General features: G+C 38.7%; 2 protein-coding genes across 2 annotated transcripts; one reads left to right on the top strand and one right to left on the bottom strand.

Annotated features, from left to right (window-relative positions):
* Nucleotides 1-8,534: 8,534 nt before the first annotated feature.
* zgc:110329 (uncharacterized protein LOC550500 homolog) lies at nucleotides 8,535-21,483 on the bottom strand. The gene is made up of 8 exons (XM_054611215.1): nucleotides 21,165-21,483; nucleotides 17,314-17,499; nucleotides 16,039-16,113; nucleotides 15,805-15,900; nucleotides 14,084-14,200; nucleotides 12,615-12,665; nucleotides 10,953-11,069; nucleotides 8,535-9,746 (listed from the first exon to the last, which is right to left on the bottom strand). Exons 1-8 carry the CDS (start codon nucleotides 21,261-21,263, stop codon nucleotides 9,411-9,413), a joined length of 1,077 nt encoding a protein of 358 aa, XP_054467190.1. The 5' UTR covers nucleotides 21,264-21,483; the 3' UTR covers nucleotides 8,535-9,410.
* Nucleotides 21,484-28,869: 7,386 nt separating this feature from the next.
* On the top strand, nucleotides 28,870-62,477 carry tacr1a (tachykinin receptor 1a). The gene is made up of 5 exons (XM_054611205.1): nucleotides 28,870-29,602; nucleotides 44,892-45,086; nucleotides 57,217-57,367; nucleotides 58,392-58,588; nucleotides 61,884-62,477. Exons 1-5 carry the CDS (start codon nucleotides 29,199-29,201, stop codon nucleotides 62,227-62,229), a joined length of 1,293 nt encoding a protein of 430 aa, XP_054467180.1. The 5' UTR covers nucleotides 28,870-29,198; the 3' UTR covers nucleotides 62,230-62,477.
* The last annotated feature ends 5,146 nt before the right edge of the window (nucleotides 62,478-67,623 follow it).

Here is a 67,623-nt window from a genome sequence, read left to right as displayed (position 1 = left end):
ATTTTTTGTCTCGTCAAAACAGGCAAAGCACAGGTTTAAGTAATGTTAATTATGCCTCGCTCCTTGGCTCCCTGTCTTGGTAAGCCATGCCACTGAAGTAGCAGGGATAATACTAGGACCCTAATAGTGGCCCAGCTAAATGGAAAAGGTCTATTGCATCTCATCACTTAGTTAAGGTAAACTAACCCCCTAGACCTGCAAAACAAACACATTTTTGGTTCAAGGCTAAATCTTAATTTATTAAAATGGCTCCAAAGTTGTACAGTGCTAGCAGTAATCGTTATACTAAATTATTAAGATACAGCTGCAATATTTAGATTTGCTTTTTTTTTTCTAACTCCTGAGTTTGGCCTGTCTTTTCCAAGTATTTCTGGTTTCTACATCACATAAGTCAAACCAGTGCTTCTATTCACTTGACTATGTTTATAATGTCTCATTTTGCAATGACTCTCTTGAAATGCAACCCACACAAGAGGGATGAGATGTGCAAAGTGGATTGTGGAGGATGGGTTTAGCCCAGCAGAGCCCGGTTGAGCTGCTGCTGTGAATGTTTGTAGCGCTGGCTTCCTGCCTCTGTAATTAGTGCTGTCACATCAGTGTCCTTCACACCCAGTGGGCAGCTGGAGCGAGAGCTGCTGGCGGCCCTCCTCACCACCTGATCGATGGGCTCGCCCTGCCTCCAAAACCCCCACACCGCTTGATAGAGATATGCGTGCACACTCACACACACACTCACTCATAAACATTCACACGTGCAAAGTCTTTGGCAAACACCGACGGGCAAATATGTACATGTAGTACAATCATTCTGACAAGTTTAATTGAAACGGAAAATTTAAGCCTCATTTGAAAACATCAAGGAAAAGTGAAAGTACATAGGACACTGACATTATTTCACCACAGTGACAATTATTTGACAACTTTTAAGGAAATATAGGTAATGTGATTAAATTCGAAACATCAATAATTTCCAGATTTATGCAAATCACAACATTCATGCACAGTAAACAAGCATTAACATACATGAACTCCTCACACACGTATAAGCTACATACATCACTCTATATACATGTATACATACACACACACTTTTTTTTTTCTTACCATAACCTTGACCTAAACCTAACCTTACCCTAAACTTATAACAAATCTTCATCCCCCCCAACCCCCACCCCAACAATTGCAAGTCCCCACAATGCAGCTGTGTAATTAAGGTCCCCACAAGCTGGAAAAACGCACACACACACACACACACACACACACACACACACACACACACACACACACACACACACACACACACACACACACACACACACACACGCACACACACGCACACGCACATGTATCAGAGCTAGCACTTCAAGTTTTAAACAACTGGACAAAGTGTCAAACTTTTGAGGGATTTGTGTGTGTGTGTGTATGTGTGTGTAGGTATGTATGTGTGAGTGGAGATAAGTGAGAAAGAGATTACGGTTATTAGGATAAGTGGTGCACATAAATGCTTCAGTAAGTTTAAAGAAATTACTGTACGCCTCATCAACTTCTCAAAGCATTTTTTAAAAGCCTGTTAAATAAACTTTTTTCCACATAGGTCGATGTTGTCATATAACACAGGAAAACTTAACAGAATTACCAAATGCCACTGTTTGTTTATAAGAAGGGGAACCAAACGGTCAAACATTAAACTATCTCACCTAAATCCTACTGCTGAAAATATTAGTGACACTTTCAATTTGACACAATCAGGTGTTCGTTTAAGTCAAAATATCAGTATTTGCTGCCTTAGACATATGTACATAAGTGGAATATCAGTCTGAAGTTGATATTCAAGTGCACAAAATTATCCAAAGTGTCAACATGTCTATTAATATTTTCCTCACACATCATTGACTGGGTTATGCTAATTTTCATTTAGAGATAAGGAAGGTAAAGTTGAAGATCTAAATGCCATCTCTGACTCAACAGGCTGAAAAATTGAAAGCACAGTTCAGACAAGAGAGATCAGAAAGACAGAAAAAGCAATCAACGGTGGAGAGAGAGAGGAAAACAAAACATAACAAAACAGGATTAGACAATAAGACAAAAGTATAAGACAACCTACCTGGATTAGTTGTCAGCTGGAATGAGTGAAAGCAGAAAAGGCCTTTGCTGCTCGTAGGGTCGCAGCAACGAAAACATGCCACTAGAGCTCCAACTAACTATCGAATGGTACCAACTCAGCGAACAGGAAAGCTCCTTTCTATTTGTCTCTCTCTGTCTCTCGCTCTGTGTCTCTCGCTCTCATGGCTGGTTCAATATTGGTCAAACTAGGACTCAGCAGAGAGCTCCAGGCACAGAGTTGTTTCAGAATATGGTTGACACCAACCATTGATAGGAAAACTCACAATACACTGCACCAGCAGGTCAATATATCCCAATACGGAAAAAGTGATAAAAAATAGGGCGGGACAGGATGCTGCTTGTGAAAACACACTGTGGGACCTTGTCTGATCACCTGATCAACATTTTCAATATCCTATCATAGATTTTTCATCAGGCTTTTTCCAAAAGTTTTTTCTGCTACATAGTTGGATGGTCACAGCTTTTTTTTGTTGCAAAAAGCACCTGATGACATTCCTGGATAAGAACTGTTGTATTAACCAGGAATGAAAAGCCAAAAGCTTTCAGTCTACAATGTATGCAAATAAACTGTGTTTGTTAGCTCTGTGAATTAAAAATAACTAACTTTTGACAGTGCTTATGTTGGTGTTGCTGTGAGTGTGTGGGCGTTTGTGTTTGTGTTTGTGTATGTCTATCTATATTAGAAAAAAGCCACATACTTACCAAGCATGGGTGTATCTGGTATTGTCAGATGTGACCTAATACTCTAAGAAAACAGGAAAAAACAAGGAAGGAACGTGGGTTCACTTATGGATGGCATCAGGGTCCAGGTCTTCCATCCATCAATAAGTGAACCCACATTCCTCACTATACCTGTGTGACAGAAACTATCCCACACCCTGATATCCAAAGAGCTCTGGTTTCAGCACTTTTTGGCTTAAAATGCATGATTACCACAAATAAAAACACACTCAAATTGTGACTACACAGTCAGAAATGCCAGGGAAATAAACTTAGCCTGTTTTATTTCCTTGCTTTGCCATACAACAGACAAAATGCTGGAATCGGTCCGCAGAGCTCTGCTGCTGCACAGAGAGCTACTAGTTGTTTTATCAAACATATTTAAACAAGTTGCATGTCCAAATTGCACCATATTCGACAAGGCACTCCGTTGGATGCCCAGCAATTCACCTGCCTTGTTTGAAGTAGATCTGACAGACGATTCTCGAGCGAAGCCAATGATATACATATTCTGACTGAGATTCTTTGCTTTATAGAAAGATCTCTTTCATCCGATTTGAGCTTTTATATCAAAGAGGGCATATGCATCTGAAACTACACCCAACAGTGATTTTACGGGTCCTGGACTACACCTGTCCATCACTGCAGCATGGGGAGAACTTAAAAGGTGCCCTGTGGAGTTTTGGAACAAACTGAATTTTTGTTTACATTCAGTATTACTCACTAAAACTCATTTTGTTGACAAAACCCTCAACACATCGTCGAGAAACATGGCAGCCAGAGCTAATTACAGCTAGCTCCCGCATCTTGGGAAATAGCAGGCGGCAATATCAGATTCTGAGAAGTGAAGCCAATGTGGAAGTGCCTTGAACTTGCATTCTCTCTACTGGCCATCAGGGGCCAACTCTTCGGGTTGCAAAAAGAACAACTTCTAATGACCATACTTCTCATTTTATGTATTACCCCAGTAAACATTGTGAAAATGACTTTATTGTCTCAATCGCTAATTTCAAGTCTTCTTCGATACAGCATGATGGGGATTTCGTAAATGATGGTCCCATTTAGAGTCAAATAGACCGTAAAGCAGGGTATGCTTAAGGGCATAGCTACCTTCTAATTTACAGTCCGCTACCAGAGCCCTATACAGCCTCTCTACCACTGCGTCACTCGTCTGAACTCCAAATATTGTCACTTCTGTTCACCGGTTGCAAAAAAACATGATGGCAACGGCCAAAATCCAAGATGGCAATGGACAAAATGCTGAACTCGAGGCTTCAAAACTGCACTCCACAAACCAATGGGAATTCAGCCAGCGCAAACCCTTGTATCTCCGTCTCCAGAGCAACCATCTGCTCCCACCCCCCCTGTAGTCTCATAGCGCCTGGGAGCAGGGACCCAACCAGCCTGCTGTCCTGCTTTTTTTTTGTTACATGAAATGCAATTCTCACCCATAAAGTAGTCTTATTGAGGCCCTCCATGCAGATGCCACAGTGTAACCAATCAATCCTCATAATACATGATCGTGAGCCAACTAGTGATCCCTTTCGGCAAGTAAATGTACAGCACGTGTTGTAACCCAATGATATGATGCGATACGGATCTGTGAATCCTCTTTTAAGCCTCTTTGCCTGAAAAACACCCAGCAGTGATGACACAGGGTCTTGGAGTACACATCTACATCACTGCTGCATGGTGATTTGAGCATGCCCTGTGGAGTTCTCTTGTGAACAAACAAAAATAATGTGTATTGGGCAGATACTCCCTAAAACTCACTGTGTGAATTATTGGTGTATAACAAATATGTTAAATCCATTTCTTTACCAAAATCTGTCACAAAGATACTTTGTTAGGGAGCTTTTTTCTTTCAAATATTTTTCAATAAAAGCAAACTCTTTCCAGACATCCTGTTTTTTTTTTTTTTTTTTTTAAATCAACATATACTTTCAGTCTATAACATCCTCCTTATTTCAGACCAGAAATGTCTTTGATATGTTTTGAGCTTTAAATAAAGATTTACATGGAGGTGCTGTGGCTTAGTTCCTGTCTAGTAAACACGAGATACTGTGTTCTAATCCCAGCAGTACCTGGTTGTTATTGTCCCCATTTTGACCATGTGGTAGTGCCAAAATTATAATGTTAACATGCTAGTGGCTTTAGATGTATTGTATGTTCAGATTTCAACTCTATCTGAGAGCAGCAATTCACACCCTCCTCTCTCTGTTGTCAATAGGCCTTCCGGGAGAAAATCAGTTACTGTAATGGAGGTAGAGAGGGGACATGTTGAGTAAAAATAGCTTCAAGTGACAGAAATGAAATTACAGTACTTTATAAAAAAAACCTCATAAATCTAACAAACACAGAAGAGAGATGATTTTTAACAGAGTTACGTGGGAGGGGGGGACACTTTAAGTTTTCAAAATGGCAAATGACTTCTGCTCCAAAAAACCTCCCAGCTCTTAACAATGAAAAAATTGAAGCTTGCTCAGTTGATTGTGTCGATAATAATCCCTCTGCTTCTCCTCGCATTGTGCAAACTCATAGAGCGCAGAACACAAGAGAGAAGCTATTAAAGGTAGTCTTTTTAAACCTAATGGAGTAGGACTGCAGATCCAAAGAGGTGTGTCTGTAATGAGCGATGAAACTATAAAGAGGTTATGTAGGAGGATGAGACAGAGGGGATGCGTTTGATGAGAAGCCCTTGTCTAACCGTGCACTATAGAAATCTTGAGTTTTGATACCCTGAGGGAGAAGCTTCTGGTAAAAGTCTGAAATCTGTGTTTGCACCCAGCAGCACATGGAGCGTTTAGTGTGAAATTGACTGCAGATTGCTTGGTCAAGCTTTCCCTGTAACAGTTGCCTGATACGTAGGTAATTCAATCAAGGGTGCACTCAGGTGTGGACACCAGTCCGTCCTGCAAATGTTAAGAGAGAGAGCTGGATATACCTCATGCCTGGGACGGATGTTAGTGACATTAATATATGTGTTTTACACAAGACAAGGTATTTAAATAGGATTAGGGAAAAACATTGATTTAGCTGAATCTCACATGTCACATTAGAAAAGTAAGATTAAAGCCTGATGAGGGTCATTTTGATAGTGCTTCATTGATTTACTCCATTTGTTTCCCATTACCCACAGTCTGACCCCTAGTAGTCATTATGAGGCATTGCACTGTATAAAGCAGTGGTGGAAAGTGACTTTGTACATTTACTGAAGTGCCTTGCACTAGTATTCACCCACATTGTTGTTTTTTCCTATTGTGTTGCATTACAACCTGGAATTTAAATGGATTATTATTTGCTTTTTAATGTAATGGACCCACTCAAAATCATCAATATTGGACAATATCTAAAAAATAAATAAAAAGAAAAGTGATACTTGCAAATGTAAAGTCTCCCTAAATCAAAGCTGGTGCAACCAATAACCTTCCGAAGTCAAATAATTAGTTAGATAAAGTTCACCTGTGTGCAATCTAACTGTCGGATGATCTCAGTATTTATACACCTGTTCTCAAAGCCCCCAGAGTCTCAAACAGCGCTAAGCAGGAGCCACCATTGAGACCAAGAAGCATGAGTACTTCCATGTCCTGCCACTTAATAAAGCTTAATAAAGCTTTATTAATTATAATTAATTATAATTATTAATTACATTTTATTAAATGTGCCACTTAATAAAGCCACATTTCAGACACAAATATTGTGCTTTTTACTCCCGTACAATTATCTGTGCTTGTTATTAATACAATAATAAAACACTGACAGGGGCTTTGTGCAGTACTTTTATTTTTGATACTTAATGTATGAACACATTCTCATTGTAATAGCTCTAATACTTTGAATAAAAGTAATGGTATAATGATCAAAAGCAAAATAATACAATCTCTCTGTAGTTCTGCTGTTTATCAGCTCTCTCCATCGTATGGCTGTAGGTTTGTTGACAATGTGTGCTGTTGTGTGCTGCAATTGGTGCTGTAATTTCAGTAAATCTGACAATCCTGGAAATCATATGTTATTATCTGAGCTCAATATATGTGCAGCAAGTGATACGGATAGTGAGCCTCCGAATACCCTCTCCTGTTCCCCAACAGATAAGAATGTGGAAACTGTGTGAATGTGTGTTTTTTTTCCCTCTCCTGATTGTATCAACAATTCATGTCCATATTATCATAATCACGGCTTGTTTGGATGTGCGCACATCCTGCTCTCAGGCCGTTGAGTGTTTTTCTTTTTTTAATGACTGACGCAGTTCCTCTCCTTGCCGTAATTATTCTACCTGCTGTCTCTTGATCATCCTGATGAGGGAGGATAGAAAGGTGAAGAGTGAATGAGGAGAGATGACCTGTAGAAGGAGAGAGAGCTGCGTGCATTCATGTGCTATTTGTGAATTGAATTAACATGGCATGGTCTCATCCAGACAGAGGTCTCTAAGGACAGTGTCTGAAACAGAGATTGGGGGGGGGGGGGCAAGAGTAAGGAGAAATCAGCTGTTTTACCCAGATGTTTTCAGAGAACAGTGCTGAAGCTAAGACACCCTTCATCAGCCATTAAATAGCTTCCAAAATGATTTACTGAGAGGAGTTTTAGTGAAGACACACTTAATCACCAACATCCACGTAACAATAACCTTCATCATTGCATCTCCGCCCACGCGTTTCTTTTCCTAGTTATGTATTCTCCTTCACATCTTTCCTTGATCTCATGGCGTTTTCCATGAAGCGGTCAGGAAAGGAGAAGGGGCATAATTATTTTTGACTATTTGACGCCAGCCCAATCTCCATTGGTTGCCTGGCAACTGGTCCTGGCCAAGAAACTTAAAAATATCAGTCTTCTAATCTAACTCTCGGGAAGAAAGAGCTGGTATACGTGCCTTTAAGTCTGCTGTAGTTTTGTTAATATTTGTCCTTTTTTTTGTGTTTCAGTTGCTAACAGCAGTCATTTGAGCTCGGGGAATGGTGTTTTGGGGGGTGGGGGAGTTCTATGATTTGTGTCAGTTTTTTGTGGTTTTTCCCAAACATTTCTGTAAAGAAAGTTATATGACATGGTGCAAATTATAAAACAATGTATCAATTTAAGATTTCTGGTGGGATTTCAAGACATTAAGCATTTGGAACAGCTGTACTGTATTTTGAAATCAATATAATTCAGTAAATAGGGAAGCTGTCAGTTAATTTTTCATCTAATCAATTTACAAATGTCAATTAGAAGGTAATCTGAAGGATAAATACAGTAAAGAAATGTGGTTATAATTACCCGCTTATAGTCATCCCTATAAGAGGTTTCTACAGTATTGTAGAAAAACTGCTACAGGCAGGAAATTGAGGTTCCCCGTTTACTGTTTGACGTCTAGTAGTACTATCGAACAATGGTTTCACATTATTTAGTTGATCTACACGCCAAGATATGCTGCAATGCATCAACGGTGGTAGGGAAGAGTGAGCTAACAAACATGGATGTAAACAATAATAGATTTTAAATAAAAATAATGCAAATGTTTTATGAAGAAAGAAACTTTAACACATTTGTTTGACCTCACCCTATAAGTGTTGGTGAGTAACACTTACATTTTTGTGTGGTCTTCACAGTGACAGCCTATCTGGAGACAAAAATGTTTTAGTTTGCAGTTGAAATTGATGGCATCCTCATTATGTTTATATGCAAAGCAACTCAGCATAAAAATCAGTAGACAAATTCAGCTTTATTGACAAGAACAGTAGTGCTGATACAAGGCAGGAGCTAGGGGGAAGCTCAAAACAGTGCATAACTCAGATACAAAAAACTGTCAGAGTAGCTTTTCACTGGATTTGCTGTCTGGATAATCCCTTTAGTTGTTCCATTAAAAGATGGAATAAAAAGTTTAGTTTAAAAATGGAATACACTGAAGCCCCCCTGATGAGAGACTAACATGTAAACTGAGAATTTTTAATTTTTTTTTTATATTTACTTTATATACAGTACAAAACATGCATCCCATGTTATTCCACAACTACCAGTCTTACAATGTACACTGACTGCACAAAATCAAAGTGAAATCATAGTAAAAAGAAATAATACACAAACTGTACACATCCGTCACAGACGCTACACGCAAGACATACTTGGCTATTCCTATATCTCCGACACTGAAAAACATTTTTTCAAGCTACCATTAATTTACACACCAAATAGAACTGTCCTCTGACTACTGGGCTATTTTACAAAACAGCCTGAGGTAAGCTTTAGCACGTGAGACATAGCTCAATTTCAAAGGTTAAAAAAAAATTGAATAATTTAAATGTGACATAATGCCATAAATCTTTGAATATCAACAGCCACAAACAAGACAAAATAAATGGTTTTTTTTAAAGCCAATGTTGCATGTTCCTTCAATTTTTTGTTGTAAACAAATTCACCAACAAAGTGCCAAAGTATTTTTGATCCCTTTAGCTGACCAACTTTTATCTTGATCCAATGACTGACAGTTTCAACCATTACGTAGTGCAACACAACTCCAACAAATGCAATGATTACAGTGACAGAAAAAAAAAAAAGGCAAATACCCAAAAGGCAAGAAAGGGCAAAAAGACCAATCAGTGTTCCCTTTTCTGCTTCCGAACAACATCTACCTCATCCAGCCCGGTAGTTGATCTGGACACCTGCAGTTCTCGGAGCTGAGAGTGAGTGCGAGGCGCCTGCTTCTTGAGCTTCTGCAGGTGAACATCGATGGGGTCGAGATCAGGCTCAACAGCCGGGACAGGCAGGTAGCCGCCGTCCCTCGGCAGACACATACACCAGCCGGCACCAGCCAGGTCCAGCTCGCCGTACTCGACCTCCTTTTTCTTCAGCTTGAAGTCCACCATGTCGGTCGACTCGCTCATGTCCACCAGCAGGTTCCAGAAGACGCAGCTCAGGATGATGCCGAGCAGCTGCAGGGAGAAATTTGGACTTTGTAAATACAAAAGCATCTAGGGGGGGTTTGAAAATATAAAGTATTCAGCATTATTGATTACCTTATTATTTTCATCAATCAATAAATTTACTCCAAGAATATCAAAAAATTAAGACAGGTAAAAACACAGCTTGAATCAGCATGAAACTCTTCTTCTTAAATCAGGCTTTGGTTGCATGCAGGTAAACAGGCCATGTGGGAAACAATAAAGGCTGAACAAATTGGCCAAAACGCTATCTCCTAACCCATCGGCTATCATCTAACGATGATTTAGCTTTATATTACTCTTTATAAACAGATATCTGCATGTGCAGGCAGATATACTACACCGGAACCCCCTAAATATTGGCTGTTGCTGCCAGAGCTTAATTATTGTCAGCATCTCTTTTTTTGCTATAGAAAACCAAAGATCCTATGAAGGTCAATGCAATTTGACATATTTGGATTCTAGTATCTATTTAGAATCAACTTTTTACATGGTCCAGGGCAATACAATATCCCCAATAGCAACACTGCTGATTGTAAAAAGAAAAAAGAAACACCCAGAGCACACAAGCCACAGCAATTCAAAGGAATGGAAAGTAATGTCTATTTACAAAGTTAGGTTAGGGGAGGCAAAAAGTAAATGGATTTTTCCTCACAGAAAACAGTGGTGTGTGGGCCCCACATGCGTTAACTCTTTTGGGACAAAATTTATGAGCCACAATTTATTCGGAAGTATAGGTGCTGGAAAGAACCAACGCTGTTTATTTATGCCGTTGTTTAAAAAGAGTAATTATTGTAATTACTCCTCCCTGAGGATGCAGCGACAAGTCTAAATGTATGCATGGGAAGATAAATAGCCATTATAATGTGTAGGAGACAAACTCAGATTCATCAAATGGCATGAAACTGCAAAAAAACTGAACCACTGAAGAAAGTTTTTGAAAACACAATCAATTCAGTTTTTGCTGACAATATTAAGTATTCTGGCAGTGTCAAATCAGGTTCTTTATGCAGCAAAGAAAATGATTTGCCAGGCAGTGTTGTTGTGAGGAAAATTAAAATGTCAGAAACTTTCACAGGAAGTGAGAGAGTTTAGAATATAGATATCAAGGTTAATTTAAAGAGGTGCATTTGGTTGGAAAGAGGGCTTCAAACCAAGTTCAGTGTCAGTGAGGCGGTGCTAGGAGTTTTAAATTACCTGGGGCAGCCCAATGGCGCAGCACAGTGCAACGGTTATTCCAATGTTGTCACTCATCCAGAGGTTGACTGCATGGATGCAGCCTCGCACATGGATCAGCTCATGCAGGGTTTCACGCTGATGCACAGACCAGAGGAAGACAACAAGAGGAAAGTTTCAGTTTCAAACTGAAAACTGAACAGTCACTACTTCTCAAAAAAAGAAGAGAAGAAAACTAGCGAGTTGAATCAGTGAAGTTCTAAGACTCACAAGTCGTTACACACAGTAGAAAGAATTTCAATTCCAGCTGTAAAAACTAGATGCTGGAGGATGGAAAAACAGACAAACGTGTCAGTTAGCATTACAGACTCTGCTTGAAAATCCCTGTCATATAGCAACACTCCATGACTGTAAATGTTTGTTAATGAAAAGTCATGACATCAAAAAATCCTCTTTAAGTGATGTTTTTCAGTCATACAAAAAAAAGTTCCTCTAAAGCTCTAAAAGTATTACAAGTAAATCATAGAGCCTAATGTGAATCCTTCTTACATGACAATAGCAGAACTTAAATTGTTATTATCAGCTTAGCCCAAGAGCCTGTAAATTAATTTACAATCATGAAATAGTAGGTAACTTCTTAAAAACATTACATACTACAGGGATGCATATCATATTCAACGACTAGACGATTGTGTACAGCACAGGCTCTGTTCGAAATTGCATACTCAACATACTATTCATATTATTTATAGCATAAAATTGTGTTGCATTCCAACTGCATGTGGAAAATGAGTGGAAAGCATCATATAACTGCTTAACTCCAAGAAAGAGCTAGGACCAAATAAGCCTGTCAGGCTGCCAATAATTACAGTGTCACAAAATGTAATGATGAGGAGCTCAGACGGTCTAAAAACTGACTGAAAATAATTGTTATTACCACTTAAAGAGCCTGACAGGAGTGTGTGTGAGTAGCTTCACAAATGTGGGATTTGCCTTCTGCTTTAATGGAAGTATTTCATGTTTCACTTTTACAAGAGAAGAGGGTATAGAAATGAGGACACGCTTCTCCTTGGACTGATAGTTTCTCAGGAAAACTTAAAAAAACTAATCTCAACGTGTTTAGGGTCTTCAAAATCAGATGTTGGAATAAGTGGGTGTTCTTATATTCTGGCCAATGCGGTAAGGGAATTCTTTCCTACGTTGTAACAAGGTTATTTTGTGTTTAGCAACAATTTTTCAAACCTTTTGATTTCCATTATTTTATTTGACTAGCATACAATATATTAAGTAGCTCAGTAGTTACATTTTATATGTGACACTTTTTTAAAGATTTTGCATCAATGACTGACTGGATTAGCCAAAAACATGCATTTCAATCTGGTTATTTTTTTATCTATAAAGGGTTTATGGATTAAAACTCTAACAATAAAAGATAATTTCCATGTTATTAGATTTTATCCATATTGCCTATTCCTAAAATGCATACAAATGATAACACCAACTTGTCAATGTGATTGAATAATTATTTCCTCAATTAACCATCTAATTGCTGCAGCTCTACTATGATAAAAGAAAAGTGGGAACTACACTTATATTGTGACTGCAGACATTTTTTAAGGTGGGTGTGATGATACTTAAAACTAATGTTAAAATGTGTCTACAATAACCGGTTGCTCCTCTTACCTGTTGATCCAGAGTCTTGTAACCACATAGAGTGTTGACGACCTCTCCTACCTGTGCAAAGAGTTAAGATTTAGAAAAGTCAGAGACAAGACTTGAACTGGGCTAAGATGACCATGTGGACATGAGTGGGAGTAATGCTGCTCACAAAGGGTGTGTTCCTGTCCCCGGCCAGCCAGAGCGTGAACGTAAGCGTTTGCAAAAATGGCTGCAGCCCTGACAGGTAGTGACCGATAACAGCAGAAACCTAGCCACTGTTCAGCTTTCCCAATCAACTCCTCTATCTCCCTGGTAGGTATGTGTGTGTGAGTAATGAATGATTCTGTCATTCAATTTCTGCAGCACAGCTCTGCTGCTTCCAGAGACAGTATCAGTGTTTTGAGCTGTGGGAAGGGAATGATACTGGTCACATAGAGGGTGGAGGGTGGCCACAACAGAGAGTAACAGCTAATTTAAAGAGAGAGCTATCCTGAAGGCCGTGTATACAAGACATTTCTCTTGTACAATGTATGATGCTTTGGTAAAGTAGGAGACTTCACTAACTCACTGCATGGTTTTTGGATCGGTGCCATCTGTCAGCAGGGACAAGGATTATTGAACAAGATGGCTGCAACATCACTGATACTGTGATACCAGATGACATGGTATCAATAATCGCTAATGAACTGGCTCCTCTCAAATCTGCCCTAATCTTACAGTAGAAATCTAGTCTGTCTATTTACAGTCTATTTTGTAAACATTGTAAGTCTGATTATGGCCTTCCAAGCAACCGAACATTTCAGATGACCGATAGCCGATTACCTGTCTAAAATAATTGCATGTGAGTGGACAAAATGTCAATTAAGGCTTATGTTGTGTTAGAAGTTCTTTGTTTCATTCCAGAAGCATCAACTCCATGAGTTTCTTATAAAAGAGTGGTTACATGTGGTTTGAACTAACTCTGGTGTGTTTTACCGTTTGCTCCACTTCAATAAAGGTGGTGTGAAAGCTGTCAATTATATATCATGTTTCCCATGCCGATAATCAATTATTTATTTTAACAGCAGAGAATTAAGGTAAAAAAATATGCTGTAATGTGCTGCAAGACTTGCTGTCAGTCTCTGGGATTTTATTCCCGAAGGGGGTTCATGTACTGCTAACGCTGCAAGATGACAGGGGCCAAAACTGTCCAATCAGTAGTGAGTTACCCGTCAGTCCGTATATATGTTATTTTAATACTCGTGGTACATTTGTTTGTTACATTGTTTTTTGAGATTCTGTGTGATTTTGTCTGTTTGGTGTGTGTGGCAAGTGATTAAGTCAGAGTCTAGATGCTAAATATGTCGGGATCACAACAGCTTTCTGTCTATGTCTGTGTAACAGAGGCTGTGTGTGTGTGTGTGTGTGTGTGTGTGTGTGTGTGTGTGTGTGTGTGTGTGTGTGTGTGTGTGTGTGTGTGTGTGTGTGTGTGTGTGTGTGTGGCCAGCACTCACCTTGCCGCGAACACAACAGGTATATGGAACCCCACAGGCTAATGGGCCGGTACCGTTGCAGAAATGATACTGGTTGACTCCCCAGTCCTTATACTCATCCCCTCCACAACAGGAAAACTGGAAGACATAACAGTGTGAAGAAAAGGCAATTAAGAACAAAGCATGCTCTCAAAACGAAGGCTCATCTCAAATTAAAAAACGTAAAATGACAACAAGTTTAAATTCTCTAGGATCACGTAAATGAAAACATCCGGCTGAGTCACCGCTTCTGGTGTGCAATCAAAACTCACATAGGAGATCACTCACTATGTTGCCTTTTTATCCCGCCCCTCAAGACAGACAAATTATCTCTCTGGACATCCAAGTCCTACAGCAAACTAAAATCAATATAGATGTGCACATGTGCTCATGTGAAGACTGCAGAGTTTCTGAGAATCAATTAAATGCTATGCATTTGTATGTATTGTCTTTAAGTGTCTAACGTTTTAAGACCTTTCCCAGACGATGAAGGACATCTCTATCTCTGTGATCGCCTGACCTCCGCTGCATGCTGCCAGGAACCACACTGGCTGCGCAAATAAGACAAGCAGTGGGGAAAGAAACAAAAGAAAGGAGGACACAAGGCAGAAAGCAGGATTTAATGCCGTCTCTGTTGACGTAGGTGATGAAAAAAACGCAAGTATTCCCTGATAGAAAGGCAAACTGTGAGAATGGCAGTTGAGAGACAAGAGACTATTTTCTGAGCTCACAGCAAAAGGTTAAATACCCATTACAGCCAATTATTTTCTTTTGAAGTTCAGAGAAACTGAGCACGTACAGTTTATGCTTCAGTGGAGCCAGTACTGATGTCAGTTATTGCTCAGATAAAATATGTGTCTCAAACAGAGAGAAAATGAAATGTTTCCGAAATACCCACTTATAGCAATTTACTGTTATTCGCTTATCCTTTTCATCCAATTTTTTTCATCAAAATATTATTTTAGATATTTTAGTCTGTTTTTAGAAAAGCAAATAATGCAGAGTGGTCAGTCCTTCTTTAAAAAAAATATGATATAATTTGATACAGCTACATGAACAATAATTATGAATAATCTCACTGTAGGTCTTGTTACTTGTTCACCCAGTACAGAAACTGCCTAGCCATATCACTTTCAAGACAGCTTACACGTTCGAGAATGGAAAAAAAAAAAACTGACAGTGCTTCTCTTATTGAATGTCTTCAGTATTTCATGAAATGATAATGTGTGATGTGTGATTAAAGCTTTTTTTTTTTTTTTTTTTTTTTTAAAATGGGAATCACGCCACAATAGTCACAAAAATATGACAAAGAAGACTGACTATTCCCACAGTCTTACTGAAAATAAAGAAATGCTGAAACTAACAACCATGTCATCTTTTTATGAAATGACAAGGTTGGAGCTAAACTGGCTGGATTAAATGCTGGATTAAAAAAAAAGCTGTTTGACAATCTGGTTTATACAAAATGACAAATCTATCATCATTAAAGCTCTGGATAATGCACAATTAATTATTGTGAGAGCATCAAGCTTTAGATATTTTTATCCAACATCTACTTATCACAACAACATCAAAAATGCCATATTTTCTAACAATATCTTAATTAATATTTGAATCATTATTACTGTCCACAAATAAAAGGAAGTCTATCTCCCAAATAAGTTTCCTTTCTGTTATTATTTGTAGATAAAACATCAAACCACCTTTTCCTGCATATAGTCCAAGATGTTTTTGAAGTCCAGATCATCGTAGTAGTGCTTAATTCCTTCTCGTATGCTGCTCTGAAACAAGGCAGACGTCTAGGTAAAACGGAGAGAGGAGAGATGGTGTCGGTCAGACAGTACAGAAGAAGTTGTGACCTCACTGTGGCAAGAGGCAATCATTAGGCTGATAATATATATGAGAATGTACAGGATGTGTGAGAATGTGACGATTACCTTGTTTTCAAAGATGAGAGCCGTGGTGAGCCCGATGGCCTGGAGAAGCAGCAGCACACAGAGAACACAGAGGAACTACGGAGAGAGAAAGAGAACTCATTCATAGAGCATTCAGAGGAAATATTTATTACCAACGCACTAGGAAAACTATTTACATCCCTATGAAATACAAATGATTTTTTCCAGTATATCAATGACACAAAGTATATCCAGAAGCAATCTTAAAAGATCAGTAACTGTATCTTTTGAATCAGTTTCAGCTAAAATAAACCAGATCAAATGCAGATTCTTTATTACTCTATCAGTTACCAACAATGCACAGCTTCTGCCGCTATGTATGTAATTACTTTTACCATGTATAGGGAGCATCTTTTTTTGAGATTAAATAAATTCCATCTCACTATATTTTCAGTTTGTAGTTTGACTGTGCATTTGTGTGTCATTTTGGCAAATGTAGCAATTGGATTGGATCAATATTAATATACGCTTCTTCGATTGATTAGATTATTATTGAATATTTGCTAACAGGCTTTAAAAATTCTAACAAGACAAGCAAATATCAGTGCAACAAGGAACATAACATACATGTTTCTCAGTGAGTGACATTAACTCTGGGGCTTCCTCAGTATGACAAGCTTCTCATCCTCTTTATCAAAGCATGAGCAGAAACATTACCGACTTCATTTTTTATGGTGAACTTTTAATCTCCTTATTTCAGTTCATCTTATTTAGCTAAAGATAATTAGATAGTTGTGTAGCAACCACAATAATATATGTTTATAGGCAAAAGGTGAATCTTAAATGATCACTTATTTAAATGTTTTATGAACTGCTGCTGGTGCGGCAAATTATGATCACAGTTTATATTCCTCAGCTTTGATGCAACCACAATAATATATTTTTATAGGCAAAAGGTGAATCCTAAGTGATCACTTATTTAAATGTTTTATGAACTGCTGCTGGTGCGGCAAATTATGATCACAGTTTATATTCCTCAGCTTTGATGAGTGTGTAATTTGTATATTTACATACAAATGTTCACAAACACGTACATGTTTGAACACATACAGATGAAGGTGTGCCCTTGTATGTATAATTTCCTATTGCATTCCTCATTACGTTCCTCGGCTGACAATGCAAATTTTATACAATTCTGAAAATAAGAATGCTACCCATTTACTTTTAAGTTTCACAGACACAAATATATATCATGTACAAACATTAAAGACATTTGCTCGCGGCCACTTCCCCTCCTCCTCCTCTTATCACCCCTACCATGTGCAGTAGGGTCTTGTTGTCCCTGAGGGATCCGACCATGCCCACCACCGACACTGTGAACATCACCAGGCCCAGCAGGATGAGCACCACGGCGGGGGCCAGGAAAAGGCCCTCCAGGGTTCTGTTCTTCTGCCTTTCCACTTCGGCATACACCCCCACACACAGCACACAGAGGCCCATCAGCTATAGGGAGACAGAGGGGGGTTCAGGAGATTAAAAAAGCCTTGGAAATCCTCATTACTGAAGAACAAATAGTGTTGAGCTTTTTGAACTATAGGCCTATATTAATTCTTGTTGATTGCGTTTTTGAAGCCTCAAGTTCGACATATTGGGTAGATTAAAGTGGCAAGTATGAAGAAGAAGGAAAACAAAGTTCTGATATACATATGTGTATTCACATTTTTTGTAAACCTTTTGCTTAGCTTTTTTTGTAAAATATTGGATAATTAACCTCTTGGGGCTGTAACCAGGTATTTAAACAAAACCAGCTGATAGGTTTACAGGAAGAATCACTCTTTTGTGGAACTGGAAGCAACCCAGAGACATCTGAAACTTGACAACTGTTTTTATGTAAGGGCTACAAACCAAAAATAATTTGAGTTACTGGTTTAATCTTTAATATTGTATTGTTTTTTTATTTAAAATATTAATAAGTAATTTTAGCTCTCAGACAAATGTAGTGGAGTAAAAAGTACATGGAGTGGAGTAGAAGTATAAAGAAGAAGACCCATAGACATGCAGCAAGCAACAAGGGAAAACAGAAAAACCTCAACGTACCTCAACATTGTACATTAGTATAGTACTTGATTAAATGTACTTAGATACTTTCCACCACTGCATCTATCTTGTCAGTTTGCTGGATCATAGTGTCTCACATTAGATCACTTTAAAGAGCATTACATTAAAATGATAAGCGAGCCTAAACAAGTCTAAGCACCCTGAAAAAGGTAATTAGTCAAATGGAGAATGTTGTTCCCCTGTTAATATTCAACTAATGCAAGTGCTACAAAAAAAAGAGAAGTGTCAAACAGCGCTTGCGTTTCTGCTATTGATTTTCAATTGGAAACAGAGGCAATCTGCCTTAAGAGTAGGTTCCATCTACTTCAACTCCATTTACTGCTCACAACCCTCCATAACGCATTGGCAGATAAATTTAGCTTCGAGCCAACATCCAAAGTCAGCCCTCCTTCCTTCACTGCTGCAGTAATGAAGATATGAGGAGCAGGGGACACCAACCCCTAAAAAAATAAATAAAAAAAAGACAAAACTTGGAATTGCTAGAATTAAATAGGTCATCCAAGGACATTAAAAAGATGGGATGACTTGCAGTCTGAGGGTTTGTCAGATCAGGTGGCCACATCTCCTGAACAGAAACACTGTGCAAAGACACAGACGCAGGAAAAAGCCCAACCCCTCTATACTGAACGTTTATTTGACTTAATTTAAGAGGGGACAATGCACATTATTAACGTTGTCTTATCCCTGCTACTATGAAAAAACATACATACCGTTAAGCTGACATTGAGGTGTGGACAGGAGTTTGTTAACCAATTTGAGATATTGACCAATGAGGCCGATAGCTTTTCTATAAGTGCTTAAGCCTGCTTTGCACTAAGGATGGCTTTTGGAGCTGTTAATCGTTCAATTAATACCCTGATACAGTGTGTACTACAAAATATAACTGCAGGGTATTTGTAGTATGATGTAATTTCAGTGTAACTAACCTCGAGCGAAAAAGAGAAAAATAACATCAACCAGACCTATTCAAGTTCCACTGTCTGGGGCAGAGTAATTTCTACTTGACACCTGCAGCTTTATTCTTGTCGTAAGAATCCTATTTAAATTACATTAACCAAACGCTTCTCTCTGTTAAGTTAAGCTGGGCCTCATTGTCCTCAATCACAGCAGTAAGAGGAAGATATATTAGAGGGCAGCGACAGATAATATGAAGAGACTCTGGAGTGCTAATGAAATAAAAAACACTGAGGTTTGGGAGTCATATTCATAATATGCTTTAGAGTGATTTGACAAACACGGTCAGGCAGATTGGTGATGGTGCAAATGTATCATTATTCTGCTAACGTTCCTGGAGATAAGAGTGATGTAGTCGTCAGATGGAGGAATAAAACGCAGGGGTTTGAAAGTTGGCCAATGAAGGCAAAGGAACAGGTCTTTACTTCTGAATGGACTGGAAAGGCTTGTCCAGCAAATTAAGTGGCTGTTGGATGCCAGATTAAACTATAGCACTTAAAGAAAAAACTAAATAACATTGATCACAGTTCCGGCTATGGGTAGTTTATCGATTAATCTGCTAAAGTGCCTAGTGGTTGGGCGGGACAATATGGAGAACATCAAATATAACATTATTTTTTACAAAATATTTACACAATGACATTTTTGATAAATATTTTTTCAGTTATGTGGATATAATAAGTAGTAAATAAATAATGGAACAGGTAGAAACAGTCAGGCAAGTACTGTTATGCAGCCTTTAAAACCTAAACACACCTTTGCTTATTTAGCTGAAATGTATATATTTGGTCATTTCATCTGCCACAGACTTGTGTTACCATCAAATTAAATCATCTGAATAAATGCGTTTGTTTGCTCACCTTGTTCAAAATAAACCAGAATACTGTGAACATGCCAGGACAAGTTTTTAAAAACAGAGTTTGGGGTCATTTTCTCAATAAACAAGAGAACTTTAGGATGATAACATTGCAAATAGGCAGGCATCATATGTGTGAACGGAATTATTATTCATATACAGTACTAGTCAAAAGTTTGGACACACCTTCTCATTCAACTACTTTGAAGAATCTAAAATATAAAACATATTCTGGTTTGTTGAGCATTTGTTTGTTTACCACATAATTCCATATGTGTTCCTTCATAGTTTGGATGTCTTCAATATTAATCTACAATGTAGAAAAAAAATAAATAAAGAAAAACCATTGAATGAGAAGGTGTGTCCAAACTTCTGACTGGTACTGTATATCATTTACTGTTATGATGGTTACATGGATTTGCTGAATGTGCAACAAAAGAGCCTTTCACATTGCTCCTATTTTTCTGTCGGCAAACCTATATCCCCACATTGGCATCCCTTTAACTGGATACAACGCCCTGCACCACCGTGCGGTCTGCTAGCAGAGATCTCTGTGCATTGTATCAATAAATACCACATTCAAGATATTAGTGTCTCGTTATCCTGTTAATAAGATTGTCCAAAATCCTTGTTTTCTTTACACATTCAAATCTGTGAGGATGTCTTTAGTGCTAAATGTCTATCTTCAAAGCTAGTATCCAGAGAATTTCAAACCAATTCCCATTAGAAAATAAGGAAAGTCTATATTGCATTCCTCAACGATGAAAAACACAAAGTTGCAACACAAATACATGACTTATAATCTAATCAAAATAGTCTCATGGTACATTCGGGATGAGCTTAAGCGACCATCAGGCAATTAATTGCATTAAAATCCCATTTATACCCGGTTTCACGGTGTAAAACCACATATCTGGAAGCTCCATAGTATATTATAGCAATCCGTGTTTGACATTGAAATTGTTATCCAGAATTAAATTAATCTGGTTCAGTTTATATGCCGAATTGTTCAGCAGATCATACAGATTGTGCATATGCCTTTGGTTATTTTATAACACTTATGTTATGTGCCTGGAGCAGCTGGCACAGATAAGCACGAGTGTTTTGCAGGAGGTTTTGTGCGATGACTCACTGACGCTAGTGGGTGGTTCATGTCCACTACGATAATCAGACACCGCTGCAGCTCCCGCTTACTACGGTGCATATAATGATAATGTTCATTAATGTACCAGCAACTTACCGAGAAGAGCATTGAGTAGATATTTAAGGTGAATTTGATGAAGTAGTAGAAGTGGTTGGTTTTCCTCAATTCAGAGTAGGACGGCATGGCTGCTGACATCAGTGACGCTAGCTATCACGTTAGCTAAGGTTAGTTATCCTTCGTTTAGGTCAGGCGGTAGCAAAATGATGATAATGAAACATCCAATATCGTTAATAAAATCATAAAGGTTTTTTTTAAGAGAGCTAACTGAATTTTATATGTACAGCAGCCCTCATTTCTCACGTACTATTGTGGGTAACCACCGAAACAAAACCACTTCCGTACGGCCTGGGCCAGTCCACGCTTTGTTTTGACTACATTCTTAAAGGGGCAGTGAACGCATCCTCATTATTTGATTAGATTTAGCTGCTAAAGTTCATTTATTACATAATTAGGGTTTTTGTTTTAACTATATTAAGTGTCATATTATTTTTTTTATTTTTTTTATTGTTTATAAAACATTATAACAAGATAAACCAATTCAAAAGTAAAAAAGCAGACTGTTGTTTGACATTATGGGGAAAAGTGCTAGATCAGTCCCCATTGCATAAATAGTTGTCATAAGTGGATAAAAATCGGCCTATGACAAAAATAAATACATAAATAAAGAACTAAAGTAACTGGGTCATACTTGTAAAATCATAATATGTTACAGATATACAATCAATGAGGCTTGACACAAGTTATTCAATCCTTGTTGCATTACTTTTCTCCTCATGTGAACTGCCTTGAAAAATAAGTTGTTCAAATGAATTTGACAAGAATATGCACCCTACTTAAAAGTAAGAAAAACAGGTTTTTGAGAAATACAAGAAGGCAAATTAGTAACTAAGAGCTGTAATGCATTACAGACAGCTAATCCCTCTTGCTTCAGGTTGCATCAGTTGTTGCCGGTGCTTGTTGGATATATTTGGCGTCGCTTGTGACATTACTGATGCATTTGCAAATTGGTTTTACACACTTGCAAAGCTGGCCATGTGTTCAACCAAATGAGTATCAGCACAAGTGTTTGAGATACCCATCTTTAGGAGTCGGTCTGTTTTCTTACTTCTATTGGAATCAGTAGTTTCACTTGTGGACATAACATTGTCGTGTTGTAGAGAGAAGCATGAGCCATGAGTCATCAGGTTACATTTGTAGAATTACTGAAGTCCTTCAACCAACCTTATCCTCTCTCTGAGTGTAAACATCCTCACTTATTATGTTTCCTGTCATCTGTTCTGTGGCGGCCTGACGACCTTTGACCTTAAACTGGGCCTCTCTGCCCTGATATGGAAGAGTAGTGATCCTCCAGTTTATGCTGGGATTGCATCTCAAAGAAAAGAATGAACAATCACGCACTGCTCTGCAAAATCCATGAACCTCGTCTTTCTGAAGGCTTCTCTAACTCATCAGCATATTCATTGATCTTTGTTGGAGGAATTAAATCTGTCAACCCCGTGCACATTTTGAGGGCCAGGTTGGCGGCAGCTCATCAAAGAGTCTCACATCTTTCCCACATAATTAAGTTTAAGTGTTCAGTGAGAAGAAGTCGAAACATTTAGTCAAAGCTACTGAAAGCCAATCAATAGAAAGGTCAGAAATAACATTTGGAATTCAGTAATGTTTTCGTGTCTCTCCTTCCCTCAGGATCATCTGCCAGCCCAGGAGACAGTTTGCATGGACTGAATTGAGTTTAAATTCAGAAACCCAGCTCATTTCTTGTGTTAAGTCATCTGAATCCAGCACTTCCTCTGCCAGCTTCTTTTCCACACTCCAAACCACACACACACTCACATGCACACGCACACGCACACACACACACACACACACACACACACACACACACACACACACACACACACACACACACACACACACACACACACAAACACACACTGAGCCTTTTGTGATTGCTACAAACTGAGTGGCATAAAATACTTACACTCAAATCTGATATGAAATTGCCACCATGTGAATATTAAAGTATAAGCAGTTCTACACTATCATGGATATCAGTGCTCTAATTTGACAAAACTAGTATATTTCTAGATTAATATATTCCCATTGCAGACAGCAATGCAAATGTGAGCAGCTCCATAAACCCACTTCTGGACTGAGCCACCCTTTTGATGACTCATTTATTTCATGACACTATGCTCAGTGAGATCATTTTCCGCACGTGAGATGAAATGTTCCAGCTGACAGCAAAAAAAATCTGTCAAAAGGCACAATTTCTAGCCCAGATAATTAATAATTAACAGACCCGGACAGTCACTAAAGATGTAGAGAATATGGTTAAAACATTTATTCCAACATCGATTAAAATTATTATAAATTGTTTTACCAATTTTATATATATAGTACAGGTATATATATTTATAGATGTATAGACTAATGAAAAAGGTTAGGCAATTGTCTGTAAACTGTGAAATAATGAAATACTATAGGCAATATATAGGTATAGGTAAATAGATATAGATATAAAGATAGACGACTAATTAAAAAGGTTAGGCAATTGTCTGTAAACTGTTAAAAAAAGATTTACTATAGGCATTCTGAATGTTTATATCAGTCATTACTTTTGCTGTATCTCTTTCTTGAATGCTCTCCTGCTTTTATCACAGCTCTATCACAGGTTGTCTTTGCGAATATATGAGCTGACTCTCAATGTGAAGATTGAACATTCAAGCTCGAATGAAGGGGCCAAATCATTTACTGTCTCCAGTCAGTGTTGTAGTGAGAGTAATAGATAGTAGAAGTAACTACTAGCAACATGGAAAGTCCCCTCAAAAAGCCTGAAATTAAAATGTTGTTTTTATTTGCAATTTTTAATTTGCACACAAACCTCATTTGTAAATTATTAGTTGTGAATTTTTTTTTTTTGAAGGAAACAGCAGTTAACAAAATCCTTTAATAAGACAGATGAGAGCACACAACTTGCTATCACCTGTTTTAGAATTGTTAATACTGCTAGATTGAATTTAGCTAACTAGCAGTTTCATTCAGGTTAGAATGATGATACTTTAAGCAGCTAAATTTGAGCTTATACTGTATTAAAAGATATCAAGCAATCATTTGCAGCAGTTTACACTAAAAAGAGATTTGGATCAAACATCAAGCGTAAACACAACTAGGTTACGCTGTAAAACAAGACTCTTGTGCAATCTTTCAAGGTTGTCTTTTATTGTGAAATACACTAATCGATTCCCAGTGTAGAAGCCAGAGAAGTTGTGTAAAGACCTAAACAACCATGATGGAAATATGTTCTAAAAGAATCCCTCGCCAAGCAAACCTCATAGTAAAAGTATCAGATTTAGTTGAGTAATATTTGTGGTCCAAAAAAGTAATTACTGATTACCGCAACAATGACTACAGATGGATGGGTTTGGTTAATATACATTTTTTTGTACATGGGTACAGCCTGGTGGTCTAGAGTTTAAGGTGCTGACCATCAACCGAAACAGGCTGTTCTCAATCCCAACAAGTCAAATAAGGCAGCATTGTTAGTGGCTCACATGTCAAACTCTGACCTATGAACCCATGAACCTATGAACTACGTGACCGACTATGGATGTGTCAAACATATGAGATGCTAGCATTAAGCTCACAGAGCGGTTTGCACGGCCGTGCACTTGTCTGGTTTGGGCAGTGGCTTAAAATGAAGGAACAATCTAAACATAAAAAGAACAGTCCTTTATTAAAGGAAGAGACGTGGTCAGAAAGTTAATATTCAATTTGATACAATTACAGGTAATCATTTCTGTTCATTTATACCCTAATTTAATTACGAGTAAGAGATTTCAATGCACCTTGGTATCAATTGTAGAGGACTTTGTGGTTCATTGGGCCTCGAGCAACAACATCTATTAAATTTCTCTTATATTCTGTCTTAATTGTCAAGACAACAAATAAAACAATTCAACTCCAGGTGCGGCAAATTTTCTGAACCATCCAAATCTGCTCTTACCCAGGTGTGCTAAATGATCAGCCCCAGTTGATCATGAATTGGAGACATGTGTCTGATTGTTTAATATTATCATATTTATCGCCCCCTAAACAACAAATAAAGGCAGCAGTTGTGCAATGTGCAAATACAAGCATTGGTGAGATGCCACCAGAAAAAGGCAGCAGAAGTTATATTGAGGTACTGTTAAATACAATTTTATAAAGTCAATATGTGATTTGATCCAGAGCGTTAGTACTGGTGTTACAGGAAAAAAAACTAAAACATTGCAGAGCAGTATTCAAGCCATTCAGAAGCTGAACTCAAGCAATATCATCCAAGGGTTTTTATAAATGGGATCAATAAACCAATAGTATTTATTTAGCCCACATCCGCAATCCAATCATTACTATTATTCTAAAATAAGAAATAATAAGAAAAACCTAGAAAAAATGTGAATTCCAGAAATCAATGTTTATTTAAAAAATAAGAACAAATCGTTGAACCAAAATAACAGGAAATGTTTTCGTATTTTGCTTCCTGCAAGACGCCCAGTGTCACATGATGCATGGATGGCAGATGTACAGGTTATTTTGACCAACCTGGTATTTTGAGCTGTGAAGTGCACTTGCAGCTGGAAATAGATTGACATGAGGAAGAATATCTCATGTGTGCTAGAGACTGCCGTCGCTCACCTCTTTTACTTCTCCTTCCAACCAGTTTAGACTCCGCCACGGAGCGCTGACAGTTGTGATGGAAAGGACAGTCCAGAGTGGATGGAAGCCTCTCCCAAGAGAAAAGCAATGCCCTTGTGCGAGAGGCACAGAATAACAATGACTCGACTTCATCCATAATGGAATTATCTTTGGAGGAGAACATTTTTTTGTCAATTATATTGCTGGGGTCATCTGGGAATTGTTGACCTAGGCAGGACATAGATCAGGCATTATGTGAAAAGCAGACATTACAGAAAATTGCTGAAGAGAAGAGAAAATGTTTTGACCATCCAGTTTTGGATATTAGAGGATGAAATCACTGTCACAACCCACGCCATGGTGTGTGAGCCTAAAGATATTACTATCACACATGTGCAAATGTGATGTTTTTAACGTTTAGGTTAATAACGGTTATAAATCATATTACCTTATCATTTAAGAAAACAGGGTTACACTGGGGCCCATGAATTCACAGAAACATTCATTGACATTCAGCTGTTAGCAAAGTGTTTGTCAAGGGGTAATTCTGACTTGAAAATCATGTGAAATGTCGTAGCAACCTGGCAAGAGTTGTTTCTCTGTTTGTGTCGGACAGCCAGATGGAGAAATGAACTAACTAATTGCTTATCTGCCTTTTTTTACTTTCATTTAATCACAATACATTTACATAGCATTGCTTCCTCTTTTATTTCCTGTGAGCCTTAGTCAAGATGGCAACCCACAAAAGGCGCATACAAGAGGTACACGAGGTTCTGGCCACACTGGCATTAACACAGGACAAGTCTGCATGAAAGTAGTAGCCTGCAGTGCAATAGTTACGAGAGCTGTGGAGACAGAGGCAGAAAATAGTGGAGTGTCAAAGACGGGAATTGCCTGATTTTCTGCGCTCTGTGAGTTTGACGAAATTAGTAAATTATGGCCTCAGTGCGTGACAAAGAAACAGTCTGTTCTTTTTCCAATATTATTCCAAAAGAGCCTGACAGTGTGTGGGATTTCTGTGTTGCTGCTATATTTCCAGTCGTGAATTGACTGTGACCCTCTAAAAATGTATGGTATCTCTTATTTGTTTTGGAACCTGGTAATGTAACGGCTCCATTAATTTATTCATGAGAATATTGTTCTGGTAATCAGCAGTTTGCCTGCTATGCGAATGTCTCCTTGGGCAAGAAACTTAACCTGTGTGCCAGCAGTGTATGAATTGGTATGAATGATTAGTTAGAGTGGCACCTTGCATTGTAGCCCATGCCTTGAGTGTATAAATGGGTGTGAATGGGTGAATGATGACATATACTGTGTGTTTTGAGTGGCTGGAAGACTAGAAAAGAGCTGTATAACTCCATTTACCATTTGCATGTCTGGCCAAGATTGGTGGAAGAATTCTGCTTTAAATAGAAGATAGTCTGTCATCTGGAAGACATCGGATGTCCAGGGTTGAAGCCAATGTACATGAAGAGATTCTTACTGAGTTTGTTCAAACAAAATTTTGGTAATCTAAACTGCAGTTTCTGGGATGAGTAACACCGGCAGAAGTTCTATTATGTTGTTAGACAAAGATGCATTCAAAGTTCCAATATCTTAAAACGTCCAATTAAATGTTGTTGACAGTATGTTTCATCAGTAGTGAAAGTTAACAGCCAGACCATTGGCTCTGTTAGGCGGTATGTAAGCAAAGTGATGCTTTGAGCTTGATGCTAATGTCAGCATGCTAACATGCTCACAATGAAAACAGTCAAATGAGGATGTTTAGCTGACATAATGTTTTCAATGTAAACCATCTGGCTGAGGCTGATGGGAATCTTCTAAGTTATGTAGGTATTATAAACCAAAGCATTAGACAAAGTGAAAGTTTGACCTTATGATGATCCTTATTATAAGTCAGAGGATCACCAATGATGACAGTTCATCCTAAGGGGGATATGAATGAAAGTACCAAATTACAAGGAAATCCATCAACCAGTTGTTGAGACTTTTCACTTAAAACCACAAATGTCAACCTGACTGTTGTATCATTAGTATTCATCCTCTGGGGCCATTAATTACAGTTCAACATTCAGTGCTGATCCATTTAGTAGATGTTTCACTGGATAAGTGAAAACGTTGATGATCTGGTGGGACATAAGAGGAAAAGACAGGGGATCACCAAATATATTGAGATTTATCCTCTGGGAACATTTATGTTTCTACCAAATTGTACCAAATTGTAATCCATCCACAGTTACAAATCTTTCAGTGTGGATCAGATCCAGCAGACATGGATCTCAGCATCAGACCAAGTCATGCCGCTTGCTTGGTTTAAAATGCAACAGTAGGTAACAATATTATTGACCGATATCCTGCAAAAGTATCAACGATGTCACACCTCTCACAGCACCAACACCTGGGGAGATAAAAAAAAGTCCTGTACTCCACGGCCACATCTCGAAGAGCTTTGAATTAAGGTTGATTCAATTCTAAAGATTCTAAAGTATATGTTTTATTACTACTATTGATATTTGTCATCAGCATGTTCACATTCTATGAAGCAGCTCATCCCCAAATGCACAGTCCAGACTGTGAGTCCACAAGAGGGGGCGGTGAGTAGGAAGACAGGGACAGTGTGACTCCTTTACCACGTTTCACACCAAATTCAGAAAACAATGGATTTCTTTAATTGTATTTTGAGCTTAAATCCATTCAAGATAAATAATCATCAATGATGCCACTACACAACTACAACCATTATTATTACAACTTGGATACTATTATTATTATTATTGCTTTTAGCACATTATTACACATGTGCCTGAATTCGTTAATTCATTCTGCTGCTTGTTTGCGATTTTTTTTTTTATTACCTACAAAGGAATTATGATCGAATTTAATCAGATGAGAGGTATTTACGCATGATTACCCTGTTGGCTTCCCCGTGCGGTCTGAGTCTAATGGAATAAATAACATAATCACAATTACACAGACTGCCTATTGGACGGGTGCGCAGCGGCTCGCTACATAAAAGTGGTGAGCAGCCGCAGCAGAGAAGCAGCAGAGATCAGAGAGGAGAGAGGAGAGAGGAGAGGACGGAGCAGAGAGAGCTCATGTATATGTTTGGCCGCTACAATGTGCGTAAAAGGCGCGTTTTTACGCACAGAGATAAGTGATAAACAGAAGGCTAAAATATAGTTATATGCAATCGTAACTTCCACGTGTGTTACTTATACTGAATCTATTATTTCCAAGAAAGCAGAAAGTCTTTAAGTGAACATTCCAACAGAGCTTTTTTTTTTTTTTTTTTTTTTTTAAACTTTTGTCACTTTGCATTTGGCACCGGAGTTGTCTTGCTATGAATCATATCCAAGGGGTTCTAGAGTGACTTTCCAATCCTAAACAGGCAAAATGGATCCTTTATTCAATATCACCAATGCGCCAAATTGGACCAGCGGCCCCAACGACACCGGGAACAGGACCGAGTACTGGAACCAGTTCGTGCAGCCGGTCTGGAGGATTGGGCTTTGGGCCATTGCGTACAGCTGTATAGTGATCGTGTCCGTGGTAGGCAACCTCACGGTGATCTGGATTATTATGGCGCACAAACGCATGAGGACCGTCACCAATTATTTTCTTCTGAACCTGGCGTTCGCTGAAGCCTCCATGTCTGCCTTCAACACGGTGATCAACTTCACGTACGCGGTGCACAACGAGTGGTACTTCGGACAGGTCTACTGCCGCTTTCACAACTTCTTTCCGATCGCGGCTGTCTTCGCCAGCATTTACTCAATGACCGCAATCGCCCTGGACAGGTAAGATGCTTGTGTGTGTTTAAAAAGCATACAAGAAATCTGTTTAAATTACAATATAATCAATTCAAGACTGATCAAAGTTATTCACATTTTTCTCCTTAATGATTGACAACGAATTGCATTAACATTTATACGCTTATACTGGTAAGAATAAAAACCAAAGTGATATGATCACATAACAGAAAAAAACATCGCTGTCGAATTCCCTTTCACCCACTCTGATAAGGTCCTATAGCAATATTTTAGAAAAAAAAAAAACAACCTACTGATATCTAGGAGGATTCTGGTCATCATTAATTCGTACTGATATTATTTTGCTTTTCAGGTAAAAGGTTATTGAGGTCAAATGCTCTTTGAACAAAATAGAAAGAAGAAAAAAGGAAACTTTTATTTCATATGGCACCAATTAATTGCATTACAGTTGTTTGCTCTTTACCAACATGCAGCCCAACACAGCAGTTTATCTCATATCAAAAAGCATAAATGCACCCAAACCACTTGATACACTCTGAACACTGCCATTTGTCACGCAATAGCAACACTTTGTAAGTCATTACACAATAATTATAAAAAAACAGGTAGCATTATAATATGTATCTTTTATTTCTATTTAGCATAAACCAAGATCCCATTAAAACAAGAACAAGGGTATGGATTGTGCAACCTTGCAGCCTTACTTTTATGTCACAGAAATGAATCAGAAAATGCTGCAAAATGATTCAACAGGCTTTTTTGTTTGCCTTTTTTCAAATGTTCTGTTTTGGCTGATCCATCCCTGTAGTCTTCTGCAGATATGCCAATTATATCCAGCATTCATTGTGTCCAAGAGAGACATCTGATCATGTGTCTGTTGGTCATAAACTCTCCACCTCCATTAGGATAGATTTCCTCTGTGGGGTTGAGGAATGGAGCGTGAGGTGAGACTCCATCCTGCGATTGGCCGTAAACCCTCTGACTAGAAGGGAACGGTGAAACACCACACTGTCCCATACAATTACAAAATGTACGCTTTCCTCACCTGGCACAGGTTTGTCATGGAGATCACCATTAAATGAAAAGAGTCTCTCAGTGTCTCACTGTCGAGTTTATGCATTTTAATTAATCTTTAGATGTAGCAGATTTTCCAAATAGGCATAGTAGTCGCTTGCTTTGACATAACCACTGCTGTTATAAAGTGAAGCATAGATTTAATGAGTGGAGGTATTTTGCGGGCGGAACAGTTATAAGCTAGTATGACAAAGCTTTACATAATTTGAGTTGCAATGGCAGAGTGGCACGGTTCCTGTGTAGGTTATCCGCTTGTGTTGTTGAGTCATGTGAAAAAGATTTAGATTTTTACGTTATCCAGCATTCATGTAGCGTGAACAGGCGTTATCCAACATCCTTTAGCCAAAGTGAACTGCAGTCAATCATTTTCAGTCTGCAGAGCCCTGAAGCTCCACCCTCACGCTGTGTGCCTGTTTACCCAAAGTTTATTAGCATTGAACGTACCGCATGTCTAAATTGCACCAAATTCAACAAAGCACTCCATGGGGTCCCGAGTCCTACGTGAAGTAGGACAAGATTTCTTGCTTTGTAGTTTAATGTGGTCATTGATTGCATTTTGTGTGAAAGCAATTAAAAGTGATCCACTGTTTAGTCCACATTGACATCTGTTGCTCTGACTGTGTGGAGAGTTTTGATAAAGTGAACTGAAGTGAAGTATTGAGAAATGCGTGTTATTTATATAAAAAAAATGTATTGTGGAGCTTTCTTATCTCCGTAAGAGGACCTTGTTTTATTGTAATATGTTGAAGGAAGCTCTGTGGAGCTCAATGTGTGGATTAACCCACCAACACTGGCATGGTTAATGGTTCATTGCCCTTATGATCAAGTAAAAATGAAGTCTTGGCATAAAAGCAGTAAATCATTGTACATGCTGTTGGCTAGGCTTGATCTGCCTATGTCAGACTCTATATTGTAGTCTCTCTTCTGAGAAAATATGGGGATGGGAGTCTTCTTTCCCTACCAATGAACGTTCATGTGTGAAGGAGACATATTTATCTTCTTGTGACGACTAGGGTGAATGGAAATTAGATGCATAAAAAGCTCTGTGCTGCTTTGTGAACGTATGTGAGTGCCTGAGCATGGGGGGGGGGGGGGGGTTTGTGCGAGCACACATTGAATGTTTGTTTGTGCATCTGTGTCAATGAATACTGTTTTTTTTACAGTTTGTGTTTGATTGTGTATCTCCAATCTTTATTCATTGCATGTTTGTGTGTTTGTATGTGTGTGTGTGTCTCTGGGTATAAATACATCCATGTGTTTGCATCCATTTGGATACTGTTCCTACTGTTCCTAAACATAAAGCTGTGAACATCCTGCCTTCAGCTTATCAAGTCTGCATCGGTGTCTTTTATACCTCTACATCTGAAGTGTTAATGGCCTGTAATTCTTCTGTATATCTCTCTTTCAGCAAGAAGGCAATGAACTTGACCTTTTCAAAAATTAAATTGAACCTTTAGAGTAGGAGGACGGGAGAGCAAAAAGGTAGATTAGTATTCGCAACAGGCCACACATTCAGGCAAATTTGCCATTCAGGGGATGTAAAAATCTGGATACTTCCCCCTGAACAGTCCATGCAACACAAAGATATTATTAAAAACCTGAAAAGCATTAAATTCAAACCGACAGCGTCATACTTTTTCTGGCTGTTGTAGGAATAAAAAATAAAATAAAAAGATTCACCCACTGTGACCCATCACTCGCAGCCATTTCTGACTGATTTTTAGGCTCCAGTTAATATTTAAATTCTTAATTTTCAATCACTACTTCCTGTGAGAGCTCTAATTAGTTGCTAGACATGAAATATCTCTTTGCAAATGGAGCAACTCTGCAGCATCTCATCAGGGGTGATGGAGCACTGTGCTGCAGCTGATAAGGTTTTTTTTTTCCGTCTCCATTATTGCAACTACTATCAGGACTGGCGATCTATGGGTTGTGTAGTGCAAGAACTCCACACAGCCCATAGATCACCAGAACAATCAGGGTGCTGATGGCAGTGTGCTGAGTATGAACCACAGGGGAGTTTGCCGCTTGGAATCGAGTCACACTGAAGTCAGAGAGACTCCACTTGAGACTTTTTCTCAAAAGTCTTGTCTTTGACTCAAGATTTTAGACTTGTGAACAATCGTTATTATATTTTATATACACACATATTTTTTGACGATGAAGATGCAACAAAGACACCATGGAGGGCACAAGAGAGACTAACTTGATTCGATTGCCGTTGGCTGAATATTTTGGAAAGACGAGTTAGTGCTTGCTACGGTTCCCCACAGAGAGTGCTTGCTTTGCCATGACTATAAAAAAAAAGGTCTGGTATCTTAATCATTCACGTTCCGAGAGAAAAGTCCACGTTAATTATTAACGTCTGCTACATGGAGGTTCCAGGTTTATTGTCCAATATGAATCACTGGGTTTGAGGGGGGGCGATTTGATCATTTACAGTAGATTATAAAATGTCATAAATTGGAGACCCAGTGTGATTATATACCATACACAAAAACGATTGTATGTTGGTGAAAATTGGTTACAGTTATTGTATGCCTAGGCTAATAGATGGTGATAATACAGTAGCCTACATGCTTTGAGTTCCTCATTGCAGTGTTCTAAGCAGCCCGGATGATAGAATGCTCTTTACAACCCGAAGAAACTTGAGACTTGACTTGGACTGACAAAAAATGACTTGTGAGCATCTGTGGATCAAAAATAAAGTCCCTCTGAAATATAATTATTTGCTTTTTTGTTTTAAAGGATTGGCAGTACTTGATAATATTCCTGATAAATGTAATGGGGAAAATATTACAATTGATGGAACAACTGAAGCAAAAAGATCTTTAATTCTTAATTACTTAAGACTATCATATCCCTTATTATTAGAGTGATTACAATCTTGGAACCCATCTGCAGACTGTTTACATGCATACAACTAAAGCTGCTCAAAAGTGATTGGATCATTTTGAGAAAATCAGCAAAAGAAAATGCTTAAATAGGCTGGTTTCCATTCACCACCATAATGTGATTATTAAGAGTTTGTTCATCATGATAAACAGTGGTGACAATTCTCCACTCAGAAAACCATTATACCATTGCAGAAGAAGAGGGCGCAAAAATGGCGCCAGTAGAACACTTAAATGGTGAAAAACATTGTAGAAAATTGGATGTGAATATGACATTTCTGTTTGTTCCATGTATTAGTGTGAGGAAGGTTACAAGTTACATGTTTTATCATCATATTTCATGTAATCATTGATTTGCTGAATCAATCTCTATAGCACTTTTTTTTGCTTTTAGCGATACTCCAATTTTTCAACCTCAGCCAAGCTTGATCACTTTTTTTAAATATTTCAAGATCAGTCAATGCTGTTTCAATTTACATAAGTTAAACATGTCTTTAAAATTGTAAGTGTAATCCGAGGTAGAAAATACGTTTCCCTCCACACTAATTTAGAATGCAGTTTATTTGTATATGGGAAAGTACTTTTGTAGGAGACGGGCAGTTCAATAAGTGCTGCAGCCATTGTAAATGGTTTATTAGTTTAGCTGAAGTACGAAAAGGCAGCCACACTCGTGGAAAAGACACAGGCAAGATTGAGATGTTTGTGGCCATCAAGGAGACCAAGACTCTGTCAATATACATAACAAAGTGATGAAAAACACCAGCCAAAAAATAATACAAAAAATATCAGTTAAGTATGAAGATATTTCATTTTTTTCAGCAACATTTGTGGCACCTGTAATTTAATTTCAAAGGAGCTTTGATGAAGTTAAACGGAGTAAAATGCTGCAGTTTTTTCATCATAAAAGGGAAGGTTATTGTACCTCATACAACCACTGACATATGCCTGATTTTACAACACATGTTTCAGCATAAAAGACAGCACAAATGAAACACACTGACATAATCATATCTACAGAAAGCAGCACCACACACAGTCTGGCAGCCTTCTCTGGAGCAGTCTGCTTGATGTGACAGCAGGGGAAAAATTGGACCCAAACTTTGAACTTTCATTTATACCAACTGGTTATATTATAATCCCTACGATTTTCAAGAAATCAGACCTCATTTTATTTATGGTTCGCATTTTTTCTTTAATAGCCATTCAAGGTATTTACATTCAGTTATAATTTTTATTAGTAGTGGTGGAGTACGCTGCTAAAAAAGCGAGATTCACAGAAAGACGATGCATTTACAATATATTTCTGACAAAGCTGCGGCTCAAGGAGTATTAGCTGAAGTATTAAACCGGATTTGCTGCTACAACGGAAACCAAAGGTATCACAAAATTAAGAAGGTCTGAGATCTAAAGGATTATGATTCACTAATTCAAATTTCAACAAATGATCCAATGGAAAAAATATATCGTGAAAGGGTTCAGTTAAAAAAAAACACAGACAATTATCATCAAACTCTGTGCTCCTCTCATCTTTATGGAGCATTTAAATAATAATAATATATTATAATGTATTATTATTATTATTATTATTATTATTATTTTATTTACCTCTACATATCTGTCAACGTTCACTCTCGCAATGTTCTACAGCTGTTTTCAGCAGACTAGGCTGTGATAAACCCTATGTAGACCACCCGGCCAGAATTAAAAATATACATAATGTGAGGTCAGTTGTTCTTTTAGAGGCACCACTTGATGAATTAAACAGCTAAACAGACAAAGTATGATAAAGCAGTCACAACCTCACATCCCAAAAGTTGCTACTGAAATGCATTTTGGGAAACGCCTTAGTGTAATTTGCTTTCTGCACCGATTGTCAGTGTCTGACTGATGATAAGTGCTCAGGGGTATAAGGGCACTTCAGTGGGAGTTGTTTAGAGAAATAAGAATGTATTTCATTCACAACCTACCAGCTTTGTGACCACTTCCCTGCCCCTATGACTTCTGAGCTATTAAGTGCTGCCCTTCACACGGCTGAGGGGCTAATACATTGAGAAATGAAAGGGGTGATTGTTTGAGACTGGACCATGCTGGGCCTTTTATATTCACCTGGCTGAAGCACACAGTCAGCTTTTCCAAGACAGTCCAGGTCAGGACAGCAGTTGACAAATTCTACAATCCATTGCAAGTTGGTATTCTTGACTTCCAATCTAAATGTGTCCCAGTGTATTTGCGTGGAAAATATGGACGCCAACAACAAACTGTTTTTGTAGTCTCTGAGCCTCACCATCATATACAGAGGACCTACAGCAATTACCACAGCAATTAGCAAAGAGAAAAAGTGTATGAAGTAACCATCCTAAAATTAACAACTCGAGAATCATGTGGGGAATAATAATATAAATCTAGTTTAAGACATTTCAAGGATTTGTGCTCCCAAAGAGGAACAAATCAACTGAAAAAAAGGAAAATGGCAGCTACAACATTGTCAAAGCATGTTTCACAACACAAACGCTACATGAAACAGGACATAAAGATGATGATAAGGTGTCTGTGCTGCCATGTTGCTGTGATGTCAGGTGTGTTTATGTTGGCAAACATAGGCCGGATAACTCTTGCCCGAATTCCCGATCTGGTATGACAACTTGAGTGACCGTTCCATTGCACATGTATATGAGTTCCGAGTAAAAAGGATTACAGCATTACTGCACAGCATATCAACAACAGCTCACAGTGGCCTCCTCTTCATTGTTCTCACCTCCCTCCTCCAATTTTCACTTCCTCTACTCACTTCGAAGTCTTTTTTCCCAAGAGGGATCATCATGGGAAGTTGTTCTGCCCACCTTTCTCTTTCTGGTTATCTGTTCAGGAAAAATGGGTACAATGGGTTCTTGCTTCACAAGAGGACTATGTGACACCTTTAGCTCAGTGGGTAGAGTGGGTTGTCATTCAATCACAAGGTTTGCAGTTTGCTGGCTTCTCCTGTTTGCATTTTGAAGTGTCCATGAGCGAGACACTGAATCCCAAGTTGATCACTGGGTGCGTCACATCAGCCCCCTGCTCCTAAATGCTTAGAAGTAGGAGATTTGATCTCTGTATTTAATACAGAGGTCAAATTTCCTGTTTGATACATCTTCTGGAGACCATGGATGTCAATCCATCTCAATGCCAATGATATTTCAGTGTGGAACAAAATGGCAGAGCGATTGACGGGCCAACAGGTCACCATTGCCATCCTACAGCCACAGATCATGGTTAAGGATTTAAATCTTAAAACTAAGAGACCATCTTTCAAACTAAACCAAAATATAAATACAAGTGAATCAACAAAAACAGACTTTACACACAAGTAAGTTCCACAGTACGACACCAGCTACATTATTTACTCCAGGGACTTTACATGAACATACACTGGGCGTGGACACAAATATTGAGGAGCATGCTGAGTGATGTTATTGTACATTTGATGCAGCCTCTGCTGGTTTACCCTGAGCTACAGGCAGCAGTCCCACGCTTCTAAATCCATCACTACCAACATGCATTTGAAAAGGTGCATTTAGTAAATACTGACTAATGTTATTTGGCAAGACCTGCATTCTGATCCTAAATGTTGAAATCATAATCAACCACTACAGCAACATAAACTTAAGTTCACTGGCTCACTAAGATAATGTTCTAGCAATAACAGATTGACAAGAGAGTGAAAAGTCAAATTTTATTCCTGAATATGTAACAGATGTCCAGCGGGTAAAATAAGTATTGAACACATCACCATTTTTCTCAGTAAATATATTTCTAAAGGTGCTATTGACATGAAATTTTCACCAGATGTTGGTAACAACCCAAGTAATCCATACATACAAAGAAAACCAAACAAATAAGTTTAGAAATTAAGTTATGTGTAATAAAATGGAATGACGCAGGGAAAAAGTATTGAACACGCTTACTGAAATGTATTTAATACTTCGTACAAAAGCCTTTGTTGGTAATGACAGCTTCAAGACGCCTCCTGTATGGAGAAACTAGTCGCATGCATTGCTCAGGTGTGATTTTGGCCCATTCTTCCACACAAACAGTTTTCAAATCTTGAAGGTTCCGTGGGCCTCTTCTATGAACTCTGATCTTTAGTTCTTTCCATAGATTGTCTATTGGATTCAAGTCAGGTGATTAACTGGGCCATTCTAGCAGCTTTATTTTCTTTCTCTGAAACCAATTGAGAGTTTCCTTGGCTGTGTGTTTGGGATCATTGTCTTGCTGAAATGTCCACCCTTGTTTGATCTTCATCATCCTGGTAGATGGCAGCAGATTTTTATCAAGAATGTCTCGGTACATCTTTTCATTCATCCTTCCTTCAATTATATGAAGTTTGCCAGTGCCGTATGCTGAAAAACAGCCCCACACCATGATGTTCCCACCTCCAAACTTCACTGTTGGTATGGAGTTTTTGGGGTGATGTGCAGTGCCATTTGACCTCCAAACATGGTGTGTATTATGGCATCCAAAGAGTTAAATTTTGGTCTCATCTGACCAGACTATATTCTCCCAGTATTTCACAGGCTTGTCTAAATGTTGTGCAGCAAACTTTAAACGAGCTTCAACATGCTTTTTCTTCAGCAATGGAGTCTTGCGTGGTGAGCGTGCATACAGGCCACGGCGGTTGAGTGCATTACTTATTGTTTTCTTTGAAACAATTGTACCTGCTAATTCCAGGTCTTTCTGAAGCTCTCCACAAGTGGTCCTTGGCTCTTGGACAACTCTTCTGATAATTATTTTCACTCCTCTGTCAGAAATCTTGCGAGGAGCACCTGGTCGTGGCCGGTTTATGGTGAAATTATGTTCCTTACACTTCCGGATTATAGCCCCAACAGTGCTCACGGGAACATTCAGAAGTTTAGAAATCCTTCTGTAACCAATGCCATCAGTATGTTTTGCAACAATAAGGTTGCAAAGGTCTTGAGAGAGCTCTTTGCTTTTACCCATCATGAGATGTTTCTTGTGTGACACCTTGGTAATGAGACACCTTTTTATAGGCCATCAGTTGGGACTGAACCAGCTGATATTAATTTGCACTTACAAGGGTCAGGATTGCTTTCTAATTACTGATATATTTCAGCTGGTGTCTTGGCTTTCCATGCCTTTTTGCACCTCCCTTTCTTCATGTGTTCAATACTTTTTCCCTGTGTCATTCCATTTTATTTCACATAACTTAATTTCTGAACTTATTTGTTTGGTTTTCTTTGTATGTATGGATTACTTGGGTTGTTACTGACATCTGGTGAAAATGTCATGTCAATAGCACCTTTAGAAATATATTTACTGAGAAAAATGGTAAATACTTATTTTACCAGCTGTATGTGATATAAGCTCAGTTTCAGTTTGATTATGCTAGATGTCAACATGAAATTATGTCCCATGAGGGTGGAATCTGTGTTATGTCTGTTTCTCTGGTCTAATGTCCTTCCTATTTTTAATGCTGAATCTGTTTGGTGAATATGCTGTTCAGGTCACTGCACCCACAGCACATTTTGCATTAGGATATATTGTAAGCAGGTACACATAAAAAATCGTTCTATTAATTAAAGGTATGATGATTTTGACAGCGTCAACGTTTATATAAATCCACATCCTTTAGAGTCAGTGTCACAAATTTAGATCACTTTGAACAGCTGCCTCCAAGATATGTCACCTCTTAGAGAATAAACAACACTCCAATCAACACTTGTCATCTCCTGTCACTGAAAAATCAACTCCGATTACAGCTTGAAAAATGGCTTTGAAGCCGTTAGTGCCTTGCTTAAGGGCACTTGGCTGACCGGTGGATTTTTTAATAATTGATGACGTGATCTTATTTTTCATTTGGTATTACTATTTGTTGTTTTTATTGGTTTATAAAAATGAATTCATAAGTATGGTGACCCTGAAAGCTCAATGCACTACAAATTAGGAAAACACATACAAAGAGACAAAACACCAGCAAATGATGAAAACATCTTCATTAGATTAAGAACACAGGCGCAGCATCTACAAACTTTGGTGCACCCGGATTTCAACTAACTCCCATGTAAACCAATCTGCGTCATTATTAGACACTAAGCGCATTGACATAGTCTAAAGTTCATGCTTAGGGCAGACAGGAGGGGAGGATGAATGGATTGGTCAAACCAAAGTCAATGTTGAAATATTTTACATAGTTTTGTTATGCAACTTTCGTACTTTACTAACACCAGTTACGTACATTAGTTTTTTGAAATAACATGCACAATCTTTTCCTTTGCCTCACCAAGTGCTTTTGTTTCGCAAGTAGACTTAAAACTAAGTAAACCTATGTTGGAAGTTTATTTTGAAAAGACGGAAAATACTGCACGGAAACGCTGAAATGTTTTGGACATTTGTTGCTATGGTTTGTGACTCATAAAGTTATTTAGGCCGAATAACAGCCAGATGCAAAATGACCACACATTTTTTTTCTAATTTCAGCTAGTATAGCAAGTATTTGCAGTTAACCTAGCATTAACCTTTTGCTTATTAATAACCTACCAATTAACATAGTGGTACATAATATCTGGGCATGAAATCAGAATGGTGGAATTGAAAAATCAAAAACAACATAACAAAAGGAAAGTTATATCCTCAGTTTATCAATACCCGTTGTATACTGTGTAGCTTGCAGCATTGTGTTTTCTAGCTTTCCAGTGTTTTCTGTATTCGTGATTTCTCTATTTGGTTGTGAGTTTGCAATATGTTTCCTGAATGCCGTGAGGATCGGATTTTTTAGATTAGGCTGACCTCAACAAGCAAGCTCATCCTCTGCCTCAGTGGACACACACCGCTTAGCATTTCTATGTGCACATACACACGGAGGCTACACACTCAACCATGCAAGAAGGGATGCAGGTGGATATTGGTTTTACGCAGGACATGATGTCTGCTGGTTGTTGATGAGACTGAGGTGGCAGAATAAATCATATGTATGCATGTAGACAATCCACAACAGTGACAATCCTTCACACATATACACACACACACAGAAACACACATCAGGCTCTGCCACCTTCATCCTCTGATGGAAATTTTACGTAACCTTCTGCAAAACAACAACAACCCCCTGAGAGGCCAATAATCCAGATAAAGCAAATTCATGATCAAATTACCACAGTTTACTCTCAAATGCAATTTGGAAAAAAAGTACAAAAGAATCACTGGCAGGCTTGAAGGCAGGCAATTTCATCTGTCGCTTTAGCTGCTTCCTTCTTAATCACTTCTGTTTCTTCAGGAAAAACAGTGTAGCAGCCTTGTGGTGTTTATATCGAACTGTTGCATTGCCACACCAGTTTAGCTGCTATTTGTAGATAATTGGAGGTGTATGTCACCCCTGCAATCTTAAATCAGCTGCCCATGCGGTCTGCCACGTAGTGAGAAGATATTCTCTTGGGAGGAATCAGATACTGCCCACAGACAGACATTTGGAGTGTGAAGTCGCAAAGGTGTGCTTTCCAAGATGTTAAATAAAATGCAGGATGACACAATGAGAGCAGAGCTCTCTACAGGCAAATCCATACAAATTAAGTACCTCTGAGCTATCGCACTAGTGGTTGGGACATTTGAATCCATCCAGACATTTTTGTCCATCATTTATCCAGGTCGCAGGGATGCATTAGAATGCGAGAATCAAAGGAGTGTTTATATTGAGTTATGCTGCAGGAGCTGTGGATTATTTGCTGGCAGAAAAACTGCTGGAACTGAAACACGTTGAAATTGAATGATAATTGGTGTGGGGTTTAAATGTGCACAGCAGACGTCGGTCAGAAAGCTTGTGAGTTAGCTAGTTCAGGATAAAAAAGCTCTTGATACATTATTATATTTCTGCGTTTTTCAAGTGTGGCTGCATGCTAATTGTAAGCACATCATGCTGTTGCCGGTAAGTTCCTTACAGGTTTTGCACAGGTCTGTTTCAGATCGGGTTCAACATTTGACAGGGTGTTCTGTATGAAACCCATATGAAAAGTCCAGCTTCTTTCATCATTCTTGATAAACTTCAGTCTTCAATCATGCCAGTTTGACAGCCCATTTAAAAAAAATAAACCTGTACTGTTGTCTGGTCAGGTGTCCAGGGTGTGTTAGATCTGAGGACAGTGCTTGCAAGCCAGCAGGGGTGTTCAGATGATGATGATTTGAGCTGCGGAGCACTGTCCTCTGCAGGTGTGTGTTTGATTATGACTTTAACAACCCAAATATGACTCACCTTCATGAAGAAAAGCCACATGGCTGCCAGCGCCGTTTGAAGCAGAGCCAAAGCAAAGCCAATGCTGTGATCGCCCATTTTCAGCAGACCGCTGGGAGCGTTTGATTACAAAGGCCTCTCTTGTCCTCTGATATAATTAGAGGGAGAAGTTGACATCCATTTAGCAGATTCATTTGGGTTATTAGTGGAATTAAGCCTTTAATTAGACCCGACATTTCACTGTAGAGCTTTGCTTAAAAACGGTCCAAAAAAATAGATACACAGAAGTTAATGCCGTGCATGCTTCCAGACTTCCAGAATACAGTCTAGCATAACAATCTTTAAATTCAGGGTTTTTAACACATGAGGTGTAGAGATAGTATATGTGTCCCTGAGAAATTATTTTAAATCAAATCAACACATAAATTAGGTGAGAAGGTAGAGCGGTTTGTCCCTCAATCAGAAGATCGGCGGTTCGAACCCTGGCTCCTCCAGTCCATGACAATGTGTCCTTGGGCAAGACACTTAACCCCAAATTGCTCCATCAGGCTGCCATCAGTGTATGAATGTGTGTGAATGGTTGAATGAACATGTAGTGTTAAAGATCTTTGAGTGGTTGGAAGACTAGAAAGGCGTAAAAACAAATACAGGTCCATTTGACCATTTAACATTTACTTGATAAATATAGCTTCCAGGTTATCAAGTAATTAGGAAGTACAACCCATGTTTAAGGGATTTAAATAAAAGTAAATCAATACAACCAAATCTGCAATGAAATTCAGTCAAAAATCCATGCAGAGGATTAAAAAAAAAGAACAGAAGTAATGCATTTTAATTTCCCCCTCACACCCTGATTAATTGTATTTTTACTGAGGAAATGGATTCTGCCAGCAAATCTTTAAATTCCAGAGGCTCAGTGTTAATGCCATTATAGGTCATTTTAAGTTATTCATGGACTCTTCATCTGTGATTAGGAGCCTGATTATGACAATGAGATGTGATTACTAAAATGCAGACGGTAATCCTTTGACTAGAATTATACCTGATGACACTCTTTGTAATGTAACTCTAGTGCTGGTTTCTCTCCAGAGAACACGTTTGTGATCCAATCCCCATAAAAAAGAAACGAAAATGGATTTTGAACCAGTACAACTTGTGACAAATGAAAGCTTTCTGTGTTGAATTCCTTTAAAATGTTTCAGACGTGGGTGTGTTGGCGAGTGTGTATGTGTGTCCTGCAGGTTGTGTTTTAGTGTGAAGTTTGAGTTACCCTTCAGAGACTCTATTTTCAGTGTATGACTCTCAAATGAGCATTTTTCACACTTTGCCTACATCAGGGACCCAAATAACTTGTGATCACACATTGAACAATGAATTCTCCATCTGTACGACTCTTTATTCTCTCCTCCAGTCTTCCTTTAGTGGAACAATCAAACACACCAACGTACAAAACTAGTTTATTTGATTAGAGTTGATTTACAATGGGCAGCTTCGGCTTGTAGTTCTAATATTTACATTTAAAAGACATCTGAGCAATCATTCCAAATGGGGGAGCTGCAAAAAGCAAGTGTATAATAAATTATTTATTAACCTTAACAAGGCATTGTTGTTGATTTAGAGCTGGTAGCTGCAAAAAGCATAGTTAACTGCTAATACATGCATAATAAAGTATTTATTAATCTTAACAAAGCAACAAAAAAAGCTTAGTAAATACCAACAATTAAATAATATGTAAGTTAGTTAAGCATACTGAATGTGTTTGTAATGCTACTACCTATTATCTTGTCTATAAACTGAAGAAGTATTTTATAAGTGCTTATTAATGTCCTATAATCTAACAATAATGTTTATGATGCTATTATTGACACTTATGTAGTCTTATCAACACAAACATATTAACAAACTTATAATATATATATATATATATATATATATATATATATATATATGGGCCTTATTACCTATTAACTAACTCTTATTACAAAGAACTTAATATAATTTTGTTTTGCTTTGTACTGTAGTATTGACACTGTGACAATGAGGTGGTATATCTTGTAATTACCATTCATTTAGGTGTTTACATTCATGTCAAATGAAAAGTGTAAGAGTTGTAGCCCTTTTTATGTCTGCCCTGCATTGTAGGGGACAGAGAGTTATTACATTAGTTATAATAAATTTAAGGTAAATCATCACATTTAATATTTGATGTCAAATCTTTTGGAGTCAATGAGGGCCTGAGGGTTCTGAGTCACAGACATGAGCAGACACTCAGTATCTTCACTGGTAACGGTTTGCCAGGCCGGCACTACAGTCATCCTCACTGCCTGCTTGTTTTGGGGGATTTTTGTTTTAAGTCTGATCTTCAGCAGGTTTGGCACGTTGAATTAAGGTCAGATGAGGTCCTGCTGCATCATCTAAGAATTGTTCACCCAAAATGGATGTGAACACCTTCAACCTTCCTCAAATCTGTAAGGCATTACTTTAACCTTACAGCCATTCTTAACGATAAATCCAATGTGCTGCACTACAGCACCAAAACATTTGGATTAACAATTTTGGAAATACATATAGCTGAAAGTTAAATATGATGGATGATACCACTTTCATGTCTGTGGCATAAAACGCTACCGACAGCAGTCACTTAGATTAGAATAACGAGAGGTAACAGGGAGAAACAGAAAGTCTGGCTCTGTCCAAAGGTAAATAAATTGTGTTTGTCTGAATGTATATCTTGTTTATGTTATCCATTCAACCAGAGCGTAATATTTACATTTATTAATTTGCATCATGTTATCTGCAGGACTATTTCTTGGTCGTGTTACTTTGGACAGAGCTGGGTTCGCCGTTTCCCTGCCTCCAGTCTTTACGCTGGGCTGAGCTAAGCAGCTAATAAGCGTATTTCCCAAAATGTCAAATTGCTTTATTCATCTGTCTACGTGGAGATTTCAGATGGCTATTGATGTATTTTATTAGTTCAGCCTATTACCCTCAAAGCCAAGCAATGAAAGTAAATAGATGATCATCTAAACTGCATTATGTCAGAAGTGATGGTGACTTATTTAATCCGACTTCTACTAGCGTCAAGAAAGTTTAGGTGTTGCTCAGCATCACTGTATCTTCTCCCCTGCAGGTACATGGCCATCATCCACCCTCTGCAGCAGCGCATGTCCTCCACAGAGACCAAGGTGGTGGTGGGAGTGATCTGGGTGCTGGCTCTGCTCCTGGCATTCCCTCAGTACTACTACTCCAACACGGATCAGCTCCCCGGCCGGGTGGTGTGCTACATCGACTGGCCCGAATACACCGTGTGCGACTTCAAAAAGATGTGAGTGTCTCTGTGGAACAGCTATTCACATATTCAACAAGCACCGTTAATTACTTTTGAATCAACAGCAAATGTGGGAGGATGTTGTTTGTATAAAGTGTAAATGAGTGAGAGCGTCGGGAAAGCACGGAAGCTTTATGTGCTTTGTAGTGAATAAATTGAAAGCACATCATAGGGGATTTGTGTTCTCCGTCTACTAAAAGGCAAACGAGTCGAGTTGGACAGGAGTAAAGAACAATTAGATTGAATTGATGCCTCTCTCCACCATTCATTTTCAATTTGTATAATTCTATTAGATGAAGAAGACGTGCAGGCTTTTCAAGAACACTTCACCAGGTGCTTCATAAAGCAAAACATTTCAAGACATAAAAACAGGGCAACCAAATACCATTGAGAAGAAATCAATCATAAATAGAATAGATTTTGGAAAAAAAGTTTTTAAAAGCCATTTTAAGGAATAAAAAGACTGTATAAACAATTGTAGTTATCAATGTTTTCTCAGAGATTTCAGTACAATTTCTAGTACTAATAGTGGATACACACGTATTTCCTTGTCCATTCAGTTCTTTCTAAATCAGTGCCCTTCAGGTCAAAGCTGAGAGCTATGATTTTCAGTTCTATCAGCTTTTCACACTCATGTTAACTCACATACGAGTGTCCATGGCTTCTACTCTTTGCAAGCTGCATAAAAAAACTCAAGTCAGACGGTATTCAACACACAAACCTTTTCCACCCATTTAACACCAAATCATAATCGGATTTATGTTGAACAGCCTACTAGAGACCTGACCTAGCTGTTCATCAAACCGCAACAGATCAAGGTCCGTTTTGGAGGAATGGCCCTGTGTTTATTTGTACTATTGATTCCTACATTTTTAAATTTAAAAGCCAGCTGTGCGACTTTGCAATTTTGCTTTGATTCTATCAGTGCAAGAGCCTGTTCAAGCAGCCCCTTAGGTAGCAAAATATAGACCTGATTTTATATTGTAAGTCTTTTGAATTGCTTCAGATTTAGCAAGCTCAGCCAGAGGGCTGCACAGAGGGCAAATTTCTAAACTCTAACGGACAGTGAGGGGATTTTACTCCTGAGGCATACTGAGTTTGTGTTTGTTGTTCCACAGTCATGCAGGGTCAAAGTCTAATCATCTACGTCAACATTCAATAACTCAATGTATCCCTTAGTTTACAGTTTAGAGATTTAAGGTGAGAACAGAGAAACTTTTTATCCTTCAGCAGGTGGACGAAAAATAGCTTTAGTTTAAAATTGTGCACTTACATTATTCTGCACAGTGAAGCTCAAACATCCAGGTGAAGTTACACTAAGCAAAGCATTTTGACAACATTTGGTAAACCCTTAAGCTGCCTTCACACCGGTGCACGGAAACTGCCCTGACAACAAACCCGACATCGCCCTGACAACCGCCTACCTGCAAGAGTGTTACCTAAAAATAGCAAAACAAAAAGCAAAGCAATTTTTTAAAACGAATGTGATGTCAGGCAAGTGCAAGCCAGCTTGGAGCCATGTAAATAATTTCCCCAACAAAATATGTTTCTGGTTGTCCTTATAAGTAGCTAGCACCGTGTTGTACATTTACTCCATCGCTCTTCTTTCTTCTTTCTTCTTCCAACCTTCCTCTATTTTCACAATGCTTGTCCCCTTCTATTTAGGGCGGCTGTGGCACATGAGGTAGAGCGCTTGTCCCGTAACCACAAGGTTGGTGGTTCAAACCCCTCTACCGGCAACATGCCGAGGTGTCCTTGAGCAAGACACCTAACCCCAAGTTGCTCCCCCACTGCTCCTCCGGGATGGGTTAAATGCAGAGAAATAATTTCCACATTGTGGGACTAATAAAGGCTTAATTATGATTATTATTAATTGGCTAAAGCCACAGCAGAAGTTCAGCACAGTGAACTCTGCTTGTCAGAGCAAAATCTGTGCATGTTCACATGGGTGGCAACCACTTTAAGACCCCTAGTGCCTTGATGGAAACTGATTCCCCTCCGCCGTCTTACCCTCATTGAAACGACTCGAGGCAACAGGATAACGCGCAGTGAGGGGAAGTATTATTTTTCCCATGGGCTCCTTTGAGCACTCTCTGCATATCATTTTAAACTCAGAGTGCCATAGAGGTTTGGCGAGAAGCTTGCCAGACACTCTTTGGATGACTGTGATACAGCAGGTTAGTGAAGCTCAAAACATGCACTAAGTATAAGTTACAGGCACAGGGTTGATTGGTCACCTTTCCTCCAGATATCATCTTTCTTTTGGCTGCTAAAATAGAACCGAAGCCATATTCATATCATACCAGTGATTAACCCTCAGGGCAAATAAACTGTCTTTTGCTTGTGCAGAGGAAATAGCAAAAGCTGTCATTGCTGTCGAAGCGCACCTATTCCATCTCCCCTCACCCCATGATCCATGATCAAAGAGAATGTGAGGATATGTGTGGTTTTGCAAATGCTGGTGTTAATCTTCCCCTTGCACACGCTGAAATCTTGCTGTGCTAGAGAAACTTCTGAAGCGGCTTCAAAAACACAGGATAAATGAAACATGCCTGAAAGTGATTTATTCACACTATGCGCCACCCCAGTAACTCCAATTTCTCCCATTTGTCTTTTTGTAATCCCACATAACTGGCCGACACACATATAAAGGCACAAACACAGGTATCGTCCCGTAAGTGTGCACACAAGAGTAGTTCAGGGAACACAGAAAAACACCCACATAATGACGCACATATGCAGGCACTCAGGCACACAGCAACCCAGCTCTGATCACAGCTCTGCTGATGGCAACATCTCAGCTCATCAGCAACAGTGTTTACCCTGCTCTGCTGCCAGCCTGCTATTGCCTTCCCCTTTTACTGCCTCTGTCACATTTCTCCATGGAAATATAGTTTGTTATATACAGTGCAACGGCAATTTCATTGTTCATTAAGGGGTGCCAGCTGTGGTTATTACTTTTTTTTAATGAAACTGTAATCAGTGACACATAAGAGCAGAGTGAGAAAGCAGTAGTCATTCAGCTTAGCTGCTGAAGCTGTAAATGACACATCTGATTAAGCCTGACCCCGGGTCAGATCCCACATGTCTTTATTTCCGGGCGTTGCCCCACTGCCGCTATTAAAGTCACCCTGTCTGATGGCTTGTCTGCTGCCTTTCCAGTCAGTGGGAATTAGAGAGTAAGGTGTCATGGGAGGGTATTAATAGATGCCGTTTTTTGCATGCTTATGTAGATAACTGTTGTACAACAGCACACACACACCACACCCCCATGACATTATCACCCCTACACAGAGAGACACACATTTATATGCAGTGAGCAGATGATTAGAAACCCTTCAATGCCCTCCTTTTACATTTGCACCTGTCTCTTTACTGAAGCGTTAAACAGTAACTTCAATCCGCACTTGCTTTGCTTGTAAACTGATAAATAAGGCAGATGTAACAAACCATTCGTTGGAGACTCCCTGTTAGTTGTTGCTGCGTGGCAGATATGTGCTCATGTTCTTCAGGCCCCTAACCCACAACAAAAAAACATCATCTGAGCTTCTAATTTAACCCCAAAGAAATGTTTGGAGAACATTACATAGTAAAACATTGGGTAGTTTGTTAGCGTAATTGTGTGATTTTGGTGAATCCAAACAAACCCTGTTGAATGGAGTTCTTTTCTACTGTGATGATTCTACTTTTACTCAAGATCGTAATATCATTTCCAAGTGGATTTGTTTAAAGAGGGTGTTAAGATACATCAGAAGTGGATATCCCATGTGGCCACAAGGGGAGGGATGCTTTTAAAGCTTCCTGTCAGTGGTGCAAGAATCATCTAATGGTTTGAGGACGATGCAGGTGGACTGTTGTAAATTACCTGGCGACCATGATTATAATACCCACTTAACTTATCGTGAGAAATTAGCGAAAGTACGCTACATTTAAAAAATTAGCCAATTGAAAAAAACAGCACAGTGTTGCCATCTCTTTCCTGATAAACGTAGCTAGAAGCACTAGCTCCAAAAGTCACGAAATCTAGGGAGACAGTCAGCAAGTCGGCCACACTGACAGCCCGTCCACTCAGGCCCCCCTCCAAGGCCCCTAAAATGATCATAATGCATGTAAACAGCAAACATGGCTATTGTTAGTACTCACGGCTGTCCAGCTAGCAGCTTGTGGAAGTGCAGGCAGGAAGATATTTTTGGCTTTAACCTGTGCTCTCCTCCTAACCTTTAACCTTTCACTGAGGTAAAACATTGATCCAAGCGAATACTGCTAATAATAAACCCACACCAAATAACCCCATGAAAGTGAGAATTTACAAATTGTACTTGTTTAGCAGAATCATGCTCATCATATTTGCTTCTCATAAGAAAATAAATACAGGAACACAATACAGGTCTATGAGACACTGAAGAAAGACACAAATACACAAACACGCAGTCCACCACACACAGAGAGGAAATCACAGTCGGAGCACACCTTGTCCTCTGTGATCTCTCCCCACTAAATCGAGCTTCACACGACATGAGCTTGAGATTAGTGCCAGTAAGGCAGCGTGGAGCAAGGCGTCCTGTTACCTAGAGTATTCTTTTGCTTTCGGCTGGCAGGGAAAGTCAAAAGAACAGCTGCCCTTCCTCCCTACACACACATTCATTAATTATGTATACTGATACAAACACCCACATGTTTAAATAAGCAGGCACAATTTAATTATACATGTAAACATGCAGTTCCTTTCACATAAACCCATACTTTAATGCTCACATACTGTAGAATAGATGTTGATATAGTTCATTTTATGAGCTCAGCCAGCCTCTCTTATTTGTTGCATTTGTATTCATATTCACATTTGCATGTTCACAAACACAAACACGCTTGGAAATAAAGACTTTTGAAGCATGTCAGTCCTCTGGGGGAGAGAAGAGGCAGCAGCACAAGAAATTAGCAAATAACTTACTGTGTGTGTAATTTGTCAGAGGTTATGTGGCAACTGTTGAAGTGGTTTTATTGATTCAGCTTGTATGAGAGCAAGGTGACATAGTACAGCTTCTATTCCCCAACACATTGTCCATTAGTGGGGGCTCAGGATCTGCTGGGGCCCTAGGGAGAGCTCTTACAAGGTAATACTTAATCAATCAAATTAAGTTGTTTTAAATGAAGAAACTTGTTATGTAAGAAAATGTGCACGGTATTGCTATATAAACTTGCAAGTCTTAACTGTCCAATAAGAGACCCCATCAAAACGGGGACCCACTTGTAAAAACAGCGCTCCATAGTGCTACTAGTGACAACACAGTACCTTTATGTCTCATTCACATGCAGCATTATAAGAATATCAAACAATGTACATAAATAAAAAACAGTATCCATAAAAAACGTTTTAATTGTCAGTATAACAATCTATATTTTTTATTCTATACATCATAATGTATTTTATTTAATAACCCCTTAAAGTAGATTTGTTCCGAAAATGATAACAGTATCGGGAATGCCGATTCAGGCTGTATTGGGTATTAATAAGTATGCAAACCAATATCACGTTATCATATCATTTCTCAGCTCATTTACGCTTCACAGGAACAACATGTGTCACTCGCTACCCAATCCATACATCTTACCCGATTGATATTGCACATGTGCAACTCTCAACAGAGAAGAGGAGGAAACAAGATGTGAGCTACTTTCACCAGGGATTTCTGACGATTTCTAGTCGACTTTATATTATATTAGGGAACAGCTTAAGATTTTCTAAAACATGAAAACAATTCAGGCAATTGGAATATTGGTTATTTTATTGAAATTATAAAAGGAGCTTATGCATAATCAGTCTTGGAAGCATTATTTTTTTGTGTGCAGTCCGTTCAACCCTGGAAGCTCGCTGTAGCAAGATTCTTGCCAGTAACCCCATTATTGATGCTTAAAAAATGCCTGCCGCAATAAGAATAGATCAGTAGGACCAGGTGTACTGCATTATGTATGCAAATATCTATTCTCTTTTTAGAAGCTTTCCATGGATAGTAACTGATAGTGTGAGCAGCAGCGCAGTTAACTTTTGGAAATATGTCTGTCGGAAATGTTGGCAGAGGCATGTTTTTCATCTTTTTTGACAAACTGGGCACCAGTGGGCATTTAAAACCAGACAAATGTTTTTAATCTCAGGAAAATCACAAGTGAATGGCTACGTTTTGTCAGTTTTTTTCTGCAGTTGAAATTCAAACACAGCAACCTCTAACACAAGATGAAAAATACCAGTGAAAGTGTGAAAAATACCGAACCATATAAAGAAGTCGCTGTGAGGTCTGGAAACAACAGTTTGAATCCCTGGCCGCATTTGTGTCAGCTTTCAGAATTCTACAACATTAACCACATGCTCACCTTTGATCTGAATACAGGTCATATTTTCCAAACTATTAAATGATTCTCAAATACCGCCACACTTTGATCAGCCTTGTGCTTGTGGAATTATTATTATCCAGAAATACTAAAACTGATTTAATGCTGATCTATTTTTGTCATACACTGGAAGAAGAGAATAAACTATACACAGCCTATAAAAAGTATTTTCATATAGTTTTGTATTTTATTGTCATGCAACATTGAATTCAAGTTTGAAGATTAATGTGGATGACTTAAATTTGTCAACAGAAAAAGGCTATTGAATGTCAAGGTGGAAACAATTAAAAAAACTTTATTAAAGCTATTTTTGTGCAAATTACCACCAAATATGGCATTACGTTTGATGGACGAAAAGCTCTGTTTGGCTCTTCTTCAACCCATCCTGAACTTTTAAGGACGTTCTTTTTCTTTTTTTAATGTCTGATATAATAGTACACCTTTTTGTAAAAGTAGCTTGCTGCAGATTTTACTACGATAACGACCTTCACAGCTGCATTCATGCGTGAAATGCATTGACAATACACACGTGAGTGCCTTTTAACTAATTATGTGACTTCTAAAAATATTTTATACTTATGTACTGTATGTACAACACATATTTGGGGATTTTTATTTTGTAATTAATTTAGATCATTCTAGAGATGTATTTTCAGTTTGAACTAAAGTGTATTTTTTTTTCTCCGTTGATCACATTAAATTCAATTTAATGTTGTTAAGTAATAAAACATGTCCAAGGGGGAATATATTTATGGGAACTGTTTTTATTCTAAAGACTACATATTTTTTGTAGATACGGATGCTTGTCAATCTCTCTGCCCTCTCTTCAATAACACATTTCGGCTCCAGGATTTATTTTATTATGGCACTATTGTTTTTTGAGAGACAGTCGAGCTAAAATCCTGGTAGAGGTTGTTTAATTTAATGTGATGTTGGATGTGGTACCAACCATCTCACCGCCTACAATGCCACTTTAATCATGCAAATCAGAACGATCTGTAAATTTATCCTTCAACTATCTCTGCATGATTTACACTTTCATGATTCACTGTCTGGAGAACTAATGAGACGGAGCACTTCAGAAAGAGTGCATATGCCATTTAGATGGACATCTGGTGTCATTTCCAGCATTTTTGTTTTAGGAGGTGCCGTGTGCAAAGATGTCACTGTTGTTGAAACCAAGCCGCCCGCACAGGAAAAAACAAAGTATAGGTCTATGCAAGCAGCTTATTACGACCCATATTTAAGTTTGTTGTTAGGCGGCAGTGTCAATTTTTGCATCTATTTCATGTCATTTTTATTCCTTGATAGTTTTAGTCTAGTTTTAGTCGATGACAACACAAAATGTTTTAGTCCAGTTTTAGTTGACAAAAAGTAATTCTTTTTTTGTCAAAATGTTTTCTCTGTAGATTTTTTATAAAGAGCCACAAAGTCCATGACGGGAGGAGGTCAAAGTGGATGGATGGGTCAAACAAACATAGGACTTTCACCCAGTAGGTAGCTGTTCATATCCAACGTTAAACTAAAAGTCATCACGTTGACTTATTTTAAGTTAGTGAATTATTTACGAAACTATGTTAGTATGTAAGCACATCACAAACTAAGTCACGTACATATTGTTCCGTAACAAACAAGCTTATTTTAACCCAGACCTTGATTGTGTATTAAACCTTTCCAAGTAGTAGTAGTAGTTCCGTTTCAAAAGGTTAATTTCAGATTTAAAATGGTCACATATTCACCTTTCTTTACCCACATCCTGATCCTGGCAAGTCAGTCTGACATGGCTGATCTTTTTTAAAGAGAGAAAGTACGTTTGCTAATGTTAGCGGCTTTAGAAAAATATAAGACAGCTGACAGCTGAGAAATAACACACATGCTTAACAAGTGCAGAGCCAAGAATGGAAACGCTGATGTCTTTTCTTTTCCTTCATGTAACCTGTCCCAGTTTGGAAAGACACCATGTTCTTTTAGTTATTACAATATTAACAAGCCCTCAACTTCTCCTCTGTCTTCAGGCTGATACAACTGTTACAGCCAATTTCACACGTCTCTGACAAACAAATCGAGTGAAGGATAAATTTAATCTAGTTACTTCAACATTTCCCAAAAAGTTGAACCCTGTGTGCAGCAAACAACAAGTGTGATGCACAATATGTAATCTATCCTGTTCAATGTGAACTTTTGAGAAACACACTCAAACACACATACACCAGATACACACATCGACAAAAGGGTTCACTCAAAAGCTTTCTTCGAAGCTCATTACTCCTTGGGGCACTTGTGTGCATACAAACCCCATGTCTGCAAGTAATTAGATTGTGCCAGCTTCCGTTTTTCTCTGAACTGATTTTCCTCAGCCTTGTGGTAAATGTTATCAGAGCCTTGTGTGACCTGCTGCTGTGTGTGTTAGCTTTAGTTAATACTTTAAATAGTGCTACATTTTACCGGTGTGGCAGAATGCTTGACGTCTTGGTTTAACTAAAAGACAAGATTAGATTTTACTGCGTTTCTCTTCTACACTCATGTGAAGAGAGAAGGTGAAAAAAAGAACATGTGTTACTGATAACATTAACGATGACTCTTTCCATTGAGCTCTGCCAGATAGTCGACATGCACAACCATGATCAAAGCTAAGTCCCGATTACATACTCATGTTTAGAGAAACGAGTATGTGACAAGAATTCACAAAATTGAAATTGCAAGTCTAAAAATTATAATTTGTCTTACAATTCAATGCAAAAAGATATGGAGGTGCTGCCCACAAGTGAAAAACATTCAAGCTAATTTCAGATGAGGGTGAGACAGCTCGAGAAAGATGGTGCACAAGAAAAACAAAAAGATATACAGTTTTTTTTAACGTTTAACAGTGGAGTCAGGCCGGCAGTGGAACATTCCAGAGCCACAGTTTAGTTGATGTTCATTGCTGCATATTTCACATAATTTTCTTTAAGTGAAAATAGTTTTTGACTTCTTGTATACTTGCAGTAGAGTACATGGCAATGTGATTATAGTAAATACTCTGTACATTTATGCTGCACGTATAATCATCTGTGATTGATGTGCACCTGCACAGCCTGGTTCATCCACACAGGTGTTTCCAATTTGTATCCCTGATTAGTCCTCCTCTCAGGACTGTGTGTGGATGAACAGACTGTCACGTCTCGCTCACTCTTTTGTTATGCTGCGTTCCAGACAATTCGGAGGTCGAACTTTTGCCGGTTGAAATTTCCAACTTTTGACCTCACAGCATTCCAAGTGCAAGACACCAAACTGGAAATAAATATCATAGCTGACCATGACAAACTGATGTTTCCTTGCCAAAGCCTTCCGAGAGCCCCATCTATTTAGCACTAAAGATCAATTGACTTCATTGACTTCATTGAATTTATATCCACCTACTGTCAAGGCAATCCAATAGTGATAGTTGGATTTGGATGAAAGAAGAAAAGATTGTGTTGAGTGCAAGTATACTTAAACCCGAAAAGACTGGTAAATACTTCTTTCCAACAGAGAGGGTTTAAGAGGTATATTTATTTTTGTGAAAATTGATCAATGGTTTTATTTTGTCACACACTGTGTTTATTGTAACTTCTGTAACCAGCACAAACATATTGTAATCCAAAAATATTGTAGACCTCATCTTCTAATTTTAACTTTGGATTTTGTCGCATTGAATGATTTATTTATACCGTGTACTGCTTGGTTTGGCATGTAAGTAAGACTATTGTCTTCTAAAATCTGAAAAAAATAAATAAAAAAGTATTCAGGCTAAAGACTAAAAATGACAGAGTTCTCAGGGATCTGATATTAGCTATCAACACTGTTCTCCCTTGGCGGGTAACATATCTACTTTGCAGTGTATCTGTATGTGTGTGATTCGCAGCGTGTGGTCATTTGTACTCTGATGAAAGCTCCCGTGCTTGCGGGTATTTAGCTAAATTAACATAATTGTAGTTAATCGCCAAGAAAATTGCCCGTGAGTTTCATCTGCAGCATTCGCAGAGGGGGAAACTGATTGGCCCTCTGTGGATGCTGGACTCAGGGGGTCACCCATCTCTGAACACTGTTAAATACAATATAATAACTTGCCCGACACGGCCCAGAGTGATATAATACAATTTGCCACATTTTAACTGACATTAATGCACACAAACGCACACACATTGGTATATTAACAGACCACAGCACCTGACAGGGTTTTAGCAGGATCAAAAAGTGTGTCTGTCATAGATAACCGAATCATTATCAAAATACTGAAACTGTCATATTTAATTACTTCATTAAGGGTTTAAATTCAATGGACAGTTATGGGAGCTGGAGTCTAACGGATGTCCCTCACATTTAATTGGGTCACAAAGCGAAACTATTTCTCTTTCCTTTGGCAAACACACTAAGGATGATTGATCCAGCCATTGACTTCGAATCAGTAACTTTTTGATTTACAACTTGCTGCATTGGAGTTAGGAGGAGTTGGCAGGCATACAAAAAAAGAATTTCTTTTCTTCTGTTAAATGCCACTCGAACGTCATTCAAATAAACATGAAACTGAATATTTGGCATTGCTCTAAGGACTTACTGCCATGTCCAGCTCTGCACTTAGGTTATGTTTTCCTCATTTCCAGTTATCATTTCATGTTTTATTTTGGTTTACTCACCTTTCTCATTTCAGATTCTTTACTTTCTGCCCTTGTGTGTTTCTCGCTTGTGTTTTCACCCTCATTTCATGGCCCTCCTTTTGTCTCTGCCAGTTCCTCATATCTGTTTTAGTTCCTTATTTTTTTCCTAGTGTTTATTTGACCGTTTTTCAGTATCTTTTGACTGATATTTGCCTAGTGTTTTGAAAACATTTGCCTGTTTTTTGGGGGATTTGTTTTACCTGTGTATCAGACCCTGCCATCACGTGAAGACCTTTTTTTTTAAACCTCTCTGTGTATCAGGTCTTGATACACAGCACGGCTGATACCAGTGTCCTTGATACTTATCTCTGGGATTCGCAATATCACCATACCCTTTCTTAAAGCTCCATAAAAAATATTGTTATATTAAAGATGGATGAAAGAACTTGTAGTGACAACCTACAGATAATTATCAACTGACTGATGTTTCCCCTGAGCTCTTCAGACCAATTAGCACATTTTAGTTAATACACATGTTTTGGTCAGTCTTATCGCTTTCATTGACACATTTCTAGATCTATGCAGCTGTAAAAAAAGCTTTAAAAACTCAATGTGCACTACTTATGTCAAGTTATATCATCGATTAGCTCATAAACGCTCACTTGATTCTCAATCCATGCATCTTGCCTGATCTGTATTGCATATGTGCAAACTAGTACTACTCACCTATGGTTAAACATTCTTGTACACCCTATTTTTTTGATAATACTATGTGATGATGTGTTCAAGCTCTACTTATTAAAAATAGTATTGGACAAAGAAAAATTATAACCTCAAACCATCATGATGGGTTCGAATGTAATCTTATAAAATGTAGTTTTGTTTATAGCACACTGGTAAAGGATCGATACCTGGTATCAGGCAATACGTAAATTCAGTAATCGTAATCTGTATGTGGATATCATAAAATGTTTTGGAACAATTTTAATTGCCTGATGTTTTATTTAAGCATCTTTTTAGGATAATATTCTCGGTAGAGGTGACTCCTTTTCTACAGTCTATCTGTGCTTCAGTCAAAAAACATGCATATGATTTATTTATGATGTGGGATATTTGTGTTGTTGTAGGTACTATGTGTGCGTGGCCATCCTGATCTATTTCCTTCCTCTGCTGGTGATGGGTTGTGCTTATCTGGTGGTGGGACTGACTCTCTGGGCCAGTGAAATCCCCGGAGACTCTTCTGACCGCTACAAGGAGCAGCTGACCGCCAAACGCAAGGTAACACGCACTTTAGACAGCTACTCACAGTGTTTGGATTACAAACTAATGTAAATTAAATCCAACCACATCCTATGCACTTTTTACACTGCAGCCGTATACAGGACGTGGCTGCAATGTCCATGTCCACCTGTATTTTTCCAGTGAGGAAATTATTATCACAGCATCGTGACCCTGAAACACAGCCCTCTCTCCTTTCATCATCTCTCCTTTGGTGGTTTTCCAGCCAACCTGTTGTATTTTCAGCCCACCGGGGTCTCTTCGTCTTCTGTTTTCGGTCATCCTTAATGGCCCATGCCTGACAGGTGTGTTCACAAATCGGTGTTGTTGCTCTTAAGAGTATACACTCCAAAAGGAAGACACTGGCAGGGACACACTTTTCTCACCCTAGATCATGAAGTGAGAATGCATGTGCATGACACCAGTCCATCTCATAATAAGGCAGCCTCTCAGATCTTTTAAGTCAGTGCATGTACATTATTTTCAATTCATTGCCAGTATGCACTCTGTTATTGACACATCGCAAGTGATGTGCCTGTGAGTATTGGATTTCCATTTTGACAGACCCAAAGCTCAAAGCAGCTGAGCTTTTTCTGGACTGACAGGTATATTGCCACTTGTTGAGCCAGCAGAGAGGCTGGTTAAAGAAAGGAGAAGGAGAGAAGTCCTCAGGGGAGACAATCAATGCAGTACAGCATGCCTCATCATAAAAAATTTACAAAAAATGTGATGATGGTTTTCCTGGACAAGCTTTTTTTTTTGTAATATAAATGATTTATTGAGCAGGTATCCTGTTGGACCTTTTATGACAGGATCATTGTACTGAGGTGTTTTGATAACCTGCAACATCTCTTGCAGCATAAGGGCTTTTGCAAAAAAAAAAAATACTTGAGAGGACAACTTGTAATTCCTCGGCCCTTCAGCCATTCTGATCTAGTCTGAAAAGAACATGGACACTGGCAAAATCCACAATGTACATGGAAACAAAAATGAAGACAAAGCGGTGCTGTCATGTGTCCAACAGGTGGTGAAGATGATGATCGTGGTGGTGTGTACATTTGCCATCTGCTGGCTGCCCTACCACGTCTTCTTCCTGCTGCACCAGGTCTTTCCTGCCATGTTTGAAGAAAGGTTTATCCAGCAGGTTTACCTGGCCATCATGTGGCTGGCTATGAGCTCCACCATGTACAACCCCATCATCTACTGCTGCCTCAACGACAGGTCAGTCATCACCTGCACACACAAATATGTATCATATTACTGTTTTACTGGAAATTCTCAAAAACCTTCACTTCGACTGCACAGAGAACAAGGCCTCCATTTGAGCCTGGCTTATATTAGAGACAGTATACGTGATTGTATATTAGGAAGAAGCCTCCTAATATACAATCTATTTGATATGTATCTGATATGTTTTATTATCTGCTCCGATTTTGATTTGTACATTTATCAAAAACAAAGTCACTTATCGCTACTAGGAATTATGTTCTCACTAATTCAATCATTTTAATGTTTGCTGTTAATAGTATCTTTATTTATATAGCACTTATGAAAACTAAGTAACAGAGTGCTTCACATAAAGACAAATAAAAATCACCTCAATAATAAAATAAACAAAGAGCTACATACAAATCAAAATAGCAAAACCCATAACACAGATTAAAAAGTAGAATCAGGTGAAATCATGGAAGGCAGTGAGATAAAAGTATGTTTTGAGCTTAAATTTAAAAGAAGCCACTGACTCAACTGGCCTTATTCCCTCTGGCAGGGGGTTTCTGAGCCTTGGGGCTCTTATTTAAAAAGCTCTGCCTCCCTTAGTCTTCAGCAGCAGGACTGGAATAGATCGAAGGCCACTGCCCGAGGATCTCATGAGCTTGAACACAACCTGGGTTGTGTTCAAGCCTGTTTACTCTGGTTGAAAGCATAACAGCTGAGTTCTATACTGTCTGAAACCGGTCTAAAATTTTTCTATTTCATATAAAAGGCTGTTGCAGCTATCCAGGCGTGATGAGATAAAGTTATCTAAAATGGTTTCTGCATATTTTAAGACTGTTTCTTGAAGGTATCATCAATAAAACCCAACACTTCCTGCACAGACGTTACACATTTAAAGCTTTCTCGTGAGAGCATAATGCTTTCCAATCCCGGTGCACTTTTAACAAATCCAACTTTGATAAAGTATACTCAGACACACGCAAAATTAAAACACAACTTTCTTCCAGTACACCATAGGGCTGTTGCCTGTGGAACTGCCATCTTAAATCTTTAAATGACATGAATGACCCGCCATGCAACTTTTTTATCAACATATAATACATAAGATATATATATCTATAAATGTTTATAAATAAAAACCTTAATTAATTACAACCAACTCTTCAAAATACTTTTTAGAAAATACAACACTTCAGGGTTTAATCTCCATTTTTACTAGCTAACTATAAATCTAAATATCCTCCATCTCTTCATACACATCAATAACCGTAATTCATTTAATAAGACACCCCCTATGATTGAGAAAAGGCAAGAAAATAAATGCATGAAGCATGGGGTACTTCAGAAGAGTTGTGTTTGTGAGTTGTGCTGTTTTAGGTTGAAACATTTGCAGGATGTTTTTCAGTTTTCCTAACTTTTTTTTTATTATTAAAGTGAAACAAATTAGATGCACGTAGGGAATGGAAATAGTACTGTTGTTAAGCACTGATTTTTATTCAAGTTGTAGTTGAAGGTATTTAAGACTTGTTCTTTATTTTTCATTCTGGAATACTTGCAGAACATTAAAGTATTTTTACTAATTAATTTCCTCCCTTGGTGCAGTGTTTCGTTAAACTATTCATAAATTCATGAAATGAATCATCTTGCCATTTATTCATTACAATCCCAATATAGACCCCTGAGTGCTGATGCTATCATCATGTACATGTAAAAGATCTTGATTAGATAATATCTTAAAAAATGTGGACATAAAATGTATTTTGTGTCCTTTGACAAGATACAGTGAGAATTTTGTTCCCCATTTTTAAGAAAAGATGACAACTTTTCAGAGGGGAAAACATTTTTGTTTTGTTTAGCAGCGATCATATCCATGTCCTTCAGTGACGTGAGCGCACACACACATACACACACACACACACACACACACACACACACACACACACACACACACACACACACACACACACACACACACACACACACACACACACACACACACACACACTCAGGTACACTCATCACATAGCAATACCGCATCCTCAACTGCTGCCTCAGTGACAAGCAGTTGACAACTCAGTAGAGAGTCTGCTGTCTCTGGAAAGAAACTTTCCGCAACTCAAAGACTTCCCCACATGAACTGAAGTTAGAAAAAACTTTAAAACCAATCTCTAAACCTGCCTGAATCCCACTGTGTGCACCAAGAAATTACTGTCAAACTGCGGCGTTATTAGCAGCCTGCCTGTCGAGCAAAATGTCAATGAATTTAAAGATCATCATTTGTAAAAAATAAAGGCAGATGGTTGACTCTGCTTGTTGCCTTTAATCAATCATCTTCCATTGTCTCGCACTGCGGCCACCTGTTAATTGTTTTTGTATTGTCAGAGAAATGATATTATACACACAGATGTTTTAGACTCTGAATAAAAATCCTAAAAATGAAAATATGTGGGATTGACCGCAATGAGTTGAGGTTTAGTCATCATTCTGTATAAGATTACGTCCGGCTTTTGTCTCTAACAGCTCAGTCGATCTAAATTCAAATATGTGACCGATGATGGCCCTTTCCTCTCATCCTCAAGCAATCTCTTCTCATCTCTCTCTTGCTCTCAGTGATTTACATTTTCCCTTTCTCCCCCCGTCTTCAGTCCTCTCTCCATGTGGGCTTTGTATGACTTTTCTATGTGTGTTTGTGTGTTTCCTGAAATGAGGTTCTTTCATTCAGTTGCCAGCCCCTTTTGATTTCTTTTATCTCAACCACACAATTCTTATTTCTTTAATGTCTTCCTTCAGTGGTTTCTGTCATGCTAAACATCAGGGGCTGGTAAAATTAGTCTTTGGATAAATGTATCTTAATGTCAAATGCAACATTTAGTGTTAATTAACACAATTAAACACTTTGCTTTTTACTTTATTTTACATTACATCACACCAGATTATCAGGCTTATCGATATTTAGAAAGGTAGCCTTCTTACGGTATATTTATTACATTGTATAAAAAATATTAAATGATGAAATGTTACTAAGTACATTTACTCACGTACTATACTTAAGTACAATTTTGTAATCCTTGTGCTTTGATTGAGCATTTCTATTTTATGCAACTTTATACTTCTACACCAGTTCTTAGAGCTAAATGTGTTGCCAAAATGGCCGGTGTTTAGCAAAAGTTATATAAGACTTTTATTGGCGGGTATAGTTTCATCCCAGTGGGTGAACCAGGCTGTTAAATTCATACCAATTTTGAATTGTGTGCCCTTAAACCAAACTAAATAGGACTAATCTTTGCTTCCTCTTGAACAGGTTTCGTGCTGGTTTTAAACAAGCCTTCCGCTTCTGCCCATGTGTCCCTCGAGGCTCTTACGAAGGCCTGGAACTCAAGTCCACTCGCTACCTTCAGACCCAGACAAGCGTTTACAAGGCCAGCCGGATGGAGACCACCGTGTCCACTGTTCTCCAGGTCGGGGAGGACATGGAGCAGCCCAAGATCAAGGCAATAGCGGCTCCACAACACGGTGGGGCTGTGGTCGGAGCCGGACCAAATAGCTCCTCCCTGGACCTCACCTCCAACGGGTCATCGTCCCGGAGCGTCTCCAAAACCGTTTCAGAGACGTCCAGCTTCTACTCGAGTAACAACCTGCAGGAATAGACTTTGAAAGCAGGTGTCATTTTGCAAGACAGAGAGAGAGAGAGTGAGTTCATTGTTCACATAGTTGCTTTTTGCCTGTGTGTGTTCATGCAAAAGAACAGCGTGAATGTGTGTCTGCCAGTGACTGTGGCTAAGTTTTTGATGAATACATTTCTAGTGATTTCACTGGAACGTCGTGTTAGGTCGTTTGCAAGTGAGACTTGCAAGTTGTTGTTCACTGAGTGCTGTCCTCACCAACAACACCTTCATATGAAGGACTCATGCTGCTCACTGTAAAATATCAACTACCATTAGAAAGGTTTGGTCATTGCCAAAAAAAAAAGAAGTAATGACGAGCACTTCTATGACATGGGCGCATTCCAGTTCAAAAGCTAAACTGAAGCAGACGCTAGCATATCCAATCTTCAAAGCCTTTGCTTGTCACACCAGCCTTCTCTCAGAGCAGAGGGAAGGTTCACACATCCTCAATCACACATGCTGTGTGACTTCACATATCTATTTCGGAGCGGAGCTATGACATGAGACCAGCATGTTGTGAACGGAATGGCTCCTCCGTTTCAAAAGAGGTGTTCATCTCTAGTGGAGGAAACCTGGTTTTCACGGGAAGACACAAGTCGAGAAGAGGTGATGGAGAGAAGAAAAACAACAACGCATAAACTTTTAAACTTGCATGAACTTAAAGAGCAATCCAGTGTGCAAGATGACGGGCTACCTCCCTGAAGGAGTGCTCCAAGGATTCCCCTGCAGGCGTGCTGAAAAGTTTGAGAAATCACCTGAAATCCCGGCAACGCCTGGCTCAGCTTTCATCTGGCTAAACATTGACTTCAACAACTGAAAGCTTCTTCTCTAGAACGTAGAGGAGCTCCAAATGCTGAAGAGGCATCCACTTCTATCCCAGATTTTGTTATCCGTGACATACACTGGTGTGTAACTTAGTGATCGAACAGCACTGGAGAGCAGATGAAACGTTCCAGTTTCCCACAGAATCAATACTGTTTCACTATAATAAGTTTCGGCTCAGCTCCCTGTCTGTGTTACTAAACACATGAAACTGGGTCGTGATCTGAATACAAGGCACCACTTTCAAACTGGTAAATGTTAATGTAACTCTCATTAGCTGCTCTACCCTTCCACCTGGCAGTAACATGCATGCTGTGTCTTAATGAGATGTGGCTGGATTACATTTTCCTGTCACCTGTTTTCATTTGCGTGCTATTCTTGGTATTTCCGTCCTTGTTAATGTGTCATCTCTGACCTCATCTGTGCGTTGTGTAGGTCATCAGATCTTCACCTCTCTCAAATATTTGCATTATATATACTGTCGCTCCCCCAAAATGTAATCCAGTCATACAAGAAGCATGTTAGTATCAGGTTTAAAGGGCTTTGTGGACGTCGCAGCCTCGAATGTGCAAAGGCAGCCTGTTTGCCATAGCTCTCTAATGTGCAGGGATGTGCCTTGCTGCGCAGCATATTGTCTGTAAAAGGGCGAGGGGAGCAGAGATGCCGCTCACTCTGCAGGGGTCCAGGAAAAGGTTGGTTAGGTAACAGGGGCTATGGAAGCCCAATGGGACAAACTGTCTTTACCTCCTACGGTGAAAAAAATACACACACGTACACATAGGTACACACACAAACATATAACTATACTAAAATAAATGGAAAGCTTGGCATGGGGTTCTAGTGAAAACATATGAAGCCTGTCTCTGTTCTACAGTGGCAAATAGCTGCATTAGCTCCTAACATGATCATCACTTCATGATTCCATGCATAGTTTTAACGGTTTAATGAAGCCAGAATAGTTTCAGAACAAATATCCTGGAGTGAACTTAATAACTAAATCCTCAAGATTTACATATTTTGATGCAATTCAATATCTTTTCGCTGCTCTTTATTACTTTCAAAACAAGCAACAAAGTCACTTAGTTAGCTATGACGTTATTGTCACAATTGGTTTGGCGGAGAAGCTTTAATTTCTCCTCCTTTGAGAAAAACATGTTAGCTGAATGAATGGAGCAATAATGCCAAAAATAGAGGACAAAAAATGGACCAGAGCAAAGTTTGGAAAAAAGAGAGTGCCTGTAGGTCTAATCTTCCTATTCAGCTCAATAACAGTTTTCTTTATGAACCGTTATCCTGGATGGGGCGGCTGTGGCACATGAGGTAGAGCGCTTGTCCCGTAACCACAAGGTTGGTGGTTCAAACCCCTCTACCGGCAACATGCCGAGGTGTCCTTGAGCGAGACACCTAACCCCAAGTTGCTCCCTGGGCGCTTCATTGCAGCCCACTGCTCCTCCGGGATGGGTTAAATGCAGAGAAATAATTTCCCCATTGTGGGACTAATAAAGGCTTAATTATTATTAATTATTATTCAGCAGCAGCATCATAAAATCCAATTGAGTAGAGTCTGTCCCATGACTTTATTCATGGACCTTGATTATTTTGCTTAATACATCTCACAAAGGCAGCAATTTTAAAAGTTAAACTTCCTCAAGTTGAAATTTAAAGTTGATACTGTATTAAATGTAAAATTTGAGATTAAAGTTCTGGTGCAACTGAATTTGGAGTAAAAACTAAGCTGTCGTTAAAAGAAGGGGTTTAGATTAGCTAGTTTTAAAGTTTGCATCCTTGCTGGTGACCCCCTCTTGGCAAAGTATTTGAAGTGAACATTTGTGAAAAAATCCTTTTTTAACGATGGGTATTCCTTTAGTTGCGTGTCCACATTCACATGTACAAGCAACCAGAGAGGGACCACCTGTTGTCACCCATCATTCTACTTTCATACACGCACACACACACACACACACACACACACACACACACCACAGTCACCCCCCTGACTCCTGTTCTATTCTCAGCGCACAAAAGCTGTTGTTATAAATTCCAGTGTCAGCTGACATGAAACTGAGGAGCAGATGAGAAGCAACATGACTTTATTTGAATCCCAATGAATTCAGAACATGATACGAAGCATAACACTTACAGAACTTTGTCTTGGTGACGTGGACACACATCTAATGCTAAAATACAAACATGGTGCAGGGACAACAGGGGGTCACGTTCAGTGCAAAATTGAAAAGGACATAGAACAGACGGCATTTTAAAAAACGCCCTGTCATGGCAGTGTTTCACAGCGCTAGAATATGAAAGTGTGACATCCTACAGAGCTTTTGGGTGACTAATGTCTTGGCCAAGTGATCAGTTCAGTGATGACAACATCAAGAGCATATTTCTCTGACTTTGATGCTGCATGCTTAGACATAAACATACACTATGTTGAGTGATAGTGTGGGACTTCCTGTTTGAAGGGAAGAAGATTTAGTGAAGAAGAACTCTCACAGCAATTATAATACACATAGAAGGATAGCGGGTCTTCCCTGATGATTCATGAATGATGAATGAATATATAATTTCATAATTAGATATCATTTAATGACACATCATCAACCACATATATAGGACAGTGATGGTGTAGTTCAATCACATTTGATTGCCCTGGCATTATGGAGGAACAACTCTCATAAGATTTAGATTCCAAGACTGTAATGCTAAATCCTTTTTGGTTCACAGTTGCATGACACCACATTTATCAACTGAACACCAACCACTTGAAACCAGAGAGGATAGCACAAATAAAAGAAAATACATAAATCTCTGTGAAATAACCACAGATTTTTAGGTCCTTAAAGTTTTCAAATATCCAAAATCCAGCCAAACATCCAATTTATTTAAAAGCATGGAAAAGAGAACCTGTAGCTTCTCCTGGCAACAGCAGTGACACACCATCACATGACCTTCAAGCAATAGCTTTCCTCTGTTTTATTTATTTTGGCAGAACCATCCAAAGATACAAATCAACCTTCCAATAATATTGTATAACTAAATGACCATCTACAAAGGCAGCAGACCTTCTCAGTATCATTAAAATTAAAATCAGAGCCACAAAGACAGTCAGCTGGGAGAGAACGAGAGCATTGCGTTGATGTTATTAGAACATAGTTATTTGATTAGAGTATGAACAAGACCTGCACCCTTGATGTCTCCTGCCCTGATTGGATGATGTCAGTGCACTGGATACAATGTTACTTGTCCGCAAATAAATATGCTCATACAATAAGTTGAAACAAGTTGTTTGTGAACTTAAATAGAGTAAACATTAAAACAATTTAACATTGAGTTAAAGTTTTATTTCTTACATGCCAACTTCTATGAGTTTAGAATTTTGTTTGTGTTAGGGACCGATCACATGTTATTTCTGAAAGCGAGAACGCCAGCCTTGGCCCCCCACGGGGGCATTCAGTGCTGTAATTGATGGTAGTTTTTTGATGTTTATTGATGGTAATATTTGTTCCACTATCGAAGGATAGTGGAACAAATATTTGTGGATATGTGTGTGTGATTACTGTAAGTGTAGACAAACAGTTTCCTTTTTGTAACCTGAAGGCAGAAGATGTGATTCAGTCACACAAACCAACCTTTCAAAGTGAAATGATTCTTAATGTGATTTGTCAGTGCAATGTTTATATATCATATTGAATTTGAATCTCAACGAAGCCCGACAAATTTAATTACAGGGCCAAATGACGGACCTAATATGACATAACATATCCATTATAATGAGTTAGTTAGAGGAATATAGAAGTGGAATGAGCGCTACGAACATACACATCCAAAAAAACATTCATATCTCTTGTCTTTTCATTTATTTATCTTTTCATTTGACCGCGGTACCCTAATCATAGCAAGCTAGCCAGGAATAATCCAACCCCCTGTGTCCTGAATGCGGAATATGTCTCCTCATCCGCCCATCACTTGGACAGGTCAAGTGGAGTGGGCAAACGAGAATCTGTGGCTTTAATGAATGTGTAATCAACTTTGTTGGAGTGCTCTTCAAATGAGCATACAACTGGCTCCCTCTCTTTCTCTGTCTGCCTCTACACACACACACACACACACACACACACACACACACACACACACACACACACACACACACACACACACACACACACACACACACACACACACACACACACACATACAGCCCTGGCTGGTGAGAGCTGTAGTGATGGAGACAAAAGATGCCAGCCTGTTGCCGAGGCAAGGCGCCAGGCAAGCTACACAGCGGGGTGAACAGCCTCATCAGCACCATCTCTTCCTGTGTCTCGCTCCAACCCTCGCTCTCCAATCATGCTAATTACGGCAGGGAAATGGAGAGGGCAACCAGCCGAAAACACGCAGGAGCGTACCTCGCACACAGGCACACACCCATATATTTGTGAGTGTAGGTCTCGCCATTTAATTGGGTGAAAATATACCCAGATGACCACATCAGTGACGTGGGTGCACACTCGAGGGTATGTGTGTTTGTGTGTGTGAGATGGAGAGAACAGATGA

The sequence above is a fragment of the Anoplopoma fimbria genome, chromosome 13 (assembly GCF_027596085.1).
Source record: "Anoplopoma fimbria isolate UVic2021 breed Golden Eagle Sablefish chromosome 13, Afim_UVic_2022, whole genome shotgun sequence".
NCBI lineage: Eukaryota > Metazoa > Chordata > Actinopteri > Perciformes > Anoplopomatidae > Anoplopoma > Anoplopoma fimbria.
Note: the sequence above shows the minus strand (reverse complement) of the source record. Positions and strands in the feature narration are given on the sequence as shown.

Bases quoted from the DNA above. Each gene is read 5' to 3' on its own strand.
- zgc:110329 (XM_054611215.1), bottom strand. From the start codon at position 21,263: ATGTCAGCAGCCATGCCGTCCTACTCTGAATTGAGGAAAACCAACCAC. The intron at 17,500-21,164 runs GTAAGTTGCTGG...GTCTCCCTATAG, and splicing joins TCTACTCAATGCTCTTCTCG to CTGATGGGCCTCTGTGTGCT. The intron at 16,114-17,313 runs GTAGGGGTGATA...CTCTCTCCGTAG, and splicing joins ACAAGACCCTACTGCACATG to TTCCTCTGTGTTCTCTGTGT.
- tacr1a (XM_054611205.1), top strand. From the start codon at position 29,199: ATGGATCCTTTATTCAATATCACCAATGCGCCAAATTGGACCAGCGGC. The intron at 29,603-44,891 runs GTAAGATGCTTG...TCTCCCCTGCAG, and splicing joins ACCGCAATCGCCCTGGACAG to GTACATGGCCATCATCCACC. The intron at 57,368-58,391 runs GTAACACGCACT...TGTGTCCAACAG, and splicing joins AGCTGACCGCCAAACGCAAG to GTGGTGAAGATGATGATCGT.